Source organism: Cricetulus griseus, chromosome 3, assembly GCF_003668045.3.
Source record: "Cricetulus griseus strain 17A/GY chromosome 3, alternate assembly CriGri-PICRH-1.0, whole genome shotgun sequence".
NCBI lineage: Eukaryota > Metazoa > Chordata > Mammalia > Rodentia > Cricetidae > Cricetulus > Cricetulus griseus.
The window spans coordinates 182421707-182482044 of NC_048596.1; the positions used below are offsets into that span (position 1 = coordinate 182421707).

A 60338-nucleotide genomic window follows, 5' to 3' on the forward strand; every position below is an offset into this window, starting at 1 on the left:
TCAATATATAAATCTATCGCTTGGGTACTTGAATAAGTTTGGTTACTGGTCTGGTACCTGTCTCCAAGCCTAACTTTAGTTCAGGATTCATGTAGAAGGAGACAACTGACTCCCTCAAATTGTCCACTGACATTCCCAAGTGCACTGTGGCATAAGCACACAGGCATGGGTGTGCAGGAGTGGACACTTGTGCACACACACACAATAAATGCAATTTTAAAAAATCCTTTGGGCCGGGCGTTGGTGGCGCACACCTTTAATCCCAGCACTCGGGAGGCAGAGGCAGGTGGATCTCTGTGAGTTCGAGACCAGCCTGGTCTACAAGAGCTAGTTCCAGGACAGCCTCCAAAGCCACAGAGAAACCCTGTAAGTTTGATATAAGACAGTATATAATACAAGTAAAGCAGAAAATTCTATCCAGTTTTCAGGAGTGACCTAGAATATTCATCCTTGAAGAAAGCCATCAAGTAGAGTATAGGACCGTGGCCAGGTGTTGGTGGCACACACCTTTAATCCCAGCACTCAGGAGGCAGAGGCAGGTGGATCTTTATGAGTTTGAAGCCAGCCTGGTCTACAGAGTGAGTGCAGGATAGGCTCCAGAGCTACACAGAGAAATCCTGTCTCTAAAAATCAAAACAAACAAACAACAACAACAAAAAAATTAGGACCACGGCCTTTGGCTTCTGAATCTCAATAGCTATCTAGGAAGTCTTCCCTGTTAGATCAATCAGCTCCTTTTTGAGATTCTTTTAAAGACAAATATGTAGGTGAGCATGGTGGGGAATGCCCATCTTCCTAGCTACTGAGGAGGCTGAAGTAGGAGGATCTCAAGTTCAAGGACAGTCTGGGAAACTTAATGAGAGTATCTCAAAATTATGTTTTGTTTGTTGTCATTCTTGTCATAATCTCCTCCCTCTTCTTCTTCCCCCCCCCCCCCAGCATCTTTCTGTGTAGCCGTGGCTGCCCTGGAACATGCTATTGCTATTTAGTTGTCCTGGAACTCAGAAATCTGACTGTTTTGCCTCTGTCTCCTAATACTTGGATTAAGGACCCCAGACCCCACCCAAAAAAGAAAATTATTATAGAATGCTTGTCTAGCATGTAGAGAAGTCCTGGGTTCAATCCTCAGTATTGGGGAGAGGAAAAACGTGATAAAAGTTAGATATGTAAGAATAAAAAAGAAATAAATTATAAATATATAGATTCCAATTACCTAAATGGCATTAGAATCTGATTTTAAGATTACATTTCTTTTATGTATACAAGTATTTCTTGTACATGTATGTCTGTGTACCACATGTTTTCCAGTGCCTTTGAGGCCAGGAGAGTGTATTGAAGCCTATGAAACTGGAGTCACAGATTGTTGTCAGTTGCCATGAATCTATATTTAGGGAAGGCCATAAAAAGCATGACTAATACTCAGTATTTTAAGGTTGTGGGGTTTTTGTTTGTTTTTTGGTTTTGTTGTTGTTGTTGTTGTTTTTGGGTTTTCGAGACAGGGTTTCTTTGTGGCTTTGGAGGCTGACCTGGAACTAGCTCTTGTAGACCAGGCTGACCTCGAACTCACAGAGATCCGCCTGCCTCTGCCTCCCGGGTACTGGGACTAAAGGTGTGCGCTACCACCGCCCAGCGTACTTTAGTTTTTTTGTTTGTTTGTTTGTTTTGTGTTTTGTTTCTTAAGAATTTTTTGTATGAATGTTTGGTTTGCATGTATGTGTGTCACGTGTATGCCTCATGCCTGTAGAAACCAGAAGAGGGCATTGGATCCCTGGAGTTGGAGTTGCAGATCATTTTGAGCTACCACTTGGATGCTGGGAATAGAACCTATGTCCTCTAAGAACAGTCTATACTCTTAACTCCTGAGCCATCTCTTCATCTTGATCATCAGAGGACATTAGAACCCTGGATTTTTTGGCTTTTTTCAAAAGCTGGGCCCATTCTGGTGTCACATAAGTATTGTCTGACTATGATAGGAATAGTGTTAACTGGAGGAAGGGTTTGTGTCGAAGGGTTGATATTGCTGTGGTGAAACACCATGACCAAAAGTAACTTGGGAAAGAAAGGTTTTGTTTCACCCACAATTCCATATAACAGTTGTCATCAAAACCAGTGAGAGCACGCAGGAACTTAAAAAGGGCAGGAACCTGGTTACAGGCAGAAGCGGATATAGAGGCCAGGGAGGGGTGCTGCTTGCTGGTTTGTTCCCTGTGACTTTCTCGGTCTGCTTTCTTACAGAACCCAGGACCACCAGCCTAGGGGTGGTACCACCTATAGTGAACTTGGCCCTCCCACATCATTCACAACTTATAAAAGTGCCCAGCAGGTTTGCCTGCAGTCTGATTTTATAGAAGTGTTTTCTCAAATGAGAAAATAGAGTAATCTCTCAGATGACTCTAGTTTGTGTCAACTTGACATAAAATTAGCTAGCCCAGTATGGAAAACTCTAGCCAGAGTACCTAAAATAATTTTGTGTTGGGAGTGCCCCTGTGTCTTTAAACCTGGACTTAAAACTCTGTCTTGGAAGCAGAGGTAGATGGTAGATCTCTAAGTTCAAGGTTAGCTTGGTCTACATAGTGAGTTACAGTTCTAGTATTTAACCCAATGTTCTTCCTGTATGTAGAGCAGCAGTTTTTCAATAGTTACGCTCATCACTAGTGATGTTGGTTTAAAAAAAAAAAAAAAAAAAAAGTATGTGTGTATAGTTAGTAGAAGGTAAAACAAAGCAGAGACAAAACTCTTTCAGATGCTAAACTGGTCTAGAAAAAAATCGATCAGCAGTTCAGAGCACTTGTTGCTCTTGTAGAGGACATGCGTTCAATTCTCTGTACCCACATAATGGTTTACAACTATCCATAACCCTGTTCTGACCTCCTCAAAAATCAGGCACCATGTGGTACACAGATACACATACTGGAAATACTCATAGAAGATTTATATTTTTTAAAAAGATTTTATTTATTATGTATACAACATTCTGTTTCCATGTGTATCTGCACACCAGAAGATGGCACCAGATCTCATAGTGGATGGTTATGAGCCACCATGTGGTTGCTGGGAATTGAACTCAGGACCTCTGGAAGAGCAGTCAGTGCTCTTAACCTCTGGGCCATCTCTCCAGCCCCGATTTATATTTTTTTAAGTTAAACTGAAAGAATTAGACATAAAGGGGGATGTGGGATCTAATGTTTTATTTGATTACTTTTTTTTTTTTTTTTTTTTTTTTTTGAGATGTTGACCTACCCAGATTAAGTATAGAGAAGGATCCAGGAAGGGAGATGATACTGATTAATGGAAAGTAGAGAACATTGATAGAGTGAGGTCTTGCAAAGGATTAAAAGTACATGTATTGGGATGAGTAATAATGATTTATAACTTTAGAGCTCAAGTTTATCACATATTATTGGGCCATCAGTAAATTAGATAAGTAAAAGATAGATTGATTCGTCTATGGGGCTAGGAATGTGGCTCAGTTTATCTAGCATGCCAGGACCTCTGAGTAGGATCCATAGCAGGGGTGTGGGAAAACTTCTCAGTCTCATAAATTAACCCAAATTTAAGTATTTTTTTCAAATTTCAGCTTTTGCTGATAGGAAAGGGTACAGGCCAATATTTGAATGTTCTTTCAAATACCTATGTAGTATTGTCTCAGCTTCAGATTTCAACAGACATTTTTGGGTGGTGGGGGTGGGGGTTTCGAGACAGGGTTTCTCTGTGGCTTTGGAGGCTGTCCTGGAACTACTCTTGTAGACCAGGCTGGTCTCGAACTCACAGCGATCCGCTTGCCTCTGCCACCAGATAAACAGACATATTTTAGAATTGTACAAAGAGGTTTTGTTTGGTTGGATGGTTGGTTTTTTTTTGTTTGTTTTGTTTTTCAAGACAGGGTTTCTCTGTGTAACAGCCCTGGCTGTCCTGACTTGCTCTGTAGACCAGGTTGTCCTCAAACTCACAGAGATCCACCTGCCTTTGCCTCCTGAGTGCTGAGATTAAAGGCATGTGCCACCACTACCTAGCTCAAAATGAAATCCTAACCATTAATATTATATCTCCCTTAATTGGTTGTGTTTTTTAAAAAAAATAGCAAGTTTCCTTTACCTAGTGTTAGACCCCCTCATGTAAAAAGTGAAGGTTATCTTCTGATCATTGTACATATTTTCAGTATATTCTATGGTTGTACACTTTATAGAATACGGGGTAATTTTTAAATTTTTTAGGACCCCCTGTTCCCCACCAGCTGCAATATTTTCAAGAGCAGGCCTTGCACCTTGCTTGGGCAACACAATAGAGCCAGTCCTGTTGGTAGAATTGTGGGTGAGCCATCCCCAAAGTTGTGAGCATGGAAGAAATGTCCTTATTACTTATCTGTCATGTGGCAGCATGGGCAGGAGAGAGATTCTCCCCCCCCCCCCCCCCCCCCGACACACACACATGCCTATCAATGTCTGAGGTAGGTGGGAGAGCTGGCCCTGAGACGATAAGAGCAGGATAACTGTCCCTGACCCTCATCAATTGCAGCACTTGTGATAGTGGCCCCTATGCCTCTGATACCCCAGGCAACATGGTAGAGCTGGCCTTGAAGGTGTAGGTTTTTAGAGAACCTATCCTGAGGATGTGATAGCAGGAGAACTGTCCCTGACTCTTCTCTTGCTCATTGCTGCAAGGTGCAAACTATCTAGGGAAAGTTCACCTTGATGGTGAGAACAAGGGAGAGTTAGTGGGCTGACCAACCCTGCAACTATCCAGGCCCAGAACCAGGATTATGTGTTGGGCCACCCAAACATCTACCCTTTCTGTGATCTGCTGGAGCATGAGATGGGACCATTCTTGCAGACCCAAAGCTGCAAGATTTCCACAGCACAGTGCAACAGCAAAATAACCCAAGAGGAGTTCCAGTGAGGGCCCACCATCGATAGTGTAGCAGAAACCAGAGGCCTCGAACCAGATCACTAACTCTCTACAGTCAACACTTGGAAGTAAAGATATATGGCTAAAGGGTTTACTGTGTGACTCACTGTGTCACACTATAGGTTCCATGATGAGATTGATTTTTTTTTCCTTCTCTTTTTCTTTTTTCCTTCTTTTTTGTCTTTAAATTTTGTTTTTATTTTATTTTATTTTTGGAGAGGAGATTGCAAGGGCAAAGGGCAGATACAAAGGGATGGGAAATGAATGGAATGGAGATGCATGGTGTGAAAGATACAAGGAATAAATAAAAAGAAAGTTAAGCAATTATATTAAGGGCTGGAGAGATGGCTCAGATGGTTAAGAACACTGGCTGCTCTTCCAGAGGTTGAGCTCACATGGTGGCTCACAACCATCTGTAATGAGATCTGGTGCCCTCTTCTGGTCACAGGAGCACATGTAGGCAGAACACTGTATACATAGTAAGTAAATAAATCTTTAAAAAAAAATTATATTAGGACTGGGGGTGTGGCTCAAGTATAATCATGAACTTGAGTGTCTAGGAGTGTCTTCAACATGAGAACTGACCAACCCCAGGTCTGGGGAAAGTCCTACACTTACAGTTCTATCTGGTTGGGGGAATGAGACAGGAAGACCATCTGAGCTCAGGAATTGGCAAAACCATGTCTAAAAAAAAAAAAAAAAAAAAAAAAAAAAAAAAAAAAAAGGTAGAAGCAGAAGGATCAGTAGCATAGCAAGGTTGAGGCTACCTAGGGCTATAGGAGACCCTGTCTCAAACAACAAAAAGTAAAAACAAAGGAAGGATGAAAATTAAAAACATTGAGAAAGCTTAGACTGAGTATTTGCTTAAGCTACCTACTTAACTCAAGACATGGTGGCACACAATTTTAATCCTAGCACTCTGGAGGCAGAAGGTGATCACTGAGTACAAGGTCAGCCTGATCTACATAGCAAGTTCTAGAACAGCCAGGGCTAAATAGACCTTGTCCCCCCCAAAACGAAACAAACTCTACATATTCTGTGTTGCCATTGTGGTATTGAATTTAGTGTCTGTTTTGAGATATGTTGTCACTCTGCCTGGTCTAGAAGTCAAATGTAGACTAGGCTGGCGTTGAATTTAGAGATCCACCTGCCTTCTGAATGTCAGGATTAAAGGCATGGGCCCTAACATTTGGCCTTTATTTTTGTTAATATTTGCTAAACTAGCATAATACAGAACCTGAAGTATAATGGATTAATTACAACAGAAGTTTCCCTCAGATCTCCTGGTGTAGTTAGATTACAGATTTAAGATTCCTTTTGATTTGTTGTTTCTCTTTCTCCCAAACTTTATCAAAGCAGCCCCCACTTTGATGACTAAATCTTAGTCCACTGCAAGGAGTGGAGGAAAGGGAGAAAACAGGAAGCCAAGCAGGTGATGAGAAAGATATACTCCCCACTTTTGCTCACGTTGCATTGGAGAAATTTTACTAGTTAAAAAGGGGAAAGCTGAGAAATGCAGTTTGAAACTAGCTAAATAAACTTCAATTACTAGTGAAGAATGTATTGTGCTGGGTGTGCTAGTGCACACCTTTTAATACCAGCATTTGGGAAGCAAAGGCACGCAGATCTCTGTAAATTGGGGGCCAGTTTGGTCTATATATTGAGTTCCAGGACAGCTAGGACTATACAATGAGACCTCTCTCAAACAAACAAAAAAAGTATAGAGACAACAGAAAAATCCAGATACCTGACAAATATTTCAGAACTTATTTGTCTTTAACTTGAGAAGGCACATTGAAATAGTAAGTTAAAAAGTTTTTGAAACAGGGTCTCATGTGGTAAGCCCAAGCTATCCTTGAACTTCTGATCTTCCCACTTCTGTCTCCCAAGTACTGGCAGATACTCTTGTTATAAATTCAGTATTCTTATAATTTATCAGATAATCTAAAAATCAATCTTAGTAAAACTACTATTGGATAGTGAGTATTTTTAAATAATGAGTTGCTTATTATAAAGTAATACTAACTAGATTTGTCCATTTAAAGTTGTTTATACACCACTCCTTTATTTCTAAATTTCTTCTAGTAAAAATGAGAGTGACCCTTTGTATGTAGTCTCCATCTTAATGAAAAAAAAATCCTCATAAAGTTTTTTGCCAAGACAAGATATAATTATGCCCTTAATAGTGGAGTTTAGGATAAAGAAGAAAATTATTAGCACTGGTGACTCTTCCTTCATTGAAGCTTCAAGAAATAAACATATGGGTTTTATTTTGTTCTTTTCATTTGCTTTTGGGTTTTTTTTGTTGTTGTTGTTGTTTGTTTTTGCTTTTTTTCTTAAGACAGTATCTCTATATGTAGCCCTGGCTATCCAAGAACTCCCTTGTATACCAGGTTGGCCTCATAGAGATCCTCTTGCCATGCTGGGATTAAAGACTTGTACTATATTCAGCCTAGAGTCCTGCACACACACACCCTTTTTTTTTCTTTCTTTGATACAGATGTCCCTAATAAATAACTCTGGTCATACTAGAACACACTAACTATGTAGACTAGGCTAACCTAGAGCTCACAAAGATCAAAGATCCACTAGTCTCTGCCTCTGCTGGGATTAAAGGGGTGTACTACCATGCCCAGCCTTCCAAATAAACTCTTAATAGGACCCAAAATTTATTACAAAGATGAAAGGCATCAATCTTTAACACCATCCTGGCTGTAAAAAAAAAAGGGGGGGGTGGAGGTAGAGGCAGGAGGATCCTGGCCTACTATAACTAGCTCTAGGACAACCAGGACTACATAGAGAGACCCTGTCTCAAAAACAAAACAAAACCCTGAATTTTTGTACACTTTAAGTATACAAAAAATTGCCCTGGTCACCTTGTTCCTCCTCATCTGGTTTTGAGGGGGTTTTGTTGTTGTCTGGTGAAATGCAACTTTGAATCCTTGTGCGTGAGAAATAGCTCTAAAGGAGAGGCCTGTTGCTACATAATAGCTTATTCTGCTGTGTAGGATATTTCAGTGCACTGCTAATTTGAACATTTTCTAAAAAACATTTGTTGTTGTTATTACTGTTTTGTTTTGCTTTGGTAACAGCAGATACTGTTGATGTTATTTCTGTTGTGCTGGCACAGACAAATTCAGGTGTTGGGAGTTAAGGATTGTGGCTGCTAAAAGTGGGCCATATGCTGTGACCTACATAATCTATTCCCACTAGTGCTGAGGACTGTTGACTCTTTATTTTTGAGCTTTTAGTTTACTCTTTGTCTGTTTTGAAGGCAGGGTTTCTCTGTTTAACAGCCCTGGCTGTCGTGGAACTCACAGAAATCCACCTGCCTCTGCTTCTCCAGTGCTAGTATTAAAGGCATGCACCACCACTACCCATTCCTACTTCACTCTTTTAAGGGAAGAAAATGGTCAGGCATGGTATCACACGCCTTTGAGGCAGAGGCTGGTGGAATTCAGTGTCTGCCTGGTCTACTATAATGAGACCCCATGTCTCAATAAATAAATTAATAAAGGGAGGAGCTGGGCACACACCTTTAATTCCAGCATTCAGGAGTCAGAGGCAGGAGGATCTCTGGGTTCAAGGCCAGCTTGATGTACAAAGAGTTCCAGGCCAGGCAGGGAGAGACCTGTCTGAAAAAAACAAACAACAAACAAACAAAACAAGCCCAGTGGTGGTGGCACACACCTTTAATCCCAACACTCCATAGGCAGAAATGAATAGATCTCTGAGTTTGAGGTCAGCCTGGTTTACAGAGCCAGTTCCAGGACTGCCAAGGCTACACAGATAAGGCTGCAACCCTGTTTTAACCCCCTCTTACACCCCCAAAATGGTACATTAGGAATATAAGCATCTCTTTTTCTGAGATTGGCAGAAACATATAAAACATCTCATATACTTTGTGAACTATGATATAAATAAGTGATGAATACACTCATTCAAAAGCAAAAATTTTTGGCACATCCCTGTAAATCCCAACATTCGGGGTAGGACTGCAGGCCAGCTTGGGCTACATAACAGATATCTGGCTATTCAGGAGTATGTTGCAAGAACTTATCTCTAAAAAAAAAGAAAAATATTACAAGTAAAGTGAGCCTTTTTAAGTGTAAATGAGTATGTGTGTGTTGAATGAATATATGTGTGGGCAGGTGTATGTGGAGACTAGAGTAGATCAGGTGTCTTGCTCTATCACTCTCTACCTTATTATTTTGAGACAGATCTTTGGTTAGACAGGTGGCTTAGAAGCCTCAGAGATCACCCTATGACTTGTTTTTGGGGCATGGGAGTTGGGTTCAAGACAGGGTTTCTCTGTGTAGCTCTTGACTGTCCTGAAACTCTCTGTAGTCCAGGCTGACCTTAACTCAGAGAGATTCGCCACCACTGCCTGACTGGAATAGTTATTATTAAAAGGAAAATTATGTAGAACTGTTTTGGTGGAAGGGTGTTGTTTTGGGTTTTTGTTGTTGTTGTTTTGGTTTTTGGATTTGAGTTTGGCTTTTTGTTTTGGGGTTTTTGTTGTTGGTTTTTGTTGTTGTTGTTGTTGTTGTTGTTGTTTTGGTTTGGTTTGGTTTGAGTGCTGGGATTAAAGGCCTGTACCACTACCACTGTTTTTTTTTTAAATCTACGCATGCACTTACACATGAATGGAATCTTTAATTTTTCAGATGATTTCTTTTATGTGCTTGAGTGTTTTGCCTGCTTGTATGTATGTACTTTATGTGCATGCCTAGGGAAGCCAGAAAAAGGCATTAGATCCCCCAGAACTGGAATTACAGACAGTTTTGAGCGGTCGTGTTAGTGCTGGAAACCAAACTTGGGCCCTTTGTAAGAGCAGCAAATGCTCTTAACTGCTAAACCATCTCTTCAGTTTTCATGAAAGGAACCTTTATTTGAAAAAGAATGACTAGGTATGGTAGAAGATTCCTATAATCCCAGCTTCTTATCTCTTTTCTTGTTCCTCTATTTGTTTCCAGGGGAAGACACTCTATCACTCTGTAACACAGCCTGGCCTGGAACTCACTGTATATATCTCCGAAGTTGGGTTCCTGAGTGCTGGGGATTATATGTGTGAGCTACCACACTCAGCCTTTTTTTTTTTTTTTTTTTTCCTTTTAGATGGAACTTCTTGACATTTGCCTCACAGACCACTTTGCTGTCTGAGCTATTAGGCACATTAGAAAAAGCAAGAGCTTGCAATTAGAAAGGGCCACATATATACAAATGCCCCCACATAATAAAGGATACATTTGGAGGTTGGAGAGATGGCTCAGAGGTTAAGAGCACTGACTGCTCTTCCAGAGGACCTGAGTTCAATTCCCAGCAACCACATGGTGGCTCACAACCATCCATTATGAGATCTGGTGCCCTCTTCTGGTGTGCAGATATACATGGAAGCAGAATGTTGTATACATAATAAATAAAATCTTTAAAAAATAAAATAAAATAAAGGATACATGTATCAGGACAAGGCAACCAAGTAGCTACTAAAGCTTAATGGTTTGCACTGGCTAAAACATTTTCTTTCACTTTATAGTCTTAGGAGGCACTGTGGTAAACCAAAAGGGAAAACTTTTCCCAGAGGAATTCAAAGTAGGGAAAAATTAGAATAAGGTGAACATTTACTTTGTAAAGATTTTTGAAAAATTTTATGTGTATGGGTTTTGCCTGCTTGTGTGCCTGTGTACCACATGCATGCTTAGTGCCTTGAGAAGTCAGAAGAAGTCAAGCTGTTTAATTACGTGGAACTGAAGTTACCCTTGAACATTTATTTTTTAAAGTACCTATCAGGTCTACTTGGAGCATGAGAGTTTAGAATAAGGATGAGAATGTTTATTGTTGGGGTTAGAGAGATGACTTAGCAGTTAAAAGCACTTGCTGAAAAGCCTGAGGTGGTGGCACAATCCTTTAATCCCAGCACTTGGGAGGCAGAGGCAGGTGGATCTCTGAGTTCAAGAGCAGCCTGGTCTGCAGAGTTCCAGAACCACCAGGACTATGCAGAGAAAAAAAAAAAAAAAAAAAAAAAAAAAAAAGTACTTGCTGCTCTTGCTAAAGATCTGAGTTTGATTCCCAGCACCCATGGTGGCTCACAGCCATTGATAACACCAGTTTGAGAGGATGCTGTCCTCTTTTGACCTCCAAGGCACCAAGAGTGAAAATGCATGATGCACAAACATGAATGCAAAACATTCATACAATAAAATTTTAGTGAGATGTTTCCTGTTTTCAGCCATCTCTTTAAAAATCCAAACAGAATTAAGAGGGGAAAGGGAGCTGGGCGTTGGTGGCGCACGCCTTTAATCCCAGCACTTGGGAGGCAGAGGCAGGTGGATCTCTGTGAGTTTGAGACCAGCCTGGTCTACAAGAGCTAGTTCCAGGTCAGCCTCCAAAGCCACACAGAGAAACCCTGTTTCGAAAAACCAAAAAAAAAAAAAAAAAAAAAAAGAGGGGAAAGAGGAGGTCTGCAGCCACTTGAAGAATGATGCTTTTATCTTTATGCCATTCAGCTCTGGAGTAAGCTTCAAGTGAAGCCTTTACCTTTACTTAAAGCCATTAGAAGGAAAATGTCTAAGAGGAAAACCTCATATTTCTTGAGTAACTAACCACTCTTCTTTTTCTTTTTTTCAGTGAACGAGATAATTGGGAGAGACATGTCCCAGATTTCTGTTTCCCAAGGCCCAGAGGTGAGCAGAGACGATCCTCTCCCACGTCCTAACTCCCCAAATTTAGGAAGATCTGATGGGCTCTAACAGTGCTCACTGCAGCTTTGTGCCCACTACCTGCTTCTCTTGGACTTTGGGTTTCCAGCCAGACTTCAGAACTGTTCCAGGAGTTGGACTCACTGTGGGAAAAGCAGCATTCCTCCACCTCAAGCCTTGGGCAGATTTTATAAAAGAACAGGAACAGCATAGGCTGTTTAAGCTGTGGGAAAATGAGCTTTTCTTTTTATATATATATATATTTAAATAGGATACTTTTATATGATGGGTGCTTTGAGTGTGAATGCAGCAGGCTCTCTATTTCAGAGGTGCTGCTTTTGCAGGTGACCTGGTTGCATAGCTAGGATTAGTAATTTGTACTGCTTTCTGGTCATTTGAAGAGCCCTTTAGTCTTGATATTTTTAAAATATGAAATTTTGATAAAACCTTCCAGAGGCAGACAAAAAAAATTATCCTAAGCCCACACTTAGACCTCAGAAACTTAGCATGCGTCCTGAAGCCTTTCATAGATTCATAGGAAATAAAGCCAAATATAGCTCATACTCTTTATAAAAAGTACAATGTTAGGTAAATTGAAAAGAGACCATTCCATCATTGAAGTGTTGGAATATGAATACATTCCAAAGCATAGTGTTTTTGTAACTTTAGATCGTCATCAAACAGTCTCTCCACTAGCTCCATGTTAAAGCTGTTTTCTTCCCTCAGGTAAAGGGTAAAATGGTCATTTGTAAGGTGAATTTCAAAGGTAGGATTTTAGCTTGGGTAGTTGTTTTCTCAAATGGAAGCATCTGCCTCGAGTCTGTAGTCTATGAAACCAGTCTCCTAATTGTTTAGACTTTGCAGTTTTAACTCCTGGAGTCAGGCCAGTAGTGTCTAGAGCTAAGTATGAATGAGGTGTGTACTAGGAGTTGCAGAGAAAGTGCAGGACTCAAGATGAGAAGGCTTTAGGTTCACAATGGCATGGAAGACTTATCTCCTGTTCTGTTTACAGCCGCAATGATTCTATCCCATGGTGTCCTGACTGTATGACCTAAAAAACAGCCTTTTCTCCAGGCTTTGAGGCACATCCAAAAATGAGGTGGTGTCATAGACCTGTCCTTCCACACCAAAGACACCCTGGTGCTGCTGCTGGTGAGGCTTATGTCCAAGGCAGGGGCCAGCAGAAACTCCAGCCTGCTGTCTACCAAAGGAGGTACCCTATTTGGGTACTGTTCCCAAACCCTGCCTTTACCCATCCCTTTTACAGTCCCTGAATTTTATAGTATGTTTTCAAATGAAATATTGTACTTTCATTTATTCAGGAAGCAAATTGAGTGCCTACAAGTGAGACACTGTGCTGTACTGGCTGAAGACATGGGCTGTTAATCTAGAGGATTGTGACCTTTGATGGTAGGGCTTTCTTTACTAAGGCTACATCAGGCCTAAGCAGGGTCTGGTCTATTGCCCACCAACTCTAGTGAGCAGGGTAAGACATACTGATTCAGGATAAGGGAAGTATGTTTATTTTTAACATGTTTTAAATTTCTCCCCTCAAACTAGTTAGAAAATACTTTGTCAAAAAATTGCTCTGTCTACTCTTAGAGCTGGATCTTTTCCAAATTTCTCTGAAAGTGAGTTTTGTATCAATGAGTGTGGATATTGAGATTTGCTTTAGGGCCCATGGTTGGTAGCCCACAGCTTCATCTACAGGGCATTGGCCTTTCAGGTGAATTTGCAGAGACTTGGCCAAATTTGCTTCTACCCTCTTTTCCCTGGGGCAGCTGCCTCATGTGGGGTCACTGAAAGACCCTTTGAGGGTGCTGCTTTGCTGCCTTTAAGAATAAAAGCCTCTATCATCCAGAGTTGCTATGCACCAAATTTTGATGCCTTTTAAATACCTTGATTGCCTGTAGCATTAGAAATGCTTTCCTATTTAAAACAGTTTAGATTTTAAAATAGAGCTTTGTATTGTATGTAATGGTTTTATATTAGCTTTGTATAAGCTTTCATGTAAGAGTCATATTTTTTGCCTTTGTAGATAAAGATTTAAATTTTTGTGCAAAATAGTGTTGGTAAAGCACACATCCATTGGACTATGCAAATTGATTTTTAGTAGCAGCACTGAGCAACTGGGCATTTACTAGCACATACCCTTTTCTCTCACCTGTATTAGACCTTGGGTTGAGGAATGAAGGAGCAGCCTTCTGTTTACTAGAGATGTGAGAAACATGGCTGAAAACATTAAAATGAGATGTTTGGGTTCACATGTGGTGCTGCTGCCCTGGCTACAACCCATCACCACCCAGGACCAGCCAGTATCACCAGACCTCTGCTGGGCCTAGCTGAGACGCCCAGTTTTTAATATGTAGAACATACGGTCATCTTCAAGGCTCAAATGGGCCCAAGTTGAAACCATGTGTTTTATAGAATGGATGTTTATGTGAAGAAGTTGGTTCTCAGTTATGTTTACAGCACTTGGAATTGTGTTTTCTTGTACATTTTATATTTTAAAATCTTTTATAGGAGTGCAGTGCTCCTTACACAAATACAAAGGGAAGATGAGCCAGCAGTTCAGGCTCCTCCTCAGTTACAGTGCTGAAATAATAAACAGTGACGATCAATAGTATCCTTGAAATCTGAGTTTTTCTCCATCTGGGGCTGGTGTGGAAACCTTTGGGCCAGAGCTAAGAACTCTGTGGCTTCTTAAAAGTCCACATGGTCAGGAACTTACGGAGAAGATAGAGGTCAAAATTTCTTCTGGGACCAGTTCTGCATCCTTTAATGGGTGCAAAGGACATGCCACAGTGTTTGCTGAGGTCTTCCAAGGTGTTGCAAGAAAACAAGAAAACATTGACAAAGTCCCCTTAAGTTCAGCCTGAGTGCTACCTGCCCTCTGGTGTTCTCTGGGGATATTGCAGCAGCACAATCTAGAATAGCTTAGGTTAGCCTTGGCTTGACTAAAATTGACTATGTAGATTAGACTGGATTTGAACTTGAGGGAGTCCTCCTCCCTCTTCTTCCTGAGTGCTGGGTTATAGGCATGAACTATCTCATCCAGCTGGTTTTGCCATCCGAAGCTCCTTGGGTTTGGCTGGAGAGGACTTATTTGTGGCCACTCCTGACGCTTTGTTTCTGAGGTCCAGGTATCCTGAGAATGGATGCTGACTTGCTGCCTTCCTTCCTCCCAGAAGGATAGGGAAAGTAGAGAGTTGGGGGTCTCAGGCTCAGGTGGACTCTTAATTCTCCCAAGAGTCATAAATATCAACGCAGGCCTGCTGTGCACCCTTTGAGGGCTAAGGACACATCAAAGGCTTCCTGGGTGTCATACCTTCAGAAATAGAGCAACCTCATTATAACCCCAGTCCTGCCTGTAAGGTAGCCATCATCTTTAGGATAAGCAGGCAGAGAAACAGGGTATATGGGAGGAAGGAGAGTGGTGCTGAGCTTGATCTTTTCCAGGTGCCTTTGAGAGCTTTGACAAGCCAGAAAGAAGCCACTGGATTGAGGGTGCTCTGGACTCAGGAAAGGCTTGTTAGCTGAGGATATCAGCTCAGTCTGCTTCCTGGTTTCCTCGTCTACAAACACACCCACTCCTTGGGGGCTTGTAACACAGTGCGAGGTGGGTCACCAATAGGCATCAGAGTGGTGTAGTCATCAGGAGCCAGCTGCAGAAGTGACACAGATTTAGGGGATCGAGCTCCAGGCTCAGCTAGGCCCTCAGGCCCTCCCAGCCACACAGTCTCACCTGGTAAGCTTGGAAGACACTAAGGAGATCCTTCATACCAGCTGTATATGGGACCCCCTGCATTCGAACCAGAGCTCCTGGCTGTGACAGCATTGAGGTGGGAGTAGAGGCCAAGGCAGTAGGAGGTGTGGTGAGGTAGCCCACAGTAGTGGGAGAGACTGGGGGGCTAGGGTAGGGAGACAGTAATTTAATCAAATATCCCAACTGTAGCCTAGACCAAGCCCATCCTCTCCTGTCTCTCTACAGTGATATCTCTAGTCTGTCAGCCCACACCTGTAACCCTTGCTATCTCAAAATGATGTCCTGATTTCTAACCGATCTTGGGTTATCTGGGCCAGAAATGTATCAGGACCCTTCCAAATGGCGACAGTAGGTCTGTGAACCAGTCCCAGTAGCAAGTACCTGGGGTAGTAGGCTGTGTAGTTCATGTACAGTTGAGTGGCTGGCCCTGGGTAGTAGGCAAGAGGAGCAGGGGTAGCAGGTACCCTGGCAGTTGGAAGCAGTGCAGATGAAGGATATAGTGCTGTCGTCTCTGTGGGAATGAGGGCTGGGGTGGCTTGGAAGGTGGCATAGGTAGGTGGGGAGAGGCCTACAGACAAGTAAAGAGCACATTTATAGAGAGCCCACAATTTCCCTGGATAGCACAACTAGAATGGAATGTTGTGGCTTGCAACACCTTGGCTCCCACATGCCTCCTCCTCTAACCCATGAAGCACTCACAGGGTAGTTTGCAGGGTGGAGGGGACATGCCACTTCGGCTCAAGGAACCCCCCATCAGCACACGGCTCATCTCCTCTGTGGAACAAGGGACTACTTCCACATAGCGTTCTTTCATCACCTTCTTGTGGCAACGCTGGGCAGCAGCCAGAGCACGCTCGGATGACATCATCTGGATGAAGGCATCACCAGATGGCCGGCCCTGTGCACACCACCTTGTAAGCAGTTTGCCCCACAGAAAAACACCTTACTTGTAACACCTTTCTTACCCAGTGCAGGTGCCCTTTCTAGCAGTAGTCTTTACCTGCTGGTTGAGCACCATATGCACACCATGAGGTCGAATATCAGCTGCTGCTTCTCCTAGAAAACTCAGAATGTCTTCAATGGTGGCTGTGTAAGGCAGGCCTCGAAGGCGTACACAGTCCCTCCCAGTCCCTCCTGCCAGTGGAAAGGGAATGGGCAGCAACGGAGCAGTCAGTGTGGGAAGGAGTGGACTGGTTGCATAGCGGTTTAGGACCTAGTAAGAAAGGCATCAGGTTTATCACACTATGTAGGGACCCAAGGGACACCCTGAAGCAGCAGCACATTGGGACATGGGGAGCCTTGAGTGCTCACCTGCTGCACCTCAGCTGCAGTGCTCCTGAAGAGTTCAATGTATCGCTTACCCAGCATGCCTTTGTGCCTGCGCAGAGCAGCCTGTGCCTGTTCCTCACAGGCAAAGAGAGCAAAGGCATCTCCAGTTGGCCTGCCATCAGGGTGGCGTACAAAGAGCAACCCATCAGCTCCCCCAGTCACTGGGCACTCTGGCCCCAGGAAGCCTAGAACATCTGTTGGCCCAGCTGAAAAAGGGAGTCCCCGCAGCCTCAGGATCACTTGATCTTCCCGGGACAGGAAACGAGCCACCTCTAGTGATGTACCTAGGTTGGAAGAACAGGAGTTGCTTGCTGGTTTAATCCTTGTAACATGCACCCACAGGGGGCCCAAGAAGCCAAGAGAGGTGGGAAATGGGATATAGATCAAGACACAATAGAACTAGGGCCTTCTGTGGGCACACTCACCCCCCGCGATCTTCACAAATTCCTCCCCTGTGGCTTTGTATACCTGTGGAAATAGAAAGCAGCCCATAGGTCTCCGTCCTTACTCAGGTTTGCCCTGTTCCACTTCTAGCCCAAAGCCCCACCTCAATATAGCGGACACCCATGTGGTGCTTGTGTCTCTGCAGCGCTAGGTCCCGCTGCTCGCTGTCCTCGAATCGGATGAGGGCCTCGCCATTTCTGCGGCCCTGGGCGTTGAGACAGAGTGCTACACCACCCCTGTGGAGCCAGTGTTGTTAGTGCCTCCTGGGTAGCCTTGCCCTCTTTTCCCTCCCATCCTGCCACACCCACCTGGCAATGTTGAGCCCTTTGAAGAATCGAGCCACATCCTGGTCTGATGACTGCCAGGGCAACCCACGGGCCCGTACTACAGTCTCATTGTCCACCACATCAGCCTTGCTGCTGTGGGGGCAGGGCACAGGATCAGTGCTGTCCAAATGTTGTCACCCCCACCCCTGCTCCCACACTCACCAAGGCCCTGTTTCATATTTCTGCTTTACCACCTCTGGCTTCGAAAACAACTGACCTGAGAGGAGATGGCATGGGGGTCAGCAGGGTCTGGTGGAGGAAGTCTCCCCACCAAGCTCTGCAAAAATAGGACAGGTGAGGGAATTGAGGAGGTGATAGAGGGGTTTCCACCTTGTGTTCTCTTAGAGAAGGTCACAAGTCTGCAAAAGGACTGAGGAATAGGCTTTCACCCAACGCTGACAGTAGGTAATAAGCTGTGCAAAAGTCTTACCATTGGGCCCTTCAAGTAGGTGGAGAATAACAGCTACCATAGTCTTCACTTCCCAGACGCCAAAGTCATCTTCTGTTGCATCTGTTTCTAGTCCCAAGTCTGCAGGCAGAGAAATGACAACTAGGATCCGGGTCCATACACCCTACATCACCCCCAAACATCCACAGAATCCTAGCAAACACTAGTTATGGCCCAGCTTATACGTGCAACTACAGGTCCTCAGACCAAACACAGACTTGCCCACATTCCAAATGTATCCCAGCATAGATGCAGACATGGATACCCTAAAGGACAAGGCCAAAAACATAGACTTGCCTACATTAATATAACCCATACAGCAGCATGCACATGCTTAGGCAGATAGCCACCCCTCCACCTTAATTCTGCTGGGTCACAGGTACCCTGTGCCATGGTGCCCACTGTGAGGTCCCTGGCGGGGCAGGTGTTTGGGTGCTGCATATGGAACTCTCTGCGGAGGTCGTAGAAGGAGAAGAAGGTGTCCGGGAGCACCAGGTTCTGGGAGCACATGGGGATAGGATGAAAAGGTGAACTAAAGTGTCCTGTCCATCCCAACAACAGGGATCTTGCAAACCCAGCCACCCATACCTTCCTCAATGTCATACCTTCCTGGAGGCCTCAGGGTGCAGAACCTGTCGCAACAGCTGCTGCCCATCAGTGCAGAGCATATGGGGGCCCCCGCCCAGCAGAGCCACATCCCTGCTCACCAGCTGTGAGAACTGGGGACAGGGAGTGGAGACTCAGACATAGATTCACAGCTAGGCAGGCTGAAACTGGGGGTAGGAGGGAGGGACTCTGGCTGCAAAGCTGGTTTAGCAGGATGTTCAGCCCTACCCTGCCTGGGAAGTAGAAGGCCTTACTCTATATCCCAGGCTCCTAATCCCCACCCCTGCCCTAGTCCACTGTCACCTCCTCTAGGCCAAAGGAGAACAGTCACACATAACCCAAGCCCCCATCAAGCACACTCCAGGAGTCTGGAGTAGCGCCAGAGCAAACACCTGGTGGAGTGAGGCAAGCAGGTGGAGAGGGGAGGGGCAAAGCAGGTTAAACCTGTCCTGGACCAGGCACCACCCTCAGACAGGTGGGGGGGGGCTCACACCTGCCTGAGGGCCAAGAGGCTCATGGTCAATGGCAGCCCCGCCCCTTGGTCTGACCAACCCAGGAACAGAGAAACACCAAGGACAGAGCTTCATACTTGGACACTAGCGGCAGCCTGAGCTTTGACCCACACCCTATCGACCAACTGGCACTGAACTATTTGCTCATAGAGGAGGTGGCACTCTGATGGCTGCCAGCACGCTCCTGCATTTCCCCTGCCAATTCTTTGTCACTTTTCAGCCTAAGGCTGGACAGAGCAAGGCACCCAGATTTTCTCCAGCACCTTCCCAGGTGAGCGATAGGTTAGGCCTGAAGCCCTTCTGTAACATGTTCAGATTCAGCATCTTTGTCTTCTCATTAAGAGTTGGAAGAGGAAAAAAACCTATGCTTCTAAGGGACTTAGACTCATTACAACTCCACCATAGGGTGAGTGCAGCAGAGCAGACGGAAAAATCCACTTGACCTGGATTTGGGGGGTAGGCATGCCCCTAGGCCTTTGCGCTCAGCAGGCAGGTAGCCCCCAGATAGAGTACGGACAGCACCCACTCCTGGCCAGTCGGCTGGGACAGGCCTAAACCAGCAGCCCTCACCTAGCGGCGTCTGCCCCTGAGGCAGACACCGCCCGACGCCCCCGCTCCAGCCGCTCCCGAAAGGGTAGGCAGCGGGGACCTGTGATCTAGGACCAAACTTGAGCCCCTTGACCCTATTTCTGAGTCGTCTGGACCTCGCTCCTCTGCTAGCAGGGGAGGGGGCAGACGAAGGGACCTCTGCGGTGGATCCTTCAGCCGCTATTGCCATCCCCTCAACAGGAGTGGGTGCCTGTAAAGGTCGGAAAGTAAGGTGCCTCTGGGAATGGCCTAGCACGCGCTCACACGGTAGCCGCTCAAAAGTTTCAAACAAGACCCTGACCTACCGTCCGTGCCAGTGGGTCACGGCGCTCCAGACTGTGCCTCCCGCCTCCCCCACCCCCGGGAGAGACAGCGCCTTTATCACCCCGATTTTCCACTACCCACGCGGGCCCCCACGCTCACCTGCTGCAGCACCTTGTCCAGGGACTCCGCCCGCGCTAGGCTGTCTGCGCTGAGGCCGCTCGCCTCGCGGCACTGTGGACTCAGTGCAGCCGCCTCAGCGCGAACCAGCGACTTGTGCAGCGTCCCCACCTAAGAGCAGCAAGGGTAGCCGGATGAGCCACTGTGCCTCACGCGCCTCGAAGCGCCCTGAGGGGCCCCGCCAGCTTTTCCCACCCTACCTGTCGGCTGCGCGGCTCCACCACTTGCCAAACTAGGAGGATTAAGTCGGTCTCGTCCGAGCCTAGGTCTGGCCCCAGCGCACCAGCAGTGGCCCCGAACAAAACGACCAGCGACTGGGGCCCTGGGCAGGGGTCTGTGGCAGAGTCTACTGCGGGATCTGGGCCCGGGGGTGGGGGTGGGGGCGGTGGTGGAGTCATGGCCGCAGAGGAAGGGGGCGCTCGGCCACACACACGCGGATGGACGAGGCGCACGCACGCACCGACCGACGGCAGACAGACGAGCTTGGGCGGGATCCGGTGTGTTGGGGGCGGCACCTGCGGCGGGGCTGTTACAGTGGGAGCTGCAGAGACCCGCCCGCGGTGCCCTTTGGGGCTGGGCGGCGCGGCTGCTGGTCCCAGCCTACTCTGGCGAGTTACCTGCTGCCCCCAGTGCCACGTGATCGGGGCGGCCCCGGGAACCTCGTGGGAGGGCCAGAACCCTGCCCGGGAGGCGAGTGCTCACTTCAGCCTTGGTGTGCGCTAGGAGGCTCAAGTCCCACCTCTTGGTGAGGTCCAGCAGGACTCCAGGGACGAACCCATTATTTCTCCTGCTTCCTCTCCAGCAGGCAATGAGTCCTCCGCAAAAGAATGTGCAGGACTAGAGGCCTTTCCCATTCCGCGAGGGTCACGCGGGACCTGTGGAAGCCACCAAGAGTCAATCTAGGGGCTGTAGGGGGTCACGACGTCCGGCTTGGGGGGCGTTGATGGAAGTCACAAAGTGTCCAAAGCCGACAGCGCTACCACGTATCCCCTGGAAGCTGGTGGGAGAGAGGCTGGGGAAAGGGAGGGCAGCAAAGATCAAGGGTTCGTAGAGCTGTGGGCGGTCACTAGAAATCACAGGGAAGGACGTGTCTATACAGGTCAGCCTTGAGCTGCGTCGGCAAAGTGCCGGCAGTGCAAAGCGCCATCCTTGGTGCAAGGGAAGAACACACCTCTCTTCAAACCCGAGAGAACTGCTTCGTGAGTGAGGTTGAGTCAGATAAATGGTCGGGGCCTGGAAATTCAGCCTACCTACCTCACTTGGGGGTTGCCTGTTTGCTTTCGTCTTTCTTGGATGATAGACGTGCGATCTGGAGATTGAAAGCACTCTGGCAGGGACTGGATAGCGGTTGAGTTGTGTACAAGCGCGCAGGCTACAAAGTGTGCATCCCAACCCAGTTCAGACTAGTCCCATTCACCCCACGGTGAGACGCTCTTATATTGTTTCCAGCCCGCCCTGTGCGCTCCGGATAGTTTTCCTTCTACTCAGCAGTAACTAGTAATCTGGCGAGAGGAAAGAGCTACAGCCTGGCGTGGGACTTAGGAGATGAAGGATGCCAAAGCCAAGACTTGAAGAAGAACTTAGTGTGTTTGGTAAAGCGGGGAGCTACATATGAGTCTTTGATAAAAAGCAGCTCAGAACCCGGGAGCATCCCCAATTCATGCCTAAGGAAGGGGTGCAGAGCCAGGGAACCAACCTAGAGTGGATAGTGTGGCTCCCGGGTTTTCCTACACAGTAGCGCGGGAACACAATGACAAGATACTGCGGAAGGTGGCTGGTGGGCTCACTCTGCAATCCCTATCCGGGCGGCTCACCGGGAGCCATCCCCTAAGCCCCGCCCCCGACGATAAGCCTGGAATGTTAAATATTTGCTCTAGGAACCCAGAGAAACCTTGAGGTAAAGCCCCTCCCATTCCGGAGTGCGCCTGCGTTAGTTCAGACTTTCCGGTAGGACACTCCCTTCCCACTAGTTCCTTCTACCCGCCTCCCCTCACCCCTCGTCCTGATTACTTAAACATTAAGGCCTGCAACGCTACCGTCTCCAGTTCTGTGGGGCAGAGCCCCGCGTCCCTACACGGCTATACCGGTGCTCTCGGTATAGTCTCTACCCACAACATCCCAGCAAGGCCTTTCCCTTCATTCAACTTGTAGACCTCGATTCCCGATTCTCCGGAAACTGTGGGATGCCTGGCTGTCCTGAGTCCACTGGAAAGAAGCATTAGTGCCCGGGTTCCCCCTAGGTGAAACATAGTACTGACAGACTAAGAGATTCCTTTCAACTACGGTTCGCTCATCCGGTTTTTCCTCATAGTAAAACTATTCCAGACCTTTAAAGTCGTTGTGTTTTGTGCTTGTGTGTAAGATGCCTGCATGCCTCAGCGCTTGTGTGGAGGTCAGAGGACTAGTGTAAGTTGCTTCTCTCCTTTCACGAGATGAATCCTGGACATGGAACTCAAGCAAGCTATCTTACCACCCCTGTTTTGTTTTTTGAGACCGAATCCCATGTGCCCATGTACTGGCTAAATAGCAGAGGATGATACTGTAAATCTCATTTTCCTGCCTTCACTTCCCAAGTGCTTCGGAAACCAGCCAAAAGTGCCTCTGCACTCAAAAGGCAGAAGCCGAGAATGGCTGCAAAGATCCAAGCTAGCTTGGTCTACTTTGCAAGTTCCAGGTCATAAATCAACAAACAAAGCCAATAAGATTAGTAGCTGAGTGTGGGCTTACATTTACCACACACAAGAGGTTAAGACAGGAGCTCCTTTCCAGGCCACCCTGAGCTACATAAAATAGATAATTTTAAAAATTAGTTATTTAGCCAGGCAGTGGAGATGCATACCTTTAATCCCAGCATTCGAGAGGCAGAGACAGGAAGATCTCTGAGTCTGAGTACAGCCTGGCCTATAGAATGAATTATAAGTCAGCCAGGGCTAAACAGAGAAGCCCTATCTCAAAATACAAATAAAGTTATTTATAGCCAAGTGTGGTAGTGAATGCCTAAATCCCAACAGAAACAGGTGGATCTCTGTGAGTTCAAGGCCAGCCTGGTCTAGGACGGCCAGAGCTGCATAGAGAACCTTGTCTTAAAACAAACAAATCAAATAATGATGGGTCCTAGATCACCCTATCATTTAATAAGCAACTTTGCTCCTTACCCTCCCCATGAAGCCAATTTAGAAATAAGAGTCTTGATTCTATAGAGATGGCCCAGGACCCAGGTTCAATTCCCAACACTCACATGGCAGCACACAACTGTTGACTCCAATTCCAAGATACCCAATACCTTCAGACAGTTATAAATGCAGGCAAAACACTATTGTAGCCTTTGCTAGTCTGGAACTCACTATATAGACCAGGCTGTCATCAGACTCACAGAAATCTGCCTGCCTCTTCCTTCCCAGTGTTGGGATTAAAGGTGTATATCACCGTGCCTGACTGCTTCCTTCCTTTCCTTTTTTTTTTTTTTTTTTTTTTTTTTTTCGAGAGATTCTCTGTGTAGCTTTTTAGCCTATCCTGGCACAGGCTGGCCTCAAACTCACAGAGATGGGCCTGCCTCTGCCTCCCAAGTCCTTTCCTTTTTTAAAATAAATAATTTATTTTTATTTTAAGTGCATTGTTGTTTTGCCTGAATGTATGTCTGTGTGAGGGTGTCTGAAGGCCTGAAACTGGAGTTACAGACAGCTGCCATGTGGGAATTGAACCCAAGTCTTCTGTAAGAACAGCCTGGGCTCTTAAACACTGATCCATCTCCTCTTTCTTTTCGTTTTTTTTTATTTAATGTGTGTGAATGTTTTGCCTGTGTGTGTGTGTGTGTGTGTGTGTGTGTGTGTGTGTGTGTATGTTCTATGTGCATGCCTGGTGCTTACAGAGATCAGAAGGTGTCAGATTCCCTGGAATTGGAGTTACCCATGACTGTGAGACACTGGTGGGTGCTGGGGATTGAATCAAGTGCTCTAAATTACTGACCAGCTCTCCTGTCCCCGCTTTTGCTTTCTATACCAGCATTGGTAAGTTCCTGGACAACAGATCCTTTTCAGTGGTGCCTTTTCCTCGAAGCCCACCTCTGCTCTTCCAGGATATTTTCACTTCTCAAGAGTACCTCCAACTGTAGTAGGGATCCCCTATACAGTCTGAGATTTCTGTACTGATGAGGGTCCCAGCCACAGTAAATCCCCACTCCTCTGCTTGTTTGTAGGGTGATTGATGAATGAATGAATTAATGAGAGGTGGGGTACTGAACAGAGGTAGTAAGTAAATGCTGTCCCAAATTGCATTCTAGAAAGGAGGGAGCATGTTTCAACAGTGTGCACACAAGGCTCTTCAAAAAGATATAGTGTGTCCACTCACACACGGGGGTGGGAGTGGGTGGGGGAGTGGGTTGAGGGGGGTGTTGGTGAAACGTTTATGCTAACAGGAGTGGTGAAAAAGCATCTCTTCCTTCTCTTTTTGACCAGAAAAGATCGTGGGCTGGAGAGATGGCTCAGAGGTTAAGAGCACTGACTGCTCTTCCAGAGGTCCTGAGTTCAATTCCCAGCAACTACATGGTGGCTCTCAGCCATCCCTAGTAGGTTCTGATGCCCTCTTCTGGCATAAAGGATACACAAAGGCAGAACACTGTATACATAATAAATAAATAACTCTTAAAAAAATCCTGAGATAGAACAAGATTCAAAATGAGGATGCCAGGCGGTGGTGGCACACTCCTTTAAACCCAGCACTTGGGAGGCAGAGGCAAGTGGATCTTTTGTGAGTTCAGGCTGGCCTACAGACTGAGTTCCAAGACAGACTCCAAAGCTACAGAGAAACCCTATCTCGAAAAAAAATAAATGAACAACAACAACAACAGCAAAGATTCAACTAGAGGATCGTTATTCGCCCTCAACTAACCACACATCATCTCCTGGGTAAGTAGAAATAGTCAGCCCACCCAAGTTTCTCATCTCTGCGTTGTTGCGTAATCATTTAATACCACCAGAGGGCGCACTGACTCTGTGGCCTTAACCTGTTTGAGAGAAACCCGGTAGGGTAACAGGGAATGCCTGGATGCTGCCAGCCAAGCCCCACCCCACCCCACCCCGACGCCCGCAAACTTCACAATCTACATATGGCTCCTGAGACAAGGACTCAACACTCACTTATTCTCAGAAACTTGATCAACCATGAGCCATGACACAGGTTTTAATTTTAGACAGTTTTGTATTATTTTGTATGTATTGAGATTTTTGCCTGCATGCATATCTGTGCATCATGTATTTACCTGGTACCCACAGAGGTCATAAGAAGGCCTTGAGTCGGGGCTGGAGAGATGGCTCAGAAGTTAAGAGCACTGACTACTCTTCCAGAGGTCCTGAGTTCAATTCCCAACAACCACATGGTGGCTCACAACCATCTGTAGTGAGATCTGGTGCCCTCTTCTGGCCTGGAGGCATAGATGCAGACAGAATACTGCATATAATAAATAAATAAATAAATAAATAAATAAATAAATGCAGGCAGAATGCTGCAATAAATAAGTAAATAGATCTTTAAACCGGGTGGTGGTCACTCTGGAGGCAGAGGCAGGTGGATCTCTGTGAGTTCGAGACCAGCCTGGTCTACAATAGCTAGTTCCAGGACAGCCTCCAAAGCCACAGAGAAACTTTGTCTCGAAACCCCCCCCCCCCAAAAAAAAGAAGACCTTGAGTCACCTACACCTGGAGTTACAGACAGCTCTGAGCTGCTATGTGGGTGCTGGGAATTGAGCCCAGGTCCTCTAGAAGAGCAGTCAATGTTCTTAACCTCTCAGGGTTTTGTTGTTGTTTTGTTGGTTGGTTGGTGGTTTTTGTTTGTTTGTTTGTTTTGCTTTGTTTTGCTCCCCCCCCAAAAAAAAAAAACAGGGTTTCTCTATGTAACAGCCCTGGTTGTCCTGGAACTCACTCTGTAGACCAGGCTGGCTTTGAACTCAGAGATCCTCCGCCTCTGCCTCCTGTGTGCTGGGACTAAAGGCGTGTGCCACCACTGCCATGCACCAATAAGTTTTTAAGCTTCCTTTTCAGACCCTCAGTGTCTGTTCCACCTTGTACACTGGACCCTCTACTGTAATTCTTAGGGCTGCTGGAGCACTAACCCACACTTGGTTGTATTGGAAAACTACTTCTCTTCAAGCAAAACAGACTTCCTTGATGCCTAGCCAAATTGGCTGCTCTGTTCTAGGCCTTTGCCTTCTGAGTTCTGGGTTGAATGGCTAATTGGATTAGTTTGTCCCCTCAGTGACTCCAGGAAGGTTCTAGGAGCAGAGTCTATAGTTTAGGGAAAAGTGATTGGCATTCACATGGGCTCACTATGACCACTAAATTGGCTTTGGAAGTCCTGATTTTTGTTTGGTGCCCCACGCCTCATCATCCATTTGGTCTCTATAGGGGAGCTAGAAGCATAGGTCTGTGTGAGAAAGTGTTGGGAACTGTGCAGGCTATTGGCTGTATTCTCACCTGGGACACAGAGTAAAATTGACTTGGTTAACTGTCAACTAATGAGTTTATTCTTACTTCCCGCCTTTGCCCAGAGTGTGCCTGCCCACAGGGATACCCTTTCTTTCTCACATCCCTAGATGCCTGCTTCACCTTTCAGTCTTTTTTCTCCTCCTCTAAGTCAGACAGGAACTCAGAGCCTTCTTGGAAGCTGTGGAGAAGGTAAATCACTGATATATTTAGCATGTTAAGCATCTGTTGTGTGCTAGGAGCAGGGCAGGCAATTTTGCAATGATGGCTTAGTGGGAGCCAGGCAAGGGTGCTTTAAGTGCAGAGGTCATTTCTTGGCTGAAGCCTAAGTTCAGCAGAGACCCCCTAAATGGGGAATGCAGGTTGTTATCATTGCAACAAGTTTAGGTGTCTCATAGGATCCTGTTCTAGCCAGGAAGGGAGCCAGAGGCTGGGGACAAGAAGGCAAGATTAACCAGGGAAACAGAGTCAAGGTCTTCACTCACTCATGGGAGGATGGTGAGTTAGAGGGACAGTGAGTGATGGAACCTGACTTCATGATTCATGGTGTCTACCTGGCATTTGGAGAGCATTACCCCAGAATAAGAGCATAAATTGGAAGAGTGAAGCTATTTTGGTGGTACGGGTAGTTTGCCTTCATAAGAATAAGCTGGCATGATTTGCTGGCTACCTAGGTTGTAGATTAGAAAGCAGGGAGCTGGGGCTGGAGAATGGTTCAGCAGTTAAGAACTATTTCTGTAGAGGACCCAAGTTTGCTTCCCAGCATCCATTATGGGTAGCTTGCAACTGCCTTTAACTCATCTCGAGAGGATCCAATCCTTCTGGTCCCCAAGAGCACCAGTATTCATGGGCACATACCACCCCATGTAATTTAAAATAATAAAAACAAGCTAGGAGTGGTGGCACATTCCTTTAATCCCAGCACTGAGGAGGTAGAGGCAGGAGGATCTCTCTGAGTAACAGGCCAGACTGATATACATAGAGAGCTCCAGGACAGCAACTACTACCATGTCTCATAAAAACACACACTATAGATATATGCTATATTTACATAATATGTGATATAACATAGATAATAAGATATTATATTTTATAATAATAAGTTATATAGTCATATACTAAATATAAATATAATACTAAATATAAAGGGTATATTTAGTATTATATATATATTAAAATAAATTGTAAAAAGGAAGCAAGTAGTCATCCAGAGTTCAGGATAGTGTCAAGTCTGCAGACAAGAACTGAAGAGATGGCAGGGTCATTGATTATGAAAGGAGGGGATTATTGGTCCTGGTTGCTCATACTATCTCAAGTCTTGGGTGGCTGAAGCAGAAGCATAGTCAGTGGGAGGCCACCCTGTGTAGATGGAGTTTTCTTTGGGCCACTAGCACAAAAAAAAAAAATTGACATGAACTTATTAATTATGAAAGCTGGACCCATAGCTTAAACTTGTCCCACTAGCTTTTATAACTTAAATTAGCCCATGTATATTACTCTACATTTTGCCTCACGGCTTTTTACCTCCCTTCTTGCACTTCCGGTTTCCTCTCGGCAACCTCTGGAGTCTCTCCTGCATGCCTAGATTCATCCCCTCTCTCCTCTCCCTTTCCTGGAAGTCCCATCTAACCACTTCCTGCCTAGCTATTGGCTATTCAGCTCTTTATTAAACCAATCAGAAGGCACCTTGGCAAAGACACATCTTCACATTACAAAAAGATTATTCCACAACATTTCCCCCTTTTTATTTAAATAAAAAAGAAAGGTTTTAACTCTTAACACAGTAAAACTATATATAATAAGAACAATTATTAGGGGCTAGAGAGATGGCTCAGAGTTTAAGAGCACTGACTGCTCTTCCAGAGGTTCGGAGTTCAATTCCCAGCAACCACATGGTGACTCGCAACCATCTGTTTTCTGGTTTTTTTGTTTTGTTTTGTTTTGTTTTTGAGACAGGGTTTCTCTATGGCTTTGGAGGCTGTCTTGGAACTAGCTCCTGTAGACCAGGCTGGTCTCAAACTCACAGAGATCCACCTGCCTCTACCTCCCGAATGCTGGGATTAAAGGCATTCGACACCAATGCCCAGCACTCACAACCATCTTTAATGAGACCTGGTGCCCTCTTCTGGCCAGCAGGCATACATGTAGGCAGAACACTGTATACATAATAAATAAATCTTTAAAAAAAAAAACCAAAAAAACCAAAAACAAACAAACAAACAAAAAAAAACAATTATCAGGTAAGAATTAGACTCACAATGTCCAGTCAATTTGTATTTGGCAAATTTAGAGAAAATACTCCATTATCTATCCTATCTTGGTGACTTTTGTACCTAACTCACTTTCTATCCTAATTTGTATTACCAACCCAAACCTATTTTCTTTTTAGATCTCAAAATATTTTTCTAAGCTGTGGTGCATGCCTTTAATCTCAGCACTTGGGAGACAGAGGCAGATGGATCTCTGTGAGTTCCAGGTCAACCTGGTCTACAAATTGAGTCCCAGGACAGCCAGAGCTAAACAGAGAAACCCTGTTTTGAAAAACATAAAACAAGGGGCTGGAGAGATGGCTCAGAGGTTAAAAGCACTGACTGTTCTTCCAGAGATCCTGAGTTCAATTTCCAGCAACCAAATGAGGCTCACAACCATCTGTAATGAGATCTGATGCCCTCTTCTGGCTTGCAGGCATACATGCAGAGAGAATAATAAATAAATCTTCACAAGAAGAAAGAAGGGACTGGAGAAATGGCTCAGTGGTTAAGAGCACTGGCTCCATTCCCAGAGGTCTCAAGTTCAATCCCTAGCACCCACCCATGTGTTGGCTCACAACCATCTGTAACAGGATCTGGTTCTCTCTTCCAGTGGCCATGAAGACATATCACTCATATGCATAAAATAAATAAAATATTTTTAGAAAGAAAAACAACACAAAAATTTTCTTAGATAAACAATTTAAGTTTTTATGTCTCTCAACTGTATACATTTTTTATCTCTTTTGTGAGTTTCTTTTCTGAACTTGGTAACAAGGAGAACTGTAATTATAACTATCTACTCTTCAACTCTATCAGAGCCCAAGAAGGATATAATATTATTTGAGTAACAGGAATTACAGAGCAAGCAACTCCTAAAACTATAAAAGCGACAGAAAAGGCTGGCTGCCTGGACAGCCACCAAAGGTTCCTCTACAACTTAGGGCATCCATCTTCAGTCTACAGGCCTAAAATATCTGACAGACTTCTCTCTGAAGCAGGAATTTTGAAGGACTGTCCTACCTTGCCTTGGCAAAGTTTGGCAGTGTTTCCTTTTGTGACTTGCTTGTCCAAATTGAAGGGCATACTGTCCGAAGTTGAGGCAAGGGCAGTTTCTTTGCCCAGTAACTAACCTTGACATAAATGAAAGTAAACTCCATATTGAGAGTTTTCCAAGCCTGTTATCCTCTTTTGAAGTAAATTGGTGCTGCAAGAAGCAGACACGTCTCATGGTCATAAAAAAGCCATATGATTTTTTTTTTTGGTTTTTCGAGAGAGGGTTTCTCTGTGGCTTTGGAGGCTGTCCTGGAGCTAGCTCTTGTAGACCTTGCTGGTCTCGAACTCACAGAGATCCACCTGCCTCTGCCTCCGGAGTGCTGGGATTAAAGGCGTGCACCACCAACGCCCGGCAAAAGACATATGATTTTTAACAAAAGACCTGTGTTATTGAAACATTAAAATGCTATATTTTGTAGGTCTCTGAAGTGTTTGAAGACCATATATTTAAAACATGTCTCTGATTGACCTTGAAAATATACCTAACTTGACTATAAGTTTGACTGTTACAGATGACTAACTACTAAGCTGTATTTCTTTATTATCCTAAATAGTTCTCTCAAGGACTGGAACTTTACATTTTTCTTAAAGATTTTTTTATTTATTTATTATGTATACAACATGCTGCTTCCATGTATATATCTGCACACCAGAAGAGGGCACTAGATCTCATAAAGGATGGTTGTGAGCCACCATGTGGTTGCTGGGAATTGAACTCAGGACCTCTGGAAGAGCAGTCAGTGCTCTTAACCTCTGAGCCATCTCTCCAGCCTCAGAACATTACATTTTAAAATGAGCTACACAGTATCTTAGACAAGAAATATCTTAGACAAGAAATAAAAATATTATAATACAGTATAATAAAAATAAACTTAAATTTGTATCAATATACAAAAATCCATGCCAATGTAAAATATTTTAGATTAATAGTTGCTTTTTATTTTAAAGTAGATTCAATAATCTGTCCTTTTATCCTATCATTCCTATGTCCCTCCTTTTTTCTTTTCAGAAAGCAAATTTTTTTTTGTTTTTTTGTTTGTTTGTTTTGTTTTTCAAGACAGGGTTTCTCTGTGGCTCTGGAGGCTGACCTGGAACTAGCTCTTGTAGACCAGGCTGGTCTCAAACTCACAGAGATCCACCTGCCTCTGCCTCCCGAGTGCTGAGATTAAAGGTGTGTGCCACCAACACCCAGCTAAGAAAGTGATTCTTGAATATAATGTTTCTTGCTTAGTTTCCTCCATGAGCATGACCAATAACAACCTGTAACCAACCCCCCTTTAATGATGATAAATATCCATAATCACCAAGCAGTGGTGGCCCACGCTTTTAATCCTATCACTCAGGAGCAGAGGCAGGTGGATCTCTGTGAGTTCAAAGACAGCCTGGTCTACAGAGGGAGATCCAGGACAGGCTCCAAAGCAATATAGCTAAACCCTGTTTCGAAAAACATAAATAAATAAATAAATAAATAAATAAATAAATAAATACTTCTTATTGTCTGAGGACAACAGCATCTTTAGGGGACAGTGAGATAATTAGATAATTTTTAAGTCCTGAAAGAGGTAGGTGTTGTCTAGTCTTGCTGTGAGTGGAAAACATAAGAGTTATCTGAAGTTTTGTCTGGATAGTCAGTGAGGCTGGACCATCTCAGTCAGCAGCCTTGAAGCTGTTCTGGACGTAGAACACTGAGGAAATTGTGACAGAGGCACTCTGAGAGGCTGTATTACCTGAGCCAACCCCCACCCCCCTTTTTTTTATTGGTGTCTGGACTCCTTACTCTGAAAAGACACATACTTTCAAAGGCAACATATATATCTGTATTAACACAAGTATGAGACATGTGTTGTACACAAGCCAGCCAAAGATGATTTTTTATTTTATGTTTGAGCAGGTAAAATAAACATCACCGGTCTTATAGTTTGTCTAGGTTTATTTCTTTATATCTGTAATCAAGATTTTCAGGAGGTCCCCTTCAAACCTGATTCTCCTTAACCTTGAATGAATCCACAGCCTCCTGTGGGAACAAAAGAGTAACCTCTTCCCCAACACAAAACATTTTTTGAATTCCATTTTAAAGTTAAAGTATTCCTAAAGTATCTAGGCTATTTTAATTCCGCAGTCCCTCTTACAATCCCATGTCTCTCATCAGCTATCATTCAGTCATCAGCAATTAAAAATTCAAATTCGGCCTGTCGTTGGTGGCGCATGCCTTTAATCCCGGCACTCAGGAGGCAGAGGCAGGCAGATCTATGTGAGTTCAAGGCCAGCCTGGTCTCCAATGCGAGTGCTAAGATAGGCTCCAAAGCTACACAGAGAAACCCTGTCTCGAAAAAAAAAAAAATCAAATTCAACAACACTTCATATAGGATCCAGACTCTTGTATTTCATATCTTTATGTGGCTTCTCTTTTTTTTATATTATTTTAGTCTCTGTTTAAATGTCTTCTTAGGGGCTGGAGAGATGGCTCAGAGGTTAAGAGCACTAACTGTTTTTCCAGAGGACCTGGGTTCAATCCCCAGCAATCACATGGTGGCTCACAACTACGTGTAATGAGATCTGGTGCCCTCTTCTGGTGTGAGGCATACATGAAGGCAGAATGTTGTATACATAATTAGTAAATAAATATTTAAAAAAATAAATGTCTTCTTAGTTATAATGTTTATTTTTCTATAACTATACCCATTTTGGTTTTTTTTCTTTTTTTTTTAAGATTTACTTTATTTTGCACAGTGTTTATGCCTACATGTAGGCCTGCATGCCGGAAGAGGGCACCAGATCTCATAACGAATGGTTGTGAGCCACCGTGTGGTTGCTGGGAATTGAACTCAGGACCTCTGGAAGAGCAGCCAGTACTCTTAACCTGCAAGCCATTTCTCCACACACACACCCTTTTTTTTTTTTCCGAGACAGGGTTTCTCTGTGGCTTTGGAGGCTGTCTTGGAACTAGCTCTTGTAGACCAGGCTGGTCTCGAAATCACAGAGATCCGCCTGCCTGTCTCCCAAGTGCTGGGATTAAAGGTGTGAACCACCACCGCCCAGCACCAGCCCCCATTTTAAAATGCACTGTAACCTGTTTAGAGGTTTTGTTTTTCCAGTCTGTCTTTACCTAGCACTTGAAGTGTTCTCTGACCATGTGAGACAAATCTTAAAGTGTGGTGCCAGCTGCCAAGCAGCTCAACTTAACACATGGTACTAGCTCATGGCACTGGCTACTGGCTCTATCCTACAGGCAATGGCAGGAAGTCACAGGAAGCAACACCTCTGTATGCTGAGTCATTCTGCCTGAAAGACCGAGGCAGGCCCCATCTTTGGATATTCAAGCCCCACACTGGGCACCATATGTAGACAAATTTTTCTTTGGGCCGCCAGCTCACAAAAAAATGACATGGAGACTTATTATTAGTTATTATTATTAGTTATTAGCTCAGTCTATAGCTTAGACTTGTCTCACTCTTATAACTTAACCCATTTATATTATTCTACATTTTGTCTTGTGGCTTTTTATCTCTCTTCTATCTTGCACTTCCTATTTCTTCTCTGTGCCCTCTGGCATCTCTCCTGCATGACTAGATTCATCTCCTCTTCCCGTCTCTCTCTGTCCTGAAGTCCCGCCTAACCTCTCCCTGCCTAGCTATTGGCCATTCTTCTCTTTATTAAACCAATCTGAAGGTACCTTGGCAAAGACATATCTTCACAGTGTTCAACAAGATTATTCAACAACAACCCTGAATGTCTTAGTTACTTTTCTACTGCTGTGAAGAAACACCATGGCCAAAAGAAACTTGGGGAGGAAGGGTTTATTTGTCTTACATAATCTAAATCACAGCCCATTGAGAGAAGCCAAGGCAGTAACTTGGGAGGCAGAGGCTGATGCAGAGGCTACAGGGGAGGGGGGTTCTGCTTACTGACTTGCTCTTCATGGCTTGCTCAGCCTACTTTCTTAAACCATGACCATCCACTATGAGCTGCAAGCCCCTCCCCCATCAATCACTCATGAAATCCCATAAGGCTCACCTGCTTACATCTGGATCATTGAGGGGCGGTGGTGGTGCACGCCTTTAATCCCAGCACTCAGGAGGCAGAGGCAGGCAGATCTCTGTGAGTTTGAGACCAGCCTGGTCTACAGAGTGAGTTCCAGGACAGGCTCCAAAGCTACAGAGAAACCCTGTCTTGAAAAACCCAAAAACAAAAACAAAAACAAAAATATCAGGATCCTCTTCTTTTCACTCCTCCTCTTCCTTTTCTTCTGTTTTTCCGTGTAGCCCTGGCTGTCCTGGAACTCAGTCTATAGACCAGGCTGGTCTCGAACTCACAGAAATCTACCTTCCTCTGCTTCCTGAATACTGGGATTTAAAAGCATGTACCACCACCACCCATTACAGCCATATCTTTTTTTATATCTTTTTTTTTAAAGATTTATTATAGTTGGGCGTTGGTGGCGCATGCCTTTAATCCCAGCACTCGGGAGGCAGAGGCAGGCGGATCTCTGTGAGTTCAAGTCCAGCCTGGTCTCCAGAACAAGTACCAGGATAGGCTCCAAAGCTACACAAAGAAACCCTGTCTCAGAAAAAAAAAAAAAAAAAGATTTATTATATATACAGGGTTCTGCCTGCACGTATCCCTGCAGGCCAGAAGAAGGCACCAGACTTCATTACAGATGGTTCTGAGCCACCATGTGGTTGCTGGGAATTAACTCAGGACTTCTGGAAGAACAGGCAGTACTCAACCCTTGAGTCATCTCTTCAGCCCCTACAGCCAGATCTTATGGAGGCAGTTTTTCAGCTGAGGTTCCTTCTTCTCAGATGTGCTAAGTTGAAATAAACCTAGCTAAGACACTGGGCTACTAGTGTCTTAAAAGGGAGTTGAGGTTGGCTGGAGAGATGGCTCAGAGGTTAAGAGCACTGGCTGTTTTTCCAGAGGTCCTGAGTTCAATTCCCAGCAATCACATGGTGGCTCTCAACCATCTATAATGAGATCTGGTTCCCTCTTCTGGCATACAGGCATATATGTAGGCAGAACACTGTATACAAGATAAATAAATAAATCTTTTAAAAAGGGGGGAGGGGCTCATCTTCTGATGTTTGTATGAGTAAGGGTTGTTGCTATTAAGCTTGTGCCATCCTTTCCCCAGTAATCCTGACTCTTAAGCTTTCGGGTTGTGGGAGTGGGATACCAGTAAACCCCAGTTGACAACAGTGACACTCTTCCAAGGGCCTGTGGTCATCTGAGACTGCTAGTGTGGCAAGATGTATGTACTAGCCAATGTCCCGTGCTATTAAGCCTTTTAATATCTCCCCTCCCCCTTTTGGCTCTGGACTTGGCCTTGTCTCTATTATCCTCTACTGGGCCTTCACCAGAGCAGTCTGTAGCAACACTCTGCTGGTGCCAGAAGTTAAAGGGGGGGGGGGAATGGGGCCTAAGGTAGTGGTTAGTGGGCCTTAAAATTCTTGTTTTCTGGGGCTAGAGCAATGGCTCAGTAGTTATGAGTACTTGTTGCTCTTGCAGAGGACTGTGGTTTGATTCCCAACACCTATATGGTGCCTCACAACTGCCTGTAAATTCTTTTCCAGGCAAACTCTATTTGATATCCTCTTCTTCAGGTACCAGGCAAGCACGTGATGCACATAAACACATGTGGACAAAAATACTCATACACATAAAATAAAACAGGTCTTTTGTTGTTGTTCTTGTTTTCGTTTTTCAAGACAGGGTTTGGTTTCTATGGCTTTAGAGGCTGTCCTGGAACTAACTCTTGTAGACCAGGCTGGTCTGGAACTCACAGAGATCCACCTGCCTCTGCCTCTCGAGTGGTGGGATTAAAGACGTGCGCCACCAACGCCCTGCCTAAAACAGGTCTTTTTAAAAACTTTCCATTTTGCTATAAAAACTAAGAATGAACGACTTTAACACTAGCCAGCTGTTTACCAAGAAGAGGGAAGGAAGAGGTGAAGGGTGGGTCAGAGATCTTGGGACTAAGCAATGTCCCAAGGGTGCAAGTGGCCTTCAGAAGGAAGTGTACGGTGGTTCATTTCTCAAATGCACTGGTTAACTCTACCCCACAGTGGCTGCCTTATTACCAGTGTTGAACCTCTGCCCAGTGGGCCTCGGCCCCAGCTCCTGGCTCAAGTCTTGTGCCCTATTTGAGTCCCCAGGTTTGTATGAGGGACTCAAGTGCCAGCACGAGCCCCTGAGCCCTGTTCTTAGCAGAGGAAACTTACAAACAGATGCTCACAGTTTCGGGTTAAAACCACTTCCAATTCTACTCCGCGTGCTGCACTTACAAACAAGTGACAGACCCTTCATTTGGAACAGGCTGATGTAGCTCCTCCCGGACCCGTTTCTTGGGTCCCACCTGCATTTCTACCTGGAAGGCAGAGTGTAGAATTTCTCTGGGCATGGGCGGCCAAAATTAGATGCCCCTGGGGATGCCAGGGTGAAGGCTGTACAAAGGTCCTGGTCAGCTGCTGGTCACCTGAGTTTCAACAACGAACCAACTCCCTAGGACTCACTTCCTCTTTCCTTGCCTTTAGAGAGGTTGATCAGTCACAGCAAATGATGGACCTCTTTCGGCACGACCTGTTTTCGGTCCTTCGGATGTGGGAGGGCTAGGAATCGGGAATGAGGACTACCTGAGTGGACTCGAGTGTCAATGGCTGTGTTGGGTACTCCGTGAGGTGGGGCTGCCTAGTGGCAGGATGACAGGCTGGGAGCCAGGCGGCGCCCAGCCGTCGATCGATGTGTTCGGCACGCAGCACAGTCTAGCAGCAAGCCCAGGGGTGGGCAAGGACTGGTGGTGAGCTTGAGTGGGCGGGACGCTCGTGGCGGAGAGTTCCAATTGGTAGAGCCTTAGCAAGAGGCGGGTCTTAATTAGCTAGTGGCTGGGAGCGGTGGGGTTGAGCACGACGCTGCGGCCCCGGCCTAGGCACGATCTCTTATCACTAAAGCAGTCCATTGGACCTGCTGCCAGTCTCACGACATGGATCGCCATCACCTCACTTGTCGCGCGACCCAGCTCCGGAGTGGCCTCTTGGTCCCGCTGCTTCTGCTAATGATGCTGGCGGACCTGGCGCTCTCGGTCCAACGTCACCCCCCGGTGGTGCTGGGTGAGACTCGCGTGCGGCGGGACGGTGGGAGGGTACTGCCGGATCCAGTGCAGCCAGTCGGCCGACTTCCCCGCTGTGCATCTGCTTTAAGCACGACACCCAGAGCGTTTTGGTCTCTTAACCTGGGTCGGGTCTGTTAACCCGTCTCCCTCCATAGTGGGCACGGGTGTGGTCAGCCACTCTCTAAAACATGAGATCGAGGGGAAAATATACTGTCCGATTTCCGTATCTGCATCAGCTCCAAACCTTGCCTTACCATGCCCCCATTTCTTAGCTGGAAAGACTGAGGCAATTCAACCCTACTCCAGAGACTAGAATTGGTCTGAGTCTGCCTAGAAGGCATCGCCCTACTATTTCGCAGGGCATGTCTGGTAGCAAGTTCTTTCTTTGCTGGCCATCGAGATTATTGAGAGCATTCCCCCTTGCTCTCAATTTACAAAATGCATGACACTGACTTTCGGGGAGAAGGCCTAAGGGAGGTAGGATAGCTAAGGGAAGGGAAGACAAAAAAAGGCTTGGGACCACAGCTACGAACAGGTGTTGCTCTCTACTCCCTCCCCTACAAGACCTACTTACTCCGGGCTGTGTTGCGGGCCAGGAGACATTCCCTGCCTATTACTCTTTGGTCCTAGACCTGGCAGCTGAACAAGAATCAACAGTGTTTTCTTATGCCAATAGACCAGGATAAAATCTTTGGAAGTCTTAGACTTGACTTGGCCCTCATCTTGAGCTAGTGTTTCAGTGGCCAGCCAGGACTCCTGAGCACAGACACACGCTGCCAGAGCCTGCGTCCCTGGTTCCTGTGCTCTTTCAAGACAGGGTTTCTCTGTGTTCTGGTACTCACTCCGTAGACCCGGCTGTCCTCGGACTCACGGAGATGTGCTTCCCAAGTGCTGAGATTAAAAAGCATGTGTCACCACACTTGACTTCTGGGAATATTTTAATAGGGAAATTGCAGATCATAGAAGGATAGTGTTGACTGGCAAAATGGTCCTAGGACACCTCAATAGGCAACTTTAACCCCAGCACTCGGGAGGCAGAGGCAGGCCGATCTTTGAGTTTGAGGCTGGCCTGGTCGACAATGCAAGTTTCAGGACACCAGGGTTACACAGAGACACCCAGTCTCAAAAAACAAAACAAAACAAAAAATAGGCATTCTAGGTCAGGAAATGGTCTGGGGGATTCTGGGCCCAGTTTTCTTAGAGATTTGTACATACTTGGCCCTGCCTTTCCAACTTCTAGGATGGCTCTCGGGGATGAGATCTGTGATGGCTAAGCACAGAGAATCAGAGTCAGTCTGGATGAGTGGGTGCCAGGGAAGTCTTCCTGGAGTGTGCTGAAACTAAGGTTGGTTGGATGGTTGGAAGATGCTTCCAGGCTGGTTGGAATAGTTGAGGATGTGGTGGGAGGCAGGAGGCACATATGGTGTAGACCTTGTGACTTATTGGGTCATCCGGACTTTACTCTGGGAACCAGTGTAAAGAAGTCACGAGTGAGCCTAAGGAAGTCTAAGAATGGGGACCTTGGCTTTGGGGTGTATGTTCTCTGACCATATGCAAGTTTGCAACTTTTTTTGTTTTTTTTTTTGATGCAGCCCTGTCCGTAGCCCTGTCCTCTCTTTGTAGATCAGGGTGTTCTTGTATTCACAGAGATCTGCCTGCCTCTGCGCCCTCATACTGAGATTAAAGGTGTGTGCCACTACCACCCAGCTTGTTTGCCATGAATTTTTTTTTTAACCTGGATGAATTGGTGCTAACTGCACTTGTTAATACATCCAGTCTTTGGTTATCCTAAGTCATAGCAGAGACTCCTCAGACTCCACAGGGATCTGAACATCTGCACCCTCAGCCTGCCCATCTTTTCAGGGTTTGGGGCTGCTGCTGGTAACTCAGAGACCGGGAGAGAGCCGTTCCTGTTCCTAGGCACAAAGTGTGGGTCCTCAGTTAGTGGTAGAGACAACAGAAGTCAGAAAATTGACCCCATGCAGGCATGCAGGGGGTGGAACCTTAGGCAAACCATTTGTATCCCTCTCAGTCATGAAGCCTGAAGACCAAGTTCCATCCCCAGATGAAACCAGTTCTGGCAAGTTGTCCTCCAGTCTTCACACACATGCTGTGTGTGCTCTCATATGTATGTATGTATGTATGTATGTATGTATGTGTGTATATATATGTAGGGGAAGCTGTAGCCACGCCTTCTTAGGGGCTGGCTACAGCTTCCCCTACAATTCCCCCCACTTCTGACACCTGCTATAGTAGGTAATTACCAAGACAGAGTCAGGTAGAAATATAAGGGTATTTAATAGGGAAAAGACTTACTTACAGAGCAAACCAGCCAGCCGGTGGTAGTCTGTACAGCAAGAAGCAAAGAGAGAGCGAAACCGAAAACGCAGTCCCCCTACTCACTCTGACCACGCCCTCACAAGCCCTCAGGTACTCCTGTAGCCAGCCCCTAAGAAGGCGTGGCTACAGCTTCCCCTACATATATATATATATATATATATATATATATATATATATTTTAAATAAGTTAATGTGATGCTAAAATTTATATGAAGATGACCCTTCCCAGTGTTAGTTGAAGTAAAAGGTTTTTTTTAAGATTTTATTTATTATGTATACAACATTCTGCTTCCATGTATATCTGCACACCAGAAGAGGGCACCAGATCTCATAACGGATGGTTGTGAGCCACCATGTGGTTGCTGGGAATTGAACTCACGACCTCTGGAAGAGCTGTCAGTGCTCTTAACCTCTGAGCCCTCTCTCCAGCCTAAACAGTTACTTTCTTTCTTTCTTTCTTTTTTTTTTTTTCCTCCGAGACAGGGTTTCTCTGTGTTAGCTTTGGAGCCTATCCTGGCACTCGCTCTGGAGACCAGGTTGGCCTCAAACTCACAGAGATCCGCCTGCCTCTGCCTCCAGAGTGCTGGGATTTAAGGTGTACGCTACCAACGCCCGGCTGAAGTAAAAGTTTTATGTGTGGCTCTTGTCCTTGTTTCAGGCACCAAGTATCTCAGGAAGGGGCCATTGCTTTTTTAGAAGCTACATAGCCTGACTTGGGAAAGGGGTATCTGGTGGCTTCCTCTTTCACTCATTTCCCCTTTGGTGGATGGAGATAGTGACCAGACCACATGCCCAGCTCACTGTATGTCATGTAGAGGCTCCCATGCAGGAAGTTTCCTGCTTCTGTACCTACATCATGAAGGGAGGGGAAGGCATGCTTCTCACCTGCTTCCCACAACACTCTGACACTGGGATAACACTCAGGCAAGGACATGTGCTGTACTGGGTTCAAAGTCACCGGTGAGGAAAGGCAAGTGGCTCTAAATAGTGACTGTGGGTCTTGGAAGGGGTTGTCTCTCTGAAGTGTCCAGAGTGTAGCCTATAACAAGAACATGTGGCCTGTAACGTTAATGGGAATAGATTATGGGGCTTTTGTTTGATTGTTTTGTTTTGTTTTTCCAGACAGGGTTTCTCTGTGGCTTTGGAAGCTGTCCTGTAACTCTCATTGAAGACTAGGCTGGCCTTAAACTCACAGAGATCCGCCTGCCTCTGCTTCCCAAGTGCTAGAACTAAAGGTGTGTGCCACCACCACCCGGCGATTATGGGGCTTTCAATACTTTGAATTAAAGGGATGAGTATGGGCTTGGCGTTACCAGGGCCCTCGAGTCTGTGTGAGCCATGAGATTGACAAGGGTGGTCTCCAGTCATGCTTGGAACTTGGCCCCACCCCACAAGGGTGGCTGCTATGGCATGTTACTGCAGATTAGTCATCTGCAGCATACCACTCAACCATTCCAAAGCCTTCCACAAATCTATCCTCTGGAACTTTCCTGCCTTTAGCAAGGCCTCGGGGCCTTGGTGGGTCTGCTGGTACCATTGTAAGCATCTGTTATTTGTGGTTTTTTTTTTTTTGTTTGTTTGTTTTTTGTTTTTTTTTTTTTAAATCATGACCTCCCTCCCACAGGCCTGTAATCCCAGCATTTGGGAGGTTGGAGTCAGGAAAAGTATGATTTTTGTTTTGTTTTGTTTTTCGAGACAGGGTTTCTCTGACTTTGGAAGCTGTCCTGGAACTAGCTCTTGTAGACCAGGATGGTCTCAAACTCACAAAGATCCACCTGCCTCTGCCTCCCAATGTCAGCAAGAACTTGTTGAAAAACAAAAACATACAAAACATAAGGGTACTACTACCTCTAGATTTAGTTTTTGGCCTAGCACTCTGCTTTGTGCCCCACTGCTTGGGGGGTAGATAAGACCCTGGTTGGTCTTCTTTACAGCCAAGTTTAAGCCTGGAGGTTACTATCTAATATCGGGACTGTAGCACTGGCCAAATTTTGGAGGTTCTGGAAAACTTCCATGAGCCTCAAAGCCCCTCCGAGGTAGAGTATGTTCTGGGTATGTTAACCTTGGGAACCATCTGTATATGTAGGGGCAGTCTAGGCTGAGGTCTCAGGACAACCACAGCCTTTTAGGGAAGTGACTAGCTTGAAGCTCTTTCTGAATGGCCTACGAGGAAGTTTCAGTGAAGATCCAGGGAGGTTATTTTTATTCCATATCATTAGAGAGAGTCTTATGGGCCTCCCCGAAAGTAATCAGGCCTCCCTTTAAGCTGCCCCAGGGTATCTGTTGGTGGGCTTCTTACCCATTAATGTGGCTCTTGCTTCTGTTTGTTTTGAAACAGGATCTCATTGTGCAGCCCATATTGGGCTGCCAGTCACTTGATCCTCCTGCCTCAGCTTCCTAAATGCTGGAATTACAGATACTCACTGCCATGCCTGGCTAGTAACAACTTTTCTACATGAAGGTGGTGTTCGTGACTCTTGAGTGGCCCTTTTACAGACTCAAAGGTTCTTGGGGGTCCCCAGCTTGCCAGGGCTTGGGCCCATGCCTGTCTTTTTCTTCTGCAGTGCCTGGTGATTTGGGTAACCAGCTAGAAGCAAAGCTGGACAAACCAAAGGTTGTACACTATCTTTGCTCCAAGAGGACGGACAGCTACTTCACACTCTGGCTGAACCTTGAGCTGCTTTTGCCTGTTATCATTGACTGCTGGATTGACAATATCAGGTAGGGGCTAGTACACACAGGTGGGGGGACCACTATGGGGGCCTACAGAGACCTTCAGAGTCTTTGTCCTCATTCCTCAACTGATGGAAAAGTACCCTCTCCTGGGCTCTGTCTTCTGCCTTTGATCTGGTCTGGTCAGCGCTAGCTCTACACACTGAGGCATGTTCTCTCCTTCTTGCTGCTCCTGATCCTCCCTTCTCTAGTTTAGCCATCAAGTGCTAGACTCAGTGTGGCTCCCCTCCTTCCTTTGCCTGAGTCTTGACTGCACCTGCCTCTCCAGCTGCTTGTTCTTCCTGCCATAATTCTGCATCTCTTCACATTGTAATCTTCACATATGGGGATTCTGATTTTTGGGGGGGAGATTTTGATTTTGTAGGCTTCACTAATCCCTCCCATTCACCCTTTAGAACCTAGCTTTTGAGTTGGCTCAGTGATTAAGAGCACTAGCTGCAGTGGTCCTCAACCTTCTTAATGCTGCAACCCTTTAATAAAGTTCCCCATGTTGTGGTGACCACCCAACCATAAAATTATATCATTGCTACTTTGTAACTGTAATTAATTCACTTCCCCAACGAAATGACTTTATTCCCTATGTGAAATCGCCCCACCATCACTCCCTCCAGGCCTCTTGTATGTTTCTTTAGCCCTCACCAAGTATCAAATTATGTTGGCAAAGAACTGTGTTTTACCAAATTTAATATAAGGGATTATATTTTTCCCATTATAAAGTGAAATTTATTACTAGTGTGTGGATCAAAAATTTCCCATTCTTACTTTGGTTAAACAGTTATATTGTGTTTTGTACCCTATCATCTCACTCTTTAAAAACTTATTTATTTATTTATTTATTTATTTATTGTATGTGCAGGGGTGTGGGTGTGGAGATCAGAGGACAACTTGTGGAAATTAGTTCTCTTCTTCTACCATATGGTCCCAGAGACTGAACTCAGATTCTCAGACAGACTTGGTGGCAAGTGTCTTTACCTGCCGTGCCATCTCACTTTTCATGTTATGACATAGTCAACCCAAATCTATTTAGTAACCAAACACAAATATGTTTGTAAACATATTTGTATATTGGTATATCTATAATCTCAGCATTTGGGAGGGAGGCTGAGGAAGGAGAATTATCACAACTGAGACTAGCTTAGCTTTGGCAACAGAATGGGTACCAGCCACTGTTAAGTAGCAAAATACTGTCTCAACACCCTGAACAAACAGACTGAAGAGATGGATTTCCTGTATGTCCTAGCACATCAGTGGTTTTTAGAGGATAAAGTTAAGGGGGCTATGAAGTAAACATTTTAGTTGGATGACAAGAGGTTTTAGTGGTCCTGGTGATTATTTTTTTAAAATCTTTTTGTTGTTGTTTTTGTTTTTTCGAGACAGGGTTTCTCTGTGTAGCTTTGGAGGCTGTCCTGGAACTCTCTCTGTAGACTAGGCTGGCCTGGAACTCACAGAGATCTGTCCTGCCTGTGCCTCCCGAGTAGTGCTGGGATTAAAGGTCTGCACTACCACTGCCCAGCTACAGTATATTTTTTAAAAAGTTATTTTTAGATTTATTTTGTGTGTATGATGTTTTACCAGCATGTGTATGTATGCACTGAATGCATGCTTGCAGAAGTCAGAGGAAGACATCTGCTGGAACTGAAGTTACAGATGGCTATGAGCTACCAGGCTGGTGCTGGGAGTTGAACCTGGGTCTTCTTCAAGGAGCCATTTCCCTAGTTCCTTTTCCTTTCTTTAAAAATTTCCCTTCATGTTTATGTGTGTTTTGCCTACATGTATGTCTGTGCACCATGTATGTAGTGCCCACAGAAACCAGAAGAGGGTGCCAGATCCCCTAGGACTGGAGTTACTATACAATGTATCTTTTTGTTTTTTGTTTTTGGTTTTTTTTTTTTTTGGTTTTTCGAAACAGGGTTTCTCTGCAGTTTTTGGAGCCTGTCCTGGTACTCACTCTGTAGACCAGGCTGCCTCTGCCTCTTGATTAAAGGCATGTTCCACCACACCCAGCTAAAGTATGTAGCCCAGGCTAGCTTTGATCCCCCTGCCTCCACCACCTTCAGCAAATCCTACTGGCGTGGACCACCACAACCGGCTGTTTTTGTTTTTCAAAACAGGGTCTCACTATGTATCTCTGGCTGTTCTGATTGTTCACTCCTTAGAACAGGGTGGCCTGGAACTCACAGAAATCTGCCGATCTCTGTCCTCCCAAGTGCTGGCACTAAAGGCGTGCGCCACTACACCTGGCCTATACAATGTATCTTGATCATATCCAGCTCCTCCCAAAGATACCCCTTTCCCACTTTCGTGTCCTCTCCTTTTTATTTTATCTTTGTTTTGTTTTGTTTTTTGTTTTTTTGAGACACAGTTTCTCTGTAGCTTTGGAGCCTGTCCTGGCACTGGCTCTATAACTCACAGACATCTGCCTACCTCTGCCTCCTGAGTGCTGGGATTAAAGGCGTGCACCACCACTGCCCCCCCCCCCACTTTTCATTTTTTTATTTTTTAAGATTTATTTATTTTTATGTGTATGGGTGGTTTGCATGTATACATGCTGGCATCTGCAGAGGCCAGGTCTTGGAATAGCAGCCAGTGCTCTTAACTGATGAATGTCCCTACCTTTATTTTTTTAGAAAATCACATTTATTCATTTAAGGGTAGGTGCACATGCTATAGCATGAGTGTATAGTTCAGGGGACAACCTGAGAGCTTTAGTTTTCTCCCTCTATCATATTGTTTCCAGTGATGGAACTCAGGTCTTCAGCCTGGTGAGCAAGTACCTTTATCCACTAAACCAACTTACTGGATCCATCTTCCTTTTCTTGCTCCTTTTTGTTTGTTTCTTTTTGAGACAGGGTCTCTCTGTGTAGCCTTGGCTATGCTGGAACTCCCACTCCCACTCTTCAGCCCCAAACTTGGGCTGCCACCAAGTCAGACCCTTAAACTCCACATGTGCATTATGACACGCATCTACATACAAATGAACAAATACATACATATGACAAACAATAAAACTTAACTTTTTGTTTCTTTGAGATAGCCAGTTGTGATGCTGCATGCCTTTTTTGTTGTTTTTGTTTTTTCGAGACAGGGTTTCTCTGTGGCTTTGGAGCCTGTCCTGGAACTCATAGAGATCTGCCTGCCTCGGCCTCCGGACTGCTGAGATTAAAGGTGTGGGCCACCAACGCCTGGCTGCTGCATGCCTTTAGGAGGCAGAGACAGGTGCATCTCTGTGAGTTCAAGGCCAGCCTGGTCTACAGAATGAGTTCCAAGGTGGCCAGGGCTACACAGAGAATCCCTGTCTCAAAAAAAAAATTTTTTTTTTTTTTTTAGCTGGATCTCTATAAATTACCAGGCTGGCCTTGAACTTTCAGTCCTTCTTCATCAGCCTCTGGAACAGGGGGGATTACAGACCCATTTCAGCCATAATAATATTTTGTCAAGGGCAGATTAGTCAGACCTTGTGACACATACCTGGGATTCCAGTGTTTTGGAGACAGAAGATCACTGAGAGTTCAAGGCTAGCGTGGTATACAGAGCAAATTCCTAGGGCTGTATCGAGAAACACTATCTAAAAACAAACAAAGATTATCCAGGCGGTGGTGGCTCAGGCCGCAGGCCTTTAATCCCAGCATTTGGGAGGCAGAGGCAGGCAGATCTCTGTGAGTTCGAGACCAGCCTGGTATATAAGATCTAGTTCCAGGACAGCTTCCAAAGCCACAGAGAAACCCTGTCTCAAAAAAATAAAACAAAAACAAAAACCCAAAAAACAAAACAAAGATTACAACAAAAAAGGAAACAAAGTAAGAGAAAACAGTTTTGTGTGAGGGAGGGTGGAGGTGCTCCCTTCAGTACAGGGAAAGGCTGGACATGTGGCTCTTTTCTAGCCCTGGCTAGAAAGCCCCTGGCTTGGGGCTGAAAGACCCTGGTTGCTACTTATCATCAATGTTAGATGGCTCACAACTGCTTATAACTTCAGCTCCAAGGGATCTGATGCTTGCTGGATTCCATAGACACCTGAACACATGTCATATGATGTATACTCACATTAACATACAGACATTGCACATAGATTTTTAAAAAGACAGGGAGGGAGGTTTGGTCTTTATCTTCCCTCTCCCCCAAGAAAGATAATGGAGCTGAAATTTTCTTATGGCCTTATGCTATAGTAATCATTTTACCTTTGTAGCAAATGTTACTCAGGTGCTGTTAACCCCAATGAATTATGATACCTTTAGGGTCTGACAACGCAGTCCTGTCTAGCCTGGAACTCGCTATATAGATCAGGCTGGCCTCAAATTCATGGAGAACCATCCATCCACATCTACCCGGGAGTGCAGGGTTAAAGGCATGCACCTCCATGCTGGGTGTGTTACCAAAGTTGATGTTAATAATCAGTAACTGAGTTGCTGCTTTATGTGTTTACTAAATTATTTATTTATGGTTTTTCAACACAGGGTTTCCTCTGTGTAACAGCCCTAGCTGTCCTGGAACTAGCTCTATATATCAGGCTGGCCTTGAACTCATAGAGATGCTCCTGGTATCAAAGGCATGTGCCACCATAGCCCTGCTACATTTTTTAAAGATAGGATTTTACTGTGTAGACTTGGCTGGCCCGGAACTAAAGGCATGTGCTATAACACCTGACTATAATTTTTATTTTTACTTTTTAATTTTATTGCATGGGTGGGAGTGTAGGGGGTGAGAGAGGGTTTCTCTGTGTAGCCCTGGCTATCCTGGACTCCTTTTGTAGACCAGGTGGCCTTGAACTCCCAGAGATCTGCCAACTCTGCAACCTGAGTGCTGGAATTAAAGGCATGTATGTACCACTGCCAAGCCAAGTTTTTGTTTTTGTTTTTGTTTTTGTTTTTTGTTTTTCAAGACAGGGTTTCTCTGTGGCTTTGGAGGCTGTCCTGGAACTAGCTCTTGTAGATCCGCCTGTCTCTGCCTCCCAAGTGCTGGGATTAAAGTCGTGTGCCACCAGTGCCCCAGAAGGTCCTGTCTAAACAACAATAAAGACCAACAAAACAGCAACGCAAAAGGGATTGGTAAGATGGCCCAGTAGGGGCTGGAGAGATGGCTTGGAGGTTAAGAGCACTGACTGTTTTTCCAGAGGTCCTGAGTTCAATTCCCAGCAACCACATGGTGGCTCACAACCATCTGTAATGAGATTATGGTGCCCTCTTCTGGCGTGCAGGCATATATGGAAGTAGAATATTGCATACAAAATAAATAAATAAATCTTAAAAAAAAAAAAAAAAGATGGCCCAGTAGATTCAAACACTCCCCTCTCTAGCGGAGAACCCAAGTTCAAGCCCTAGAAATCACATGGTGGCTCACAACCATCATAACTTCAGTCCCAAGGGATCTAATGCCCTTTTTTGAAGGTACCAGCTATGCATGTGGTGCATCTATGTTCATGCAGACAAAAGTCTTACACATACGATTAAATAAAAAAAGGGCTGTGAGACAGGGCCCACTGTGTAGCTCAAGATGGGCTCAAATTCCCAATGTAACCCAGGCTGGAACTAACAATCCTGGCTCTGCCTCCTGAATGCTGGGATCACAGGTGTGTTTTATTGGTCCACTATTCTCGTGTGTGTGTGTGTGTGTGTGTGTGTGTGTGTGTGTGTGTGTGTGTGTGTTTCTTTCATCAAGAACATGTTTGAATGAATGACATACACTGTCTAGATTTGTACTAGAACACTCTTGAGGTCTGCACCATAATAAAATTGCCACCAAATGACAATTTTAATTTAATCTTGAGGCACTCCTTGGAAATGGTATTGTCTTTAAACCTGTTTTACAGGAGATGGGGGGTGTAACTCAGTGTATCATGGATAAGGCTTTGAATTTCATCCCAAGAACCACAACAAAGCAAAACAAAACAAATGTACTTTATAGATAAGGAAATCCCAAAGCTCAGTGAATTTATAAAATTGATTACAGCCATTTCATTCAGCTGATAATCAGAAAGATGATTCAGACTCAGAATTGTATTATCCTAAAGTCCCTTCCCAGAGAGAAGTCTCTAAAGGCAGACTATGATTCTGGTTTTTTTTCTAGATTTATTTTATTATTTTATGTGTATGAGTGTTTTGCTTGCATATATGTAAGTGTGATGTATGCTGGGTGCCTGTGAAAGTCAGAAGAGGACATCAGATTTCCTAGGACTGGGAGTTACAGATGGCTATGAGCGGCATGTGAGTGCTAGGAATTGAACCTGGGTCCTCTGCAAGATCAACAAGTGCCTCACCTTCCAAGACAGGGTCTCTCAATACCCCTGGCTGTCCTGGAACTTGCCCTGTAGACTGGCCTTGAAGTCAGAGATCTGCCTGCCTCTGCTTCCTAAGTTCTGGGATCAAATTGCGCCACTACCACACTGCCTGACCTGAAACAAGTGTTCTTTTATTTTATTTTATTTTATTTTTAGATTTTATTTTATTTATTATGTATACAGTCTTCTGCCTGCATGCAGGTGGAGGGCACCAGATCTCATTCAAGGCGGTTGTGAGCCGCCATGTGGTTGCTGGGAATTGAACTCAGGACCTCTGGAAGAACAGTCAGTGCTCTTAACCGCTGAGCCATCTCTCCAGCCCCCCCCTTTTTTTTTTAAGATTTATTTATTACATATACACTATTTTACCTACAGGCCAGAAGAGGGCACCAGATTGAATTGTAGATGATTGTAAGCCACCATGTGGTTGCTGGGAATTGAACTCAAGACCTCTGGAAGAGCAGTCAGTGCTCTTAACCTCTGAGCCATCCCTCCAGCCCCACAAGTGCTCTTAATAAATCAAAGAACATAGCTAATGCTTGGTATATGTTTGCACTGATTAGAACTTCATCAGTTGGGCTGAAGAGATGGCTCAGAGGTTAGGAGCACTGCTCTTCCAGAGGTCCTGAGTTCATTCCCCGCAACCACATGGTGACTCGCAAACATCTGTAATGAGATCTGGTGCCCTCCTCTGTCTTGCATGGATACATGCAGGCAGAATGCTGTATACATAATAAATAAATCTTTTTTTAAAAAAAGCTTCATCAATTAAAAGCTTTTCCCAGAGACTTGCTGGCCGATCCCCTGGACACCCAGGCTTCCCTGCTGTCCAAGCTGCCCTCTTTGTTGACTTACTTTTTGGAGTGTGATTGCAGTTATTCTTGGGCTGTTGAGCTATATTTCTATTTTTGTCCTGGAGACACATGGCCTCAGGTACTGCCAACAGAGGAACAGGTTGAAAAAAGAGATTTTTTTTTTGTCTTTGTTGTTCCTCTGACCAGTTTAGATTTTCATCTTGCACAAAGCTGCCTTGACTTTCCACAACAATTTTCTACACTTTGTAGGTTATCCACTGGAGAGAGTGGCCTCAGGCCCTACATTTGGATCAATGTTGGGATCCTGAAAGCTTTCTTTCTTTCTTTCTTTCTTTCTTTCTTTCTTTCTTTCTTTCTTTCTTTCTGTTTTATTATATATGTGGTGTTCTCCCTGCATATTTGCCTGCTGGCCAGAAGAGGGCACCAGATCTCATTATAAGTGGTTGCTGGGAATTGAACTCAGGACTCTGGAAGAGCAACCATTGCTCTTAACCTCTGAGCCATCTCTCCAGCCCCTCCTGTCAGCTTTCTGTGAGTGACTTTTTTTTTTAAACAATTAAAACATTTTTTTGTTGTTTGTTTTTTGAGATAAAATTTCTCTATGTAACAGTTCTGGCTATCCTGGAACTCACTTTTGTACACCAGGCTGGCCTCGAACTCACAGAGATCTGCCGGCCTCTGCCTCCCCAGTGCTGGGATTAAAGGTGTGCACCACCACTGTCCTGCTAGATCTGTGTTTTATAAACCCGCTTTGTTACATTTGTCATTTTGTTGTTGTTTGTTTTGTCTTTAGATACAGGATTTCTCTGTGCAGCTTTGGAGCCTGTCCTGCTGGGTAGACCAGGCTGGCCTCAAACTCACAGAGGCCTGCTTTGTTACTTTTTCATCTCTTTTATACCTTTGACCAAACCAGGGACTGAGACTGGAGTATGGCTAAGGTCACAGGACAGTATTGAGACATACTAAGCTTAGTGGAACCTTTGAGTTACCGACTCATTATCTTCTCCTGTCAGGCTGGTTTACAACAGAACATCTCGGGCCACCCAGTTTCCTGATGGTGTGGATGTGCGTGTACCGGGCTTTGGGGAAACATTTTCTTTGGAGTTCCTAGACCCCAGCAAAAGGACTGTGGGTATGTAGCTCTTGCTCAGCATCTCCAGGGCATGTAGCTGGGGCTCTGGGCTTTCCTCAGCTTCTAGAATATGGGAAGTACTACATTGTTTTCAAGGGGTAGCTTATGAGCTGTCCTCGATTACTTTGACACAAATCCCTTTACCACGTCTTCAGGGAGACAGATGTCACTGTCTCTGTGGGTGTGGTGTGGGTGGCTAACACTGGTTGTATTTTATGTAACTCTATGCATTTCTGTCTGTAGGTTCCTATTTCCACACTATGGTGGAGAGCCTTGTGGGCTGGGGCTATACACGGGGAGAAGACCTCCGAGGGGCTCCCTACGATTGGCGCCGAGCTCCAAGTAAGAAATCCCCCACCACCCCACCTCTCTTCTGTCCCTGAGGGATTGGGAGGCAGGGATAAGGTAGTCTTGGCCATTAATAGGCCTTGGGCTCTCCCTACATCTGGGCCTTGGCAACCAGTGCAGAGGCCCCAGCCAGCAGTTCTGAGTGAGTCTTGCCTTGTCCTTCCCTACCATTCATCCTAGGACCCTCTGAGGCTTGGTCAAGAATAAGACTGAGGGGGAAAATGAGCCTCTTGGTCCTCTCTTCATGAACCTTTGGGGGAACTAATCTGCTCCTACTTAGGCTCTAACATTCTCTGCACCCCCTAGTCCTGGGTCTGGCCTGTGGATTGGTCAGTGGTCCAGGTCCCAGGACACTTCCAGCCTGACCTCTGCTCGGCTCTGGCCTGCAGATGAAAACGGGCCCTACTTCTTGGCCCTCCGAGAGATGATCGAGGAGATGTACCAGATGTATGGGGGCCCCGTGGTGCTGGTCGCCCACAGTATGGGCAACATGTACACGCTCTACTTTCTGCAGCGGCAACCACAGGCCTGGAAGGACAAGTATATCCACGCCTTCATTTCACTGGGTGCGCCCTGGGGGGGCGTGGCCAAGACCCTGCGCGTCCTGGCCTCAGGTAAGACCTCCCTGTCCTCTCATGGATGGCTGTTCCCCGGAATGCCTTCTTTTTTTTCTGTGGTCTCATGCTATTCCAACATCCTTCATGTCTCCTCCATGGACTAACATCCTTCTTTATCCAGGGTGCCCTTCTATTTCACTCTTGGGGGCCCAGAGAGATGTCTCAGTGGCTAAAGGAGCTTGCTGTGCAAACCCAACAATCTGAGTTCAATCCCCAGAACCAGTATAAAGGTGTAAGGAAAGAACCAACTCCACAAATTTGTCATCCAACCTCAACATACAGGCATGACATATGTGTTCACACCTATCATCTACACACGATAATCAATTAAAAAGAAAAACAAATATCTTTTTTTTTTCTCCAAAGAAAATCTGGTGCTGTGGCTGGTGAGGGGGCTCAGCACGTTAAGGCACTTGTTGCCAAGTCTCAGGACCTGAATTCAATCCCCAGAACCCACATGGTAGAAGAAAACCAACTCCCACGAGTTGTCCTCTGAGCTCCACACGCATACTGTAGTACTCATATGGACACACTGGCACACGCACCCTTTAAGAAAAAAAGCAGTTGTGGAGCAGTGGGGGTGCACATGTTTAATCCAGCACTTGGGAGGCAGAGGCAGCATATCCCTGAGTTCTAGGCCAGCTTGGTCTGTCGAGAGAGTTCCAGAACAGCCAGGGGCACACACAAAGAGAAACCCTGTTTCAATACCACCCCCCCCAAAAAAGCAATAAAAAGAAAATCTAATAGTACTCCTAGTTTTTCCTCTCTAGTTGATAGCCCTTGTAATCTGTTGTAATATTGTACATAGAGTGGTCTAACTGTTACTTATGTGTATGTACACACGAACAAACTTAGCTTGACCCACAGTTCTTTGGGGTCCCTTCTCAAGTCTTTCTTACCCTGTCCCCATTTTCCTCACAGAGGGAAGGCTGGTTACCATTTCCTGTTTATGAGTTTCACCCACCTGTGTGAGAGGCACTACAGCGAGGAAGCAGGTGTGGGTCTGGCCCCTTCTGCTTGCCTGGCAGTTGGGAATGTCAACCCTCTTTTGGTCCTTCTACAGAAGCTATCCTCTTTCCCCCATGACTGAGTGGTGGCCCTGGGCCCCCTTACTTGGGCACTGTGAGGCAGGGCCATCTCAGGGATCTCTAGGCTTTCTTTCTGCCGTCACTGGTACTGTCTGACCTGCTTGCTTATCTGAAGGCTATGATCAGATCAGGTTCAGAATTTCTCCCAGGAGTGATCCTGAATTGAGGGGACAGTAAGCTCATGGTTTAGAAGTTTAGATACAGTGAGGATTCATCAGCCATAGCTATGCCATTCCTGGGCCTCCAGGGAGACATGTGGGCACCTTCAGAATTTGATATGGAGACATGGTAAGAATTCAAGCATTGGCCATCTCAAATCTTTCCTTAAAACCTCTTAGATCTTTACCTCAGATGCTGGAAACTGCTGCCAACCCTAGAAATTCAGGGGCAGGAGAGATAGAAATCCACAGACTCCTGGGGGTTCCCTTTCCCCAAGGATTCTGGAGGTAGCAGGAAAAGCTGAGACACTGGGGTCAGCCAACAGGGCTGCTTTCAGATAGTGTTGGATAATGGCTGATGATAGTACTTGAACAAGTAACTCCTTTCTCAGTTGCCTCAGGCCCTGAAAGTCTCATCGCTAATGGGAAAAGTTGACTCCAGCTGCAGCTGACTCCGGATTTTTTTTTTTTAATTTTTTTAAAGATTTTATTTATTTATTATGTATACAGTCTTCTGCCTGCATGCAGGCAGAGGGCACCAGATCTCATTCAAGGTGGTTGTGAGCTACCATGTGGTTGCTGGGAATTGAACTCAGGACCTCTGGAAGAACAGTCAGTGCTCTTAACCGCTGAGCCATCTCTCCAGCCCCCCCCTTTTTTTTTTTTATTTTTAAAAAGGTATTTTTAGGGACTGGAGAGATGGCTCAGCGGTTAAGAGCACTGATTGTTCTTGCAGAGATCCCGAGTTCAATTCCCAGCAATCACATGGTGGCTCAAAACCACCTTGAATGAGATCTGATGCCTTCTGCTGGCATGCAGGCACAAGACGTATACATAATAAAACTCTTTTTTTTAAAAAAGGCATTTTTATTTAGTCTATGAGAATTTCATTCATATAGACAATGTACTTGGTCATATCCCCTCTCAATCCTTTTTCCAGTTCCTCCTGGCCTTCCCCCATACCACATCCTCTTCCCAGTTTCATGTTTTTATTTTTTTAAAGCCCCCTGGGTGACTCCAGCGGTAGCTTCCCACCCCATTGCCTTGCTTCCAGCAAGTCTGGCCTTCTGGCACAGGCTTATAGATGGGTAGGATGAAACCAGGCTGACTAAATGCTGGTCTGGACCTAGGAAAAGAAAGGCAAATATACAGTTCAATGTAATAAAACAAACAAACAAACAAAAAACCCAACCAGCCTATTGTCTTGCTGTTTCCTCTTAGACAAGACTAGTGCTCACAGGCATGGTGATAGACACTTAGCAGGGCGTCCTTTATAGATAAGCAAACAATAAATAACTCGAGGTGGAGTGCTGGCTGAATCTCTAGCGAGGAAATACATAGGGAACACGTAGATATGGATGCATGTTTTCCACGTACAGAAAAAATAGGAAAGAAAGAAGAGAAAAAGAAATAAAAGCTAGTGATGCAGAGATGGGGGTATTGACCATTGGCTAGGTTGGAGAACCTGCTGTCCAGACAGTTTGCTTCCCTTGGCACAGGTTAATCCAAACCCTTTCCTTCCAGGAGACAACAATCGCATCCCTGTTATTGGGCCACTTAAGATCCGGGAGCAGCAGCGATCCGCTGTCTCCACCAGCTGGCTACTGCCATACAACCACACCTGGTCACATGACAAGGTATTTGTGCACACGCCCACAACTAACTACACTCTCCGAGACTATCACCAGTTCTTCCAGGACATCAGATTTGAAGATGGCTGGTTCATGCGGCAGGACACAGAAGGGCTGGTTGAAGCCATGATGCCACCTGGTGTGGAGCTACACTGCCTCTATGGGACTGGCGTCCCCACACCAGACTCTTTCTACTATGAGAGCTTTCCTGATCGTGACCCAAAGATCTGCTTTGGTGATGGTGATGGCACTGTGAACCTGGAGAGTGTCTTGCAGTGCCAGGCCTGGCAGAGCCGCCAAGAGCACAAAGTATCATTGCAGGAGCTGCCAGGAAGCGAACACATTGAGATGTTAGCCAATGCCACTACCTTGGCTTATCTGAAACGTGTGCTTTTCGAGCCTTGATTCCTGTGCCAGGCTGGGTTGCTGGATGGCTGGACCATGGAGCATCTCTTGGGCTCTGACCCTTTCATGGCCTACAAGCTCGGTAAAATGTTTGTGACCATTATTCGAGGTCCTAGGTCTTAGGCTGTGAGGCATTTGCCTCAGGGGATTGCTGTTTCTCATTCTTCCTGTGTCGAAAGGCAGTGAAGAAGGAAGGCACAAATATGGATTCAAAGGACATTTGGTGGAAAGAATGCTGCTACTGATGGCATTGCGACCTTAGACTGGCTCTGTGAGCTGGCTTGCTTGGCTCCTCACTCCAGTCCCCAGCTCGGGCCACGCAGTCTTCCTAGCTCTCTGGCCTTTCTCCTCTAGCCCACTGGGGCCTAACCTTCCTGTGAGGGATGTTACTGAGCTGAGGTCCTGCCCTGGAAGGTTCCATAGTGACTCTCAGGTGTCCTTCCCACACACTGGCTTCAGGTAGCCTACTGGTTAAGGCTGCTAGCCCCTGTGACCTCACTGGTGGACATCCTGGGTGTGGCCTCCTGGAGGCAGTCCAGCACCCCTGCAGGCAGGGCAGTTTGTTGTGTTCTCCATGATTCCTCCAGGTCCTGGGATATTTAGATTCCATTCCTACCTCTCACCTCTAGCAGCGTCCTAGTCCTAGTTCTGGATTGGGCAGCAGAGGACCCCTCAGTTCTGGGGGTCACATCCTAGGACTCCTGATCTCCTTGGCTGTGATGTGAGGCCCAGTACTGAAGCTGGCTCCCTTGGTTCTGGGACTGTATTTTAAGGAGAGCAGGATTTCTAGCTTGGTACCTAAAAGAAAGGGAGCTCAAGGGAACAACTTTCCCTGAGCTACCTTCTTGAGAATTTACCACCATACTGCACACTGCTGTAGGGTATTTCTGCCATCCACTTGGGCTGGCACAAGGGACAAGAGGTGATAGAGTTCCTGTCCAACACCTGCTCCCACCAGGCAACTAAACAGGTTTAGTTTGCCGGAGTTAGTCCAGAGATTGAAAGGGTCCCCGAGAGCAAGGAGCATAGCATCCTAGCTAGGGGTTTTTTGTTTGCCCCAGGGATGCTGCATGGTCTCTGTGTGACAGCAGGGATGGTGACTCTGGGCCTGTCTTAGGGACAGTGGACCTGACTATAGGCTGAGACTTGGGTTAGCTGTTAGGTTGGAGTCCCCAAACCACTTTCAGGCTGGACTATGTACACTGCCTTCCCACAATGATTCTCACTGGGCTTCCCTTGTTAGGCACATTCCCACCATCTCTCCCTCACCTGATGGTGGTCCCCACCTGGGGCCCTGAGCAAGCTGTACCTCAATTTTGGCAATAAAAGTATTCTGGATGCTGTGAAGTGCCTTGTTCTGCACTGTGCATGAAAGGAGGGCGGTGTCAAGTAGGAAGGTGTATAGAGGTGAGCAATTGGGCTGCTGCTTTTGCCGGTGTCTCACCATTATCCTCTGCCTTTGTTTCATCCTTCTCTTCTTTTCTCTGGAATCCATTCCTCTACTGAGACCAAGGAACAGACCAGAACTGCATCTCTTGGATTTGGGCTTTTGTCCTCATCCTGTTTCTGCCCAATCAGTAGTCCCTATATGATGCTCCAAAGCTGGGTGAGGGCTGGGTTAAAGGATGGTCCTGCAAATGAGCCTGGCTGGACTCCCTAGCCTCTGTCTTCCCTCAGCTTCTGTCTTTTGAACCTAAAGTTCATTTTAGGAAGTCACGTCTTATCGCCCGGCCTTCTGAGTCTGGACAGGAATTCATAGTAAGAGATCAGGCACTGGCCAGCTCAGGTTCACCATAAGAGCCCTTAGAATTTTGCTTCAGATGCTGGGAAACTGATGCCAGCCCTGAAAACCCAGATGTGGAAGACATGGAACTCCATGGACTCCTGTGAGCTTCCCTGTTCTCAAGGATCCTAGTAGGAGGAAGAGAGACTAGATTAAGACTGGGATGGGCAGAGTGGTATGAGTAGAGATGACTAAGAAATGGGAACACATGGATATGGACAGATGAAGGGAGTGTCTGAGATAGGGAAATAATGCCGAGGGAGAGAGCCTGGTGCCACTGAAGATGGTTAGTTCCAATACTAGTTTCCCAATTGAGTTGATCAGGCTGTTGATATACTCTATGGCCACTAGAGGGTGATCTAAGCCGCACTGTTCCAGGTATAATGACTGCAGTGTTAGCCAGACAGTCCTGGAAGGAAGTGGTGGTCAAGAAAGGGGTAATGAAGTATGGACATCCAAGCCCAGCTGCGCACCAGCCTAAGTGAAAGGTTGATAACACAAAAAGAAGCCTCACTCCCAAGTCCTACTTGCTTGACCCCTACCCACACCCATGCTATCTTTTGTGATGACCTTTCCAACTTTTTTTTTTTTTAAAGCCTTACTGGGACCTTAATTTCAGAGATTCAGAAAGGCACTCTACCAGCATCAGCCAATTTTCTTTTGACTTTCCTGAGCCTCAGCTTTGTTACCTGATTGAGGATAAATAAATATATCCTACAGGGATGATCCTGTAGAACAGGAATGCCGATGTTGGAAAGCCTCTGATCCTGTGTCTTACACAGAGTGAGTATTCAGCTGGAGAGTTTTATATGTGGACTTGAGACAGCAAAGCCAGAGATCTTGATGCAAGCCAGCAGGGTTCTCTATGTAGCTAGCTATTGCAAGGACAAATGGGTGGCTGTCACCCATTTGTCACTAGATGGAGGGAGCATTGAGTCGGACAGGCTGGGAGAACTGATTCCAGAATTAAAGGGTCAAGTTCAACTGACCTAAATAAATGCAGATTCACTTAGGGAATCCAGCTGCTGCCCAGGCTTCAATACTTATGTGTCTTCTCCCCCTATACTAATAGTCATTGTCCTGATGCCTTGTCTGTCTGTGGATCTCACATGGGGTAGGGAGTTTACATCAAAGGAGTATTGGTGGCCTCATCCTGCTCCCCACCCTTACCCTGCCTCTTGCCTGGGAATCAGAGGCTTGTGCTGGGAAACTTCTCTCATCCTCAGAGTGATATAAGACTGCCTATTGATTTCCTGTCTTTAGACACTGTACATGTTCTTTCTTGCTGGAGCCTGAATTCTCCTAAGAGTCCCTGCCATGCTGTTGTCTGTCTGTCTGTGTTTTCCATGGTGTTAACAACTCTGTTAATGAACTGCATACACCCAATGATCCATCTTGGGGGTCCTCTTGCATCAGAGAACTTTCAAGGATTCTAAGCAGAGGATACAACAAGGGTTCCTCAAGGACTGTCATCCTATAGGCCTATAGGTGTTAAGTCTCAAAGAGACTCAGGGACAAATTTGACATACCAAATTGGATGCTGGCTGCCAGGCTCTTCCAGAACCTGTTACTGCCCACTCCTGGCACTTAACATGCTTGCACTGCCCCTCCCCCCAACTTCTCCAGTCCTTGAGTTTGCTTCCCTTCCCTCAGCTTCTCTTTCCTATATAAACTCAGCCATTTTGGCTACATGCTCTTTTGGTTTTTCTCTTGGCCTCTCAGTCCAAGGCTCCTCTCTTCCTCCACTTGCTCTACCCCTCCCCTCCTCTCATGGCCTGGTCTGTTCTGCTGGTCATGTTCATCTGGAGTCTTCCAGGTGCTTCTGGCAGTGCCCTCCCTCATATCTATAATAAAAACCTTTTCAGCCATACCCAGGAGTTGTCATGTCCTCATTTTCATTCATCAGAAGGAAGTGTTTTAGGAGAGTTTTTGTTTGTTTGTTTGTTTGTTTGTTTGTTTTTTGGTTTTTCAAGACAGGGTTTCTCTGTGGCTTTGGAGGCTGTCCTGGAACTAGCTCTTGTAGACCAGGCTGGTCTCGAACTCACAGAGATCCGCCTGCCTCTGCCTCCCGAGTGCTGGGATTAAAGGCGTGCGCCACCACTGCCCGGCGAGAGTTTTTTTTTAAAGATTTATTTATGTATTTTATGTATGAGTGCTCTGTCTGCATGTATGCATGCACACCAGAAGAGGGCATCAGGTCCCATGATAGATGGTTGTGAGCTTCCATGTGGTTTCTGGGAATTGAACTCAGAACCTCTGGAAGAGCATCCAGTGCTCTTAAACCTTGAGCCATCTCTCCAGAAGAAAGATTTTGTTTTGTTTTGATTTGTTTTGAGATGTTGATTTTATTTTTAATTATGCATCAGTGTTGTGGGTATGGTACGTGTGCAGATGCCCTCAGAGACTAGACACACTCTTAAATGGTGAGCCATCTTCCCAGTCCCTTTAGGGATGATTTGAAGCTATTCCAATCTGTATTTCAGAAGCATCTCCTACCCCACAGTGATGGGGAAATCTTTGGATATTTCAACATGACTTTGTCATTACAAATTCCAACCCCCCAGATTATTTATTTATTGAGTATACAGTGTTCTGCCTGCATGCTAGAAAAGGGCACCAGATCCCACTATAGATGGTTGTGAGCCACCATTGAACTCAGGACCTCTAGGAGCAGCCACTGCTCTTAACCTTTGAGCCATTTCTCCAGCCCAGTCATTATAAATTTTGCTTTTAGTAATAACCCAATCAAATGCCGGGCAGTGGTGGCGCACACCTTTAATCCCAGCACTGAGGAGGCAGAGGCAGGTGGATCTCTGTGAGTTTGAGACCAGCCTGGACTACAAGAGCTAGTTCCAGGACAGCCTCCAAAGCCACAGAGAAACCCTGTCTCAAAAAACCAACCAACCAAAAACCCAATCAAGTTACAAAAGTTCACACTTTGTAGAATTTCACAACAATTTACAAACATGCAAAAAAAAAAAAAAACCCACCAAAAAACAAAACACCCACCAGTCTCATATTTTAAGTAATTTTGGGTGGGGGTATGGAGTGCACGTGGCAGGTGCTGCAGGTTGGACTCTGAGGCAGCTGGCTGGGGACTGGCATGCAGACTGGTAAAAGAGAAGTTCAGATGTTCTGCATTTCCAACCGAGTGCATGGGAGTAATGGTTTTGAGTGACTGAACCTGGCTAGAAGAAATGACTGGGCAGCAGTCCGTGTGTGGTGAATCATGGACAAGAGCATAGAACCATATTTTTTAGTACAGCCTGTTCCCCAACAAACTAGATTTAGCCACACATACTAAATTAACTGATAAATGGATCCAAATCTATAGTGAAAAGCAGATTTACTCAATTCAAATGAACTCACACTGGGAGGAGTGACAGAGAGATCCAACCCCCCCTCCATCTTTGTGGGTCCTGATATGAGGATAGGATTTGTTTATTTAGTTGTTTTTATTTTATTTTGTTTTTCCAGTCAGGGTTTCTTTGTGTAGCCTTGGTTATCCTGGAACTCGCTCTGTAGACCAGGTTGGTCTTGAACTCACAGAGATCCACCTGCCTCTGCCTCCTCAGTGCTGGGATTAAAGACGTGCTCCACTGCTGCTGGCGCCTAGTGGGTTTCAATTTTTTTGTTCTTTATTTTTGTTTTGAGGCAGGGTCTATGTAACCTTGGCTAACCTTGAATTTAGAAATCCACCTCCCTCTGCGCCCCTCCCCCCAGATTAAAGGCAGGTGTCACTAAGCCCTGCTAATGTTTTTAGACTTATTTTACCTTATGTGTGTATGTTTTTGCCGGCCTGCCTGCATGGATGTGTATCACACGCATGCCTGTTGGATTCCCAAGAACTGGAGTTACAGACGGTTATGAACTACCTTATGGGTGCTGGGAATCGAATTCCCTCCCTCTGTCAGTGATCTTAACTACTGAGCTATCTCTTCTGCCCCCGGGATAGAGTTTGACATCTTAAGCAAGACGTGCGGAAACTAGGTGTAGTCCCTTGTAAATTCCCTGTCTGTCTTTGAAGGTCATCCGACCAAGGTGTTAAGTTTTTCTCCAAGGAGCAAG

The 60338-nt window shown here is 45.5% G+C and overlaps 3 protein-coding genes across 10 annotated transcripts in view; 2 read left to right on the forward strand and 1 right to left on the reverse strand.

The window, feature by feature from the left end:
* Positions 1 to 14229, forward strand: part of Nfatc3 (nuclear factor of activated T cells 3) — an 84809-nt gene extending 70580 nt beyond the window's left edge. For 4 of the 6 annotated variants that reach the window (XR_004769273.1, XM_027405891.2, XM_027405892.2 and 1 more), the window contains 2 exons: positions 11533 to 11588; positions 12616 to 14229. Coding sequence is in view for 4 of the 6 variants with exons in the window: in XM_027405891.2 (XP_027261692.1) it covers positions 11533 to 11588; positions 12616 to 12653 (94 nt within the window). In the remaining 2 variants the exon portion in view is untranslated. Of the gene's footprint in view, positions 1 to 11532 lie in introns of all 6 variants that reach the window. The other 2 variants (XM_027405894.2, XM_027405893.2) reach the window with 2 other exon arrangements.
* On the reverse strand, positions 14085 to 21960 carry Esrp2 (epithelial splicing regulatory protein 2). Of its 2 annotated transcripts, none has more exons than XM_027405896.2 (15): positions 20264 to 21960; positions 20046 to 20174; positions 18522 to 18635; positions 18300 to 18414; positions 17899 to 17997; positions 17631 to 17685; positions 17451 to 17561; positions 17246 to 17378; positions 17124 to 17166; positions 16681 to 16982; positions 16370 to 16582; positions 16069 to 16267; positions 15751 to 15937; positions 15349 to 15514; positions 14085 to 15268 (listed from the first exon to the last, which is right to left on the reverse strand). In XM_027405896.2, the coding sequence occupies exons 1-15, from the start codon at positions 20459 to 20461 to the stop codon at positions 15179 to 15181; spliced, it is 2154 nt and encodes a 717-aa protein (XP_027261697.1). In that variant the 5' UTR covers positions 20462 to 21960; the 3' UTR covers positions 14085 to 15178. The 2 variants fall into 2 exon arrangements, with proteins under 2 accessions (XP_027261697.1, XP_027261699.1); XM_027405898.2 differs by having other exon boundaries at positions 17451 to 17588.
* A 14740-nt stretch (positions 21961 to 36700) lies between these two features.
* Pla2g15 (phospholipase A2 group XV) lies at positions 36701 to 58140 on the forward strand. Of its 2 annotated transcripts, none has more exons than XM_027405903.2 (6): positions 36701 to 36947; positions 41854 to 42010; positions 50122 to 50240; positions 50484 to 50582; positions 51103 to 51202; positions 53976 to 54161. In XM_027405903.2, exons 1-6 carry the CDS (start codon positions 36821 to 36823, stop codon positions 54010 to 54012), a joined length of 639 nt encoding a protein of 212 aa, XP_027261704.1. In that variant the 5' UTR covers positions 36701 to 36820; the 3' UTR covers positions 54013 to 54161. The 2 variants fall into 2 exon arrangements, with proteins under 2 accessions (XP_027261704.1, XP_027261702.1); XM_027405901.2 differs by having other exon boundaries at positions 36703 to 36947; positions 50978 to 51202; positions 53976 to 58140.
* The last annotated feature ends 2198 nt before the right edge of the window (positions 58141 to 60338 follow it).

Excerpts from the sequence above, each read along its gene's own strand:
- Pla2g15 (XM_027405901.2), top strand. The coding sequence starts at position 36,821 with ATGGATCGCCATCACCTCACTTGTCGCGCGACCCAGCTCCGGAGTGGC. Across the intron at positions 42,011-50,121 it reads TGCTGGATTGACAATATCAG|GCTGGTTTACAACAGAACAT; the intron begins GTAGGGGCTAGT and ends TTCTCCTGTCAG. Across the intron at positions 51,203-53,975 it reads CCTGCGCGTCCTGGCCTCAG|GAGACAACAATCGCATCCCT; the intron begins GTAAGACCTCCC and ends CTTTCCTTCCAG.
- Esrp2 (XM_027405898.2), bottom strand. The coding sequence starts at position 20,461 with ATGACTCCACCACCGCCCCCACCCCCACCCCCGGGCCCAGATCCCGCA. Across the intron at positions 18,636-20,045 it reads TGGACAAGGTGCTGCAGCAG|TTCTCACAGCTGGTGAGCAG; the intron begins GTGAGCGTGGGG and ends CCCTGTCCCCAG. Across the intron at positions 17,998-18,299 it reads AGTGGGCACCATGGCACAGG|ACTTGGGACTAGAAACAGAT; the intron begins GTACCTGTGACC and ends CTCTGCCTGCAG.